Here is a 66,861-nt window from a genome sequence, read left to right as displayed (position 1 = left end):
AGGCAAGGGGAGCGAGGGGGGAATGGAGAGGGGGAAGGAGGGATGGAGGACGGTTGTAGGATGGGTTGGGGTAGGATGGCGAGGAAGAGGAATTTTATTTTTTTTTAACTTTTAATTTTTTTAATGTTTTTTCTTTTATTTTATTTTTAATTTTTTTAATTTTAATTTTTATTAATTTTAATATTTTTTTAATTTAAATTTTTTTTTTACTTTTATTTATTTATTTATTGTAATTGTTTAACCTTTTTTTTTGAATAAGGTTTTTACTTTTTATTTTTAACTTAAAAATTATTTTTTATTTTTTATTTTTTTCTTAAATTATATATATATATATATATAATTTTTTGGTTTTTTTATATTTATTTATTTATGTTTTGCTTTATTTATTTATATTTTATTTAAATTTTTCATTTTTACAAGTTAATTTTTCATTTTTATTTTTTTTTACATTTTTATGGTTTTTTTTATTTTTTTAGATTTTTATATTTGATTTATTTTTTTGTCATGAATCATCTCATTGCCACCCCTGACCAGTTGGGCCTCAGAGTTGCCAAGGAAATTTTTTTTTAAGTTCTTAATTTTTTTTTAATATTTTATTTTATTTTTGGAATTTTTTTATTTTTCTTATTTTTTATTTTAATTTTTTAATTTTTATTTGGTTTTTATTTTATTTCTCTTTTTTTACTTTTTCTTTTTTTTTTTAATTTTACATTGTATTGTTAATTTTTTGTTACATTTTATAGTTTTCTTTTATAATATTTCTATGTATTTTTTATATTTGATTTTTTTTGTTATGTTTTATTACTTGTTATTTTATTTTTTTCTAATATTTGAATTTTTGTTTTCTTTTGTATTTTTGAGTTTTTTTTCAATATTTGATTTTTTTTATGTATTTTTCTTTTATATATATATAGTGTAGGGTCCGTGTCGATGTTTGTCTAGCGACTCGATCCCATTATGTGCAATTTGATCGTTGATTTTAAATTTTTTATTATAATAAATCGAGTATGTCCCATAATGTGTTAATTGTGCAATTTGATCGTTGATTTAAATTGTTTATTTTAATAAATCAAGTATGTCCCATAATGTGTTAATTTCATGGTTGGTCTTTAACTTTTCATTACAATAGATTGAGCTCACCTACACTATGTGTCAATTTGTTGTTTTTTAATTTTTTTTTATAATATATCAAGTTGTCTTAGGCTAATATTTTAAAATCGTTATACATTTAGCGTTTTTAAAAAATTACCCTTAATATAATAACTCTTTTATTTAGGTATTCATTTTTTAAATTTTTGAAATATTTTGAAAACTTAAGATTGTTTTGTAGTCATAATCTTTGGTTTTAATTCCATGGTTGAAAAATTGTCAAGATTCTAATGTTTTTCCAAGTCGTGATATTTTATCTTTAATGCTATGGTTGAAAACTATTATAAGTATTTTTTTCTTAGCACCATGCCTGAAAATTGTTGGAATTTTAAGGTTTTTCAAATAAGTGATATTTTAAATTTAATGTCATACTCAAAAATCATTGGAATTTTAAAGCTTTTCAAAGACGTGATATTTTATCTTTAATGTCATGCTTGAATCGTTGAAAATTTAAAGTTTTTCAGAGTCATGATATTTTATTTTTAACGTCATTATTAAAAAATGTTGAAAATGTACCCTATAACCAAAAAAAAAATAGTGTTATTCCAGCATCAACACTTTTTGATTTCAAGGTATTTTTTACACCAAACATAATGACTTTTATTGTTTTTTATTGTTATTTTTAAAAAATATTGAAAATTTACTTTGAAAAAAAAAATAGTGTTGCAGAGTCAACACTTTTTATTTTTGGGTTGTTTTTTCATTTTATTTTGGGTTTTTAGGCTTGAGTACCCGTTTTGAGGTAATAGTTCCCGTTTGATCGATAACCATGTCTATCTTGGAGGTTGAATGTAATACGCCTCCAACAAGGTTATCAATATGAACAAAGGATACCAATATGAGAAAAATGAGATAGTGCATTAGCATATCAAAGACATGGAAATTATCAAACAAAATTGGACCTAGTAAATGTAAGTAGGAAGAAGTGGCTAGTCAACATGCATTTTGCTAAGTTTTTATGTTTTATAGAGCTTTAATTTTTAGTTTTATTTTGTAGAATATTTACCACTTAATATTTTTATTTTTTTCTGCGTAAAGGCTACTTCTATTAAAAAAGAGAAAAATATATGTACAGAGAGGTCAAGACCTCAGAGGGGGCTGAAGCCATCCCTCAACCAGATATCCTGATAGACATAAACCCCTGTGACAACAATCCCGGGATTGAGAAAACTTAAGACATATTTTTCAAATCCCTTACAGACAAAAGTGTGAACCAGAGCTGTGATCATCACTGCAAAACTATCGAAGACTATGGCTTTACTAATAATCATTCTGCCTTGATAGCCATATACAAAATTTGACAAAAACAATAGCTTTCTGAGCCATGACCTGATACAATTCATTATACTATAATGGCGAGTATCGTTACCAAACCAGGAGTTGAAACAAAACAGAATTACCATTATCCAGAGAAGCATAACAGAAAGATAAAAAGACCAGAAGAGAGACTGCCAGCAGTGTGCATTGTACCGAAGAAATCAAGCATGTTTCTGAGAGTCCAGAGCGTCCCTTTCCACCTGGCTAGGAGAGCCCATCCACGTGACGACAGCGTTGTCTTCATCTCCCATGTCGCCGCCACCTGGAGGAGTTTCCAAATTCAGAATGCCACCGGGAGGGTGCTCCGGCTCGACCGCAGGCAAATTGCGCTGTGTAGAGTCCACTGGAGGCTGAGGAGCTTCAGGCGCATTCCCCTCTTCCTACACATTGTCACCATTGAACACGACACCAGCCATGTCTCCCTGAAGAACGCTATCGTCCTGAGACTGAGACGTAGTGGTATGAACAGAGCTGCTAGGCTTATCCTCCTCCTCAGCTAGGATCACTGTAATGCTGGCTGACAGAATAGGTTTATTGAGCCTACTGTGAAATTTGAAACGGGTGGTTTGGAAGGAATTGTGCGGGAAGGGCCTGCCATGATCAGAAGGCGGAGAGGACGGGGAGGCTGAGGCCAGTGGAACTATATTCTAGGGGGCAGACTGAGAAGCGCGGCCACGATTGCCACTGGTGCCTCCACGGCGAGAAACACCACGACGTCGCACCATTTTCAAACTAACAGAGAGACCTGGGAAGGGTATTAAGCAGGACCAGACAGAATAGGGCCGAGAGTGGGCGAACCAGGCCGAAACCAGATTCCGGATGAACCCCCAAGCGACTAGAGCGAAACAGGGGTGCGAGAAAAAAAGCAAACGGACATGGAAGGAGCCGAGGAGAGCGATAGCAGAAACCAGAAGTCGAGCCATGGATAAAACAACCTGCGCGGGATCTCGAACTGGGCGCGCATTCATTGTCGAATGCTTAACCATCATTCTGTACCCCTTAGCATTCATATCAGTCGCGGTGGGTTTGTGGGAGCTGCGCCAGATTGCCAGGTGCAGAGACAACTGTCGGCGGAGAGTTAATCCGCCTTAAATGAACCTCGAGGACACCCGCATCCGGGTTATTTACCACTTAATATTATTAGACAATATTGCCAATTAATATAATTAGACATTGTCATAAGTCGTACATAGTGTACATTTTCTTTATCTTATGAAAATTGTGAAACAAACCTAGATGTATTTGCTCAATAACTCTCCTACAATATATTTTATTAATTTAAAATTTCTCAATTACAATTTCTAAAAAAAAAAAAAGGTTTTAAAATTATCATAAGCACATGGATTAGCGTGAGTAGTTCACTGATGTTAATTGAAATAAGTGATCTTTGAGTCAAGTTCTTCTTCCATCCATATGTGATATGTTAATAGGGTCAAGTGTATTGTAGTCTAGGACAATAGTTTACTAGGTCAAGTATACTCATTAGGCACTTTCTCTATTCCATCGATGGTACCAATGGTAAATTGAATTCTTCAAGGGTTAAGGCTAACACAACAACATACTCACCAAGTGTTCAACATGTCACGATAACACTCCTCTCAACAATGTCGGCTAGATCCAATTGACTTACATGAGGATCTCTCTCTATATATATATATATATGTGTGTGTGTGTGTGTGAGCGTTTGGTGAATTAGCTTGAGTGGCTGAGTGTTGTGTATTGAAATAAGATGTCTCTAAGTCCCTACATTGACTATAAGTGATATATTAATATCTAAAGTTCGTGTTGGATTAAGAGTTACTATGGCCTACGATGGTAGTTTTCCTTTGTTACCACCTATTCATGAAATATTTAAGGGTTTCTTTTATATATATATATATATATTATCCCAGATAAATTCATCGAGCACTTTCTCCCATTTTGAAGATGGAACTACTAGAATCTTTGGAGCTCAAGGTCGATATAGCAACATATAAATTAAATGTTCAATATCAGTTACAAGAATTTATCTTACATAGAGAAAATAATACTCCTCTACAATATGTGAGCTAGACCCAACTAACTTATATAGGTAATTATGTGTGTATACATGCATCACTATAATATTTACATGTATACATCATTATAATATCTTTTACTTAATAATCCTCTATTAACCAATCAAATCAAGGAAATTTCATTTAAAAAAACAAATTATATACAAATATTTTATTTTATGATGAAAATTTTGTAATTATTTAACGTAAATTGCAAACTTGTAAACATGCTTTGCAAAAACAACTATTTTCACATAAATACTTAGACATCTTTTTTTGATAAAACAAAACTTTCAAAATAATAAATTAAGATTAATATTTATAAACTAAATAAAATATATTTATTTTATTTATTTATATAAAATTATATTTATATTGTGAATTTTAATATATTAATTAATAATCTATTATCATCCAGGTGATTCATGACCTGATTGAAATTTCCTTTTAGCGAATATGTTAAGAAAGAGAAATTTTTTGGAAATAATAATTTATTTGAAAATAATATTATTTTAAGTTTTTACCTTCTAAATGAGAAAAAAATAATATAAAGTTAATATGTATTATGATGGTATTTCGACATATTATTATGATACTTCACCCATAAAAAGATGAAAACATAAAAACTCCTTAATTCTAAGGCGGCATTCAAAATTATGATATCAACCCATAAAAATATGAAAACATAAAAACTCCTTAATTCTAAGGTGGCATTCAAAATTATGATATCAAAAAGTTAGGTTAGTGAAAGATTTAAGTACATTAATATAATTAGAAAGTGTTTTTTTTTTTTTTTTTTTTCAAAAGGTGGAAAAACCTATCAAACTCAGTGGTCAAACCAACAGTGAGGACAACCATCTTTGGCTGCTATCCGCGAATGTCGGTTGACGCATCACTGTTATCAAGGAAAACCACGCCACCTGGAATAACCCGCTGGAAAGTGTTATTACATAGAATATAAAATTTATTATAGAATATAAAATTTATTTTTAAATAGTTGAAATAGTGAAAATTTATAATAATAAAATAATAATAATAATATTTGTTTGTTTTTAATTTTTAATTATGAATATATTATAAGAAATCAAGTCGAAAAAAAAAAATTATTATTATTAAAAAATTATATATAAAGTTAATAAAGTCAATTTTTTTAAGATTTTAGGGTTTTGTGATCCATTGTAAATAAGAATGTCTTTTGGATTGGTCAAGGTCAATTTTATGATAAAAAATGATTTCATGAATTAATTATATATATATATGAAATCAATTATATATATATAACATTTAAAAATACTACATTTTATTTGGGTTTCACAACATAAATATCCAAAGTTAATTTACAAATAGCATATGAATAATTATATAAATATACTAACAGAGCGTGATTCTTAATGTTTTTTTAGATAAATCTATGACAACCTAATCAAATGAGGTTAATCTTCAGATATCTGTATAATCCTAAAAAATTCAAGAGGATCCATAACCAAGCCCTATAGGCCCTTACCTACGTGATGAATCCAAGCTACTATCTGCGTATTGCATGTGGTGGTTTGTCATATGCATAGCCCATAATCCTTGGAAGCAATATATTAAGGTTTAAGTTATTGTTTTCTGGCCCTTGAACCTTGTGTTGGGCAATGAGAACCATAAATAGTACACACAACCTTAAATCGGTGCTCAAACCCTACTTGTAGATTAAAGATTTGTTTGCAAGACGTATGTGCTAGTTCAAGACATTATTCCTATAGCCTATAAACCCTAGAAGCAAGTGATAGAACAACGAGGTTAATCTTAAGATAGATATCTTTATAATCTTAAAAAATCCAAGAGGATCCATAACCAAACCCTAGAGGCCCTTACCTACGTGATGCATCCAGGTTCCTTTCTACGTATTGCATGTGGTGGTCTAGATCATATGCATAGCCCATAATCCTTAAGAGCAATATATTAAGGTTTAGGTTATTGGTTTTTGCCCTTGAACCTTGTGTTGGGCCATGAGAACCATAAATAGTGCACAAAACCTCAAATTGGTGCACATACCCTACTTACATATTAAAGATTTGTTTGCAAGACGTATGTGGTAGTTCAATACCACATTCATATAACTTATGAACCCTAGAAGCAAGTGAGAGGACATAAGTCCATGGTTCTTAAGTTTGGACCCTGGGAACTATCCCTATATTACGAACCTCAAAATTGTGTAGCTTTGTCCTACTCATTAGCCAAAGACCTTATATAAAGCTTGTGTGTAGGTCTAGAAACCAAGACCTTTGTTTTCATCTCCAAAGCATGGTCAAGACCCTTAGAGCTATCCCTGGTGCACAAAATCTTGGAATGGTGTCCATATGCCACTCCCAAGTATTCACTATGTAGGGCCTCAAATTTAATATACTCTTAAAGATCTTGTGGCAAGTATGACCATGCACTTTGCACATTTGGGCTGGTATTGTAAACACAATGATGCTTGTGATAACAAACAAACAAACAAACAAAAACTTGTAAAATAATGCATGTGAACCACTCCAAAAATAACTAGAATTGAAACGAGAGATTGTGAACCTCAATCCATAAGGGGAAACATAACACCAATGCTAAAAGCTCTTCAACCCAACAAGAGAACAAGGTTGTTTTCGCATACCCATGTCCTCAACTAATAACCTTGTTACAATGTGTTGGGCCTTGGGATTGAAAGAGAAAATGCCCTTAACCATGTTCTAATTCCATGCACATGTATGTCAACCAACCATATGTCAATTGGTTATCCCAAAGTTAGGATGATCATATTTCTAAATGGGGCTATATTAATAAAATAGCCAATCAAAACCAATTCATTCAGTTTTTACAAGCAATATCATATTGTTCGAGTTAATAAAAAGATGGACAAGGTTAAGATTTATTACTTTGTTGTAAACCTTCGAGACAAATCTCCATCTCAATTTAGTATAAGACTCCTTACTCACTAAAGGGATGTTACCATAATCCTCTGAGTTTGATTCTACTCCATTTTTCTTAAATTAGAGGTCAAGTGTCCACAGCTAATATCCCCAACTAATCCCATCGACATACTTCTTAATAACCACACAACATGCTCAACCATGGGCCCATTACTTTTGTACCCATGCATCTAACTTAGGAAACCCCATTGATCATTTGGTCAATGGTCATAGGTTGGCTCAATCTTACAACCTCCCATAAACTAAGGACCAGAGGAGACCAATTTTATCTAATAAGTTCCCAAGGTAAACCCTTGTTTGAGTTCACTCCATTTTTTGTTTTCACACTTCAGGGAACCAATTCAATTCCATTTTGGTTCTCCCTTGAACTCACAAGTCAAATGCAAATCAAAGCAACTCGATAAGTCTAGCTTGCAACTCTCATAATTGAGGTTAACTTGGCAAGTCTAACTTGCCAATCTCATGATACGTACCAAGTTACACATAATCCACTTTATAAAAATACACACAAAAAAAACACTCCCTCCGCTTAATTTTCTACATTGAGTTCATAATAGACAACCAAAATCTACAAATCAACTCTACTTTATATTATGGTCCATCTTCAATACATAAATGTGTCTAATATGATAGCATGTAGTCTATGGTGTCACTCACAAAAAAAAATGGATTAGGCTTTGAAATCAGTGATTAAAAATTTTTTATTAATGAAGAATTTTTTATTTCTTAAATTTAGTGTGTTGTTTTTTTAATCAACCGTAGAGGTTCTCTTCATTCTAATCTAACTTGTTCTTTGACATCATTGAATCATTATTTTCGACACCTAAGACAACTTAATGATCCCTCCCATGGGGAGATTTTGGACCATTAAAAGCAATAGTGAAAAGGGAGAGAAGCTAGTTAAGGTTCATTAGAGAACATTAAATTTAAGTTAGGAAAGTATATAAACGTTAATAATAAAATATATTAAATATAAATAATGATGATAATTGTAATAATGATTAGTTAATTAGTAATTAGTGTTGAAGAAGCATATTTAAATGGGACATGACTTTCCATGAAAAAGCACTTGTCTAGTATCTAAGCAGGGCCATCACTCTCATTTGAACATCATTCTTATATATACATTTTATATATTCTTGTATCCTTAATGGAGATCTATGTATTCCAAGTCTTCTGGAGTATTTAACTTGAAGAATGAACTTTGTTCGTTCCATTTGATATTAGAGTCATTCGATCTTATGGCTGCTCAATCGCTGCCTGACGCAGGGCTTTGGTCATCGAAATTCGTCAACTTCATTGTCGTTGAAGCGTTTCGCTAAGAGCTTTGGAGTTTCTCCATTTTCGCCAATTGGCCCTTGACCATAAAAGAATATATATATATATATATATATAAACACAAAAAATAAGTATAATAAAAAAATAAAAATTAAAGAACAAAACAAAAACTCGTGGACAAATAGTTGCCATAGCCCATGCACAGGGAACCGTTGATCAGTCGCCTAATAGACCCCTACCTCTAGCATTGCTCCCAAGCTTTTGGCATTTACTGGGCACTGCCCTGCCTTTGGTATCTAATCGTACCAAACATTTGTAACAATCAACCACACATAACATTGCTGGATGTGGTCGTACGCAGTCCACAACAACTCTATTTTCCGCTACTTGAATGCTCAGCAGCTAACCTTGTTCGCTTAAGTCGTTGACCATCGACCCCAACCGTTGCAACCTTGCCGCATCCGGCTTCAGTGCCGCTGCAAACACAAAATCGCCGCTAACATCGAACACTAGTTGTCTGCATTCTCCATCACCTGCAACACTGCTCACAACCGCATCCTACCACTTGAATTTGCCTTTCCATAGAAACTCCCATTTCCTGTAGCAAATTCATTGTCGTTGTCCGAGTCCGAGTCCTACCACTCGACCTCGCCCTTCCGCAAAAACTCTCGTTTCCTGTAGCAGATTCATTGTTGTCGTCATTCGAACCCTACCACCACACTACTCAATTTTGCGCCATTATATCCGTTATCACCATCAACAATAACCCTGGTGTAACATACGTAATCGTACATAGCTAGTAGAGCTACCCTGGTGTAACATACGTAACTATACATAGCTAGTAGAGCTACACGCAAGTACTTGTTCCTGTATCTACCAACAATTATTTGTGTCTAATCCCTGCCTAAACCAATCTTAAGCAAAAGTCTGAATCGTTATTAGTGGTGACATTATTGCCTCTATTTGGCTCGCTCATTGGTGATTGGGCTTCACTAAGTGGGTACGGTGTCACCTAAGGGTGCAACAGTTCATAAGGAATAACAAACAAACTATTATAATTTATACATTAAATTATTCCGAAGGTTTTGGTTCCAAGGAAGTTATATTAAAAGGATTCTGAGGAATTTATTCTAAAAAAATAAGTGGGGAATTAACATAGAAATAAATTAATTAAGAAGTGGGTTATTGAAGAGAATTATAAAGATAGCCCATGGGGTTTTGGATTGACGGTGAATAGGTGCACTGTTAAGGCACTCCTTGCGATAGGTCACTGGTTCAAATCCCCTGTGGGTGCTTACCTACCAAAAAAAAAAAGAATTATAAAAGTATTAAAAAGATAATATATTTGTGTATTCTCAAAAGCTCGTATAAGAAGAAGAAGAGGCAGTGAAGATGAGTTCTACAAAACAATCACTATTTTGGACTAAATGTATGTTTTGTGTAACATACATTGAATATCCATGGATTCGTAAAAGTTGTGAATTATGTTGTCCAACATGTGGAAAATTATTTAATGTGGACGAATGTCAAGATGATGTACTAGTGCAAATGACAGAACGAGAGGAACAACTTGCAAAACTAGAACAAAATTTAATAGAAAAAGACAAGGAAATTTGCGTTTAAGGAACCATAGCCAAAAATTAATTGTGAAGGTCTAGAAATCCAAGGAATGAAAGAAAAAATTAGAAGAATGAAAGGGATGTATCAAGAAGAAATTCAACAAGATTCTATTGGAAGCGATAGGTCACTAGTTCAAATCCCCTGTGGGTGCTTACCTACCAAAAAAAAAAAAGAGAATTATAAAGGTAATAAAAAGAGAATATATTTGTGTATTCTCAAAAGCTCGTATAAGAAGAAAAAGAGGCAGTAAAGATGAGTTCTACGAAACAATCACTATTTTGGACTAAATGTATGTTTTGTGTAACATACATTGAATATCCATGGATTCGTAAAAGTTGTGAATTATGTTGTTTAACATGTGGAAAATTATTTAATGTGGACGAATGTCAAGATGATGTACTAGTGCAAATGACAAAACGAGAGGAACAACTTGCAAAACTAGAACAAAATTTAATAGAAAAAGACGAGGAAATTTGCGTTTAAGGAACCATAGCCAAAAATTAATTGTGAAGGTCTAGAAATCCAAGGAATGAAAGAAACAATTAGAAGAATGAAAGGGATGTATCAAGAAGAAATTCAACAAGATTCTATCGGATAAAAAAAAAAAAAAAAAAATTGCGTTTAAGGCCCTAAACCGAAGGTTATGGGAACAAATCAGAGATATAAAAGCGGAGAAGCTTAAAAGTGACAACATTGAAAATATGGTTGATGAATCAGAAACCAAAGAACTCTTATGTCTGAGAAACCATAATCAAAGTCAACTAACTCGAATTAAGAAACTTAAGGATGATAAGCAATCATTAAAAAACAAGTTAGAAAAATTACTCACGAAATAAGTACCAAAGTCTTTAGACGTAATAGTCCAAGTCGAAGAAAAGGAAACAAGCACAGATTCCATTAATCTCACAATTCAGACAAATCCAAACCCAACTAAAGTAAGCACGTACTTAGTAGTTGCAGTTCAAACGATGAAAAACCCAGGTGAACATTTTGTAACCAACTTGACGAAATCAGAACCTAAAGTAAGTCTAAATCTTGTCACACACATGATAAGGGAAAGACAAATTCCTTATCTACATCCGAATCACAAGAGCATACATTCCAATCAGTCTGCATATCATTATCTTTCAAAACAAAAACAACAAACTTTTGTTTAGAAGGATATTGAAGTGCACACAATTCAATGCAGTGATAACGATTCATCACAAGCTTCTAGTAATCGAAAGATTCCACAAAAGATTAATTTAGGATGGTCAAATCCTTCCCCTGTGCGACAATTTTATATATCACTTCAAAGATCATATGAACTTGTATCAACGAAAATGACAATTCTGAGACGAAAAGACATTTGAAACAAAAAAAGAGATAAAGTCTTTTCATTCCCAAGCTTCGAAGACAAAGCTTTTTGAAGAAGAAGGCAATGTTATGAATAAAATATATTAAATATAAATAATGATGATAATTGTAATAATAATTAGTTAATTAATAATTAGTGTTGAAAAAGTATGTCTAAATGGGACATGACTTTCCATGGAGAAGCATTATGCAAGCCCCTCACTCTCATTTGAACATCATTGTTATTCATTCATTTTATATATATTATTGTATCCTCAATGGAGATCGACATATTCAAAATATTTTGGAGTTTTAACTTGAAGAATGAACTTTGTTCGTTCCAATAAATCAAATCAGAATTCAACCTAGAGACATCCACAAATCCTATCCATGATGCGTGGTGCTTTCATTACTCTTAGATCTATATTTTTAGTATTTTAATTTTCCATCCTATGTGATGTCCCCAAAAATAAAAGTATGCTCGTGCATTCTTTGCTCCTAATTCTTGAATCTTCAAATTACAAAAATTCGAATACGTACATGTGAATTCTATTCTATGTTTTTCACTCACCCATACTTTCGATTAGATTATATATTGTCATCATAAGCACAATCTCTCTGATGCATGTTGTTCTCATGTTTTGTCCATCACATTTCATGCCCTATGAAATTAAAAGTAATCTCCCTCACTTTTTGCTACCCATTCATGAACTTTGAATTTGACTCAGAGATTCTAATACATAAATGCTCCGTATGTCCAAATTCTTTTTTTTTCAATCAACTATATTTCACACAAAGATCATATATTATCATAAGAATAATTTATAATCTGCTTGTTTGGTGGAAATATTGGAATGAGAGTGGTTCCATGCTATTTAAAAAATACAAATGGTTACCAATGGTAAGTATCAACCTCACACTGAATTCCAAATTAAATGGGCTCTATAATCTTAAATCAAACCAATAAGCTTTATAATTTTAACTCTAACAAATCGACAGATGGTTACTACTGGTTAAATATCAAACCATCCTGAATTTCAAATTATATAAGATTTGGAGCCTTAGCACCAAACAATCTACATGGTTGGTTTTGGTTTGACAACATTCAGTCAAGAAATATTTTATTGAGCATAAGAACTCCAAATGCCTCTTTTGTCATGAGAATGAAAATGTCAAGTACATATTTTGGCTTAATATATGACAAATCATTAGTAGATTGGTCTTTTTACCTATTTACATACATGGGTAATTTTAGGAGAAATAATTCTTCTATGATGCAACTTGCCAACTAGCCGTCCTACTATAATTTACATATAGCTAGTCTCAGATGCCTCTCGCCCATTCATCAATTAGTGCATTCACTGGTCTGGCCTCCTCATCTGATATATTGGGTCATCCACAGTGAAGTAATATTAACCATTTTTGCAATCAAGTGCTTCACGGATTGAAATTGGATTATTAATATAGACCGTTGTTGGTTCTGTACTTGCTCCCTTATTTCACCCCAGTGGTCATCATTTTCCGTCCTTCATTGGGATCTTTCTTTGACTATCTAGGAGGGGCACAGATAGGAGGGTCTGATGATGGTAAAATTCCATATTATTCATACTTAATACTTATCATTATTCCCCTCATTTTGTTATCCCATCTTTTAATTGGTTGTTGTCAGTCACTTGAACTAGTTCCCTGTTGTCCTTGTCCTATGAAAAGAAGAGGTTAGAAATATTGGAGGCTGATGTAGTTGTAAGAAAAGAAGACTAGTTCCCTGTTTTCCTTGTCCTATGAAAAGAAGAGGTTCGAAATATTGTTGGCTGATGTAGTTGTAAAAAAAGAAAAAGCATAAGCCAATACCTAAAACCCTAATAACATCAACGCTACAAAAGAAATCGCTTTTCATACACCACATTTTATTTCTTCACACTAGCTTTCACTCTCTAAAACTATCTTCATACACAATCTTGACAATTAGGCATAATCCTGACATGAATATTACCTTAAAATATATGCCCTCGGTACTAGTTTAGATAGGTTCTAAATAACAATATCGCATAAGGATCAACAGGAGTCTGGAGATTATACAAACAAGCCAGCAAGTATATACAGGTCCCCATATTTTGTATTGTTAAAACTTTAAGTTACTATAGCAAAGTTCTAGAGCTAGGGAATTTTTTTTTCATGGATTCCACAATAGTACTTGCAAAGGGTCATTACAATATGTACACATTGAGAAACTGGATTCAACTCACACTCTTCAGCACAGTCAAGTTTGGTTGACACTGCTCTGAGACAGACGCTGTGATGATTGCCCAAACTTCATTCACACGCCCAATGATTCGGAAAGGGCTGTTGTACTGTGCAATCGAATAGGCATAATCTTCTTGACTATCAAAGGATGAATGAGCCCATGGAGAGTTTCTTAAACTGTTTGCCAGATTTGTTGCTTCTTTTACTATATTATTATCTTTCGCAAAGCCTGAGAATTTGCGAACTGCAATGCAATGACTACCCCAACGATCGGCATGCAATTTAAGTTCCGGAAGCGGAAGTGGTGGTGAATCCTCAAACTCTGAGGGTAAGTACAACCTTACAATATAGCCTGAACTATCAAATGGCCCAGCTCCAGGTACAATGCTTGTTAAAAGTGGTACTGTCATTGGAATACGAGAGGAATTCAAATTGGCCCCCTGAATGTATTGAAACAACCTAGAAATTACATACAACCATAACACATGAACCCTGTTAGTTTGGTTACAAACAGCCAATATTTCAGGTATTGTGAAAACAGAAGGTAAATGAATAGAAATTTTTCAAGCTTCAATATTTATGAGTTTCAAGCGTCATAAAAGATTCAAGTTGTGGTATAATTCAATCACGTGAGGATTACACTGCTTAAAATGAATTTCACCTATAATAATTTTCAGGAATGTCTTTGTGCCCGGACTACAGAGCACTTGGCAACCCTGTAATATATGGCGACTATCCAATATTTTATGTAATCAGCTCCCTGTTGGTTGATGCCAGAGTAGGAAATTAATTTCAGGTGAACCACGTTATTGTCACCACTGAATATCATTATCCTAGGCATGCATTATTATTGTTTGGGATGTGCTTGCTTTTTGTTTTTTTAAATATATATCTAGAAGAAAACCACCAGGCACTTTCCTTCATTCTGAGAACCAGAGTAACCCAGACTCTTTAGGACTCAAGGCTGATAAAACAATATACTCATGAAGAGCTAAACATGTTATTTGTAGGGATTGATCCTGGGCGGGGAGGATAACACTCCTCTTCACTTATGTTGACAGAACTGTAACAACCACTCAAATATAGTTGGCATACATTTCGAGATTTTGGGTTTTTTTGAAACCCTTATATCAGAGATTCTATTTTTTATTTTGCATTAACTTGCTGTACAGTGTCACTGCAGCTTTCTCTTGATACAACTTGCTGTACAGTGTCACTGCAGCTTTCTTTTAATACAGATAATAACCATTTCAGTTAAAGAAGAAAGACACTCCCCAACTGCCCAGGCTAAGCACAATTGACAAGGATGTGCATTTGTTATTCTGTAAGATATCCATATATTCAACCTTAGAAAACATTTTTTTTGTTTGCTAGTGTCTCCATGATTTGGGGGACTAACCTGTTGTTTAAGAAACCATGACGCAGGAGGCATCTAAGTTGTCAATATCACCTGGGGATCACACCCAACCTGGGCCACACCAACCGTTAACATGGCTGGAATTTAGATATCTCCTCCAGCTACCGCGGAGTTCCAAACATGGAATTCCTTACAGAACAAGGGACTTTGAAACCAATCACGCTAACAAGATTTGAGAACCTTAAAGAACATTGATATATAGGTTGGAGACACAATAAATGTGTTCTAAAAATGAATAATTTATACATTTTAACAAAATTTTGAGACATGAGATTGTCTAGTATAGCTTTTCCCACTTCCCTAGCCAAATAAGCTTGAACTATATCTTGAAAAGACATCGGAAAACTTGAACAAAAATGTTTAAATTTATCATGTAAATAATAAAGTTGGAAAGTAAGAAAAGTATAACATGTAGCTTATTCATGTTATTGGAAAAGCTGTATCGAAAGCTTTTGTACAAATCTAGTCATTTGATTATGAAAACAAGCCAGGCATCGACAGAAGGTGTAGTATTGAAACCAATGTGCAGTAGCCTCGTCCTCAGGTCTTGTGCATTCAACCATATTTTCTGATCATGAAATCCAATCAGGATACTTCTTTTTCTGAAACTACAATCTAACTGGTCCGAGAAAGCTTGCTAGCACTTGCTACAGATTAGATCTGTTAAATTGGATCGCAGCCCAACTAAGGTCACTTCCCATAGGCAGACAAAATGATATATCTTTAATAAATTAGCTTTTAACGAATGAAATTACAGTTTCTTTAATAAAAAAAATTAAAAGACCTCATGAAATGCTTTAGAAATTATTAAAAATAAAAACAATTTAGATACCCTGTAGAAAATCCATGAAATTTTGCAACTGCTGATACAAACAATCTGAAACTAATTTTTTTCATAAAGAGACAGAATTTCTCTACTAATTGCAGCAGAATAGAACAGAATTAAATCAGTCACACAGTAGCAAAACACATTTTTCAAGGGAACCCAACTGGGAAAACCCTCTGCTTGATTGAGAATCTTATTGAAGAAAAATGAGAAATAGATCTCTTACAAAAATAATCTTGTTTCAAGAGAAACCAATCTGGTGTCTCCCTGCCTGACTAGGTTTGAAACAATCTGCAAGACCCCTGATCCCTATACCTTCTTGCCTTGTCTGGATGAACTCCAAAATCCTTGCACAAATCCTAGGAAATAAGCCCTTATCTCCTAGCGCAAGCGCTGCTCCTATTTCTTAGGAATTAGCCCCTATTTTCAAGCGCATTCCCAGCTCAATTATTCCTTCAATACTCGCACAAGCTCATAAAGTTGTGCTCAAGAATGATTAAAATTGTGCCTTCGTTCTTGTCAGGACTCAAGAGCACATGAATGTAAACAGTCATAAATGATATAACAATGAATTGCTTTTACTATTAACATAGATGTATATGTATAATACATTCTTGTGACTGTCGGATTCATCTTCCAATGTCTCTTGGACTCCCTTTGGCTGTCCAACTTCCACACCTTAACCCTTAGCGGATTAGGCGTCCAACATTCCCCCCCTTTATCTGAAGGGGTATGTGTGAGTCCAAGAAGAGAGCTGTAATACAAAATGTGCAAATATGCATGGCAGCACTAGGCTGAATGTGCTTTCTGAAATGGTGGTATAAAGGGGTGGTTTAAGGATAACCACCAACACTAGAACGCTTATAGTGCAGTTCCCGAAACTCTTCCAAAACTAGCAAGAAGCTAAAGTCTTTTGCTAGAGGAAGTGTCCCCAATTATTTGAAGAGGGAGAAGCTCAACCTAAAGAGGAGGTCTCAACCCCGCATAGATGGTTTAAAGTTGACCACCAACCAAAGGCATACTCAAGGGCATCTTTGCCTCTGGCTACAACTTTGAATCTGGTATAGTAGTTTGTGGCTCAGGCTCACTTGCACTTTTGTGTCTCTCTGGCTACAACTCTGAATTAGGCAGCGGGTTCAGGTTGTGGCTCAGGCTCGCTTGATGTGGCTTTGAAGCTTGTATATGACCTTGACTTCCCCCCTGTCAGATACAAGGTGAGAAGATGAAGAGATCTGCACTACAAGACTTTTCAATATTCGAGAACAAATCCTGTTGTATGAGCGAAATATCTTCTTGGTTGTTAAAGCCCATTGCCAAGAAGCGATCCATCCAAAATGAATCTTTGTTCTTGCAGGAGGCTTGTTTTTAAAGCATCTGTGTGAAGAATGAGTACACTGACCACAATGCTTGCAAGGATGAAGATCAAAACAGTGATCTTTCATATGGCCAACTCGGTCATAATGTTGGCATATAACATTTTGTTGTTGTTGTTGTGGAAGAGGAGCAGAATCTAGAACAGTTGAAGGTGAACTGCCATGAAGAAACCTAGCACTCAGAAATTTGATGGCCTTGGAGTAGTCCGGAATATGAAAGGACACATCCTTGTCATATCCAAGACCTGTTCTTTGCTTATTGCTAACAACTTTTTCCCAAGGTCTAATGATGGGTTTGGGAAGTGCAGGCTGAATTTCTGCATCTGCATGCAAATTTGCTCCTAAAATGGGCACATGATGGGAGTCAACCTCAATGTTACTGATTTGACCACTTGTTGGTTGTTGATGGGTATCATGATGCTTATGCTGCTGTAATTCATCTCTGTAACTGTGATTCAAGTTGCAAAAACTCTATCTTTTCATGTGCATTTTGCAAACAGGTTCCAATATCCAAGAGAGTTTCCATACTGATTTGGATTGTGTTATCAACAGTAGATTGTATCAGAGTTTTCAAAAGCTCTAATGCTCCATTAAGTCTAGCAAGAGCACAGGTCCCTTTTTTAGACTTGTATTCTGCGAGTTTTCTGCTCCCATTTATAGCCTGTTGCCTGGAGATGTTGAACACATGAGGGTGTTGCTTGGAGGATTTGTGGTGTGGTAAGCGTGGAACAAAGGTGCATTAAAGCTCTCCTGTGTGAATGGTATGTCAATATTTAATGACTGTGTCTGTGTTGTGAATATGCTGGAGTGTTGGAGTGTTAGTATATATAAACAATTATTTATATACGTTGTTCCTACTCTGCTATTACGTTGAATGGTGGTCACTGTTACATGCCCTATTGCCTCCTCCCATACGTTGTCCATATGCTAGTTAATACCACAGTTAATACTTCCCTCACTGCTAGTTAATAAGTCAAGGTCATATACAAGCTTCAAAGCCACATCAAGCGAGCCTGAGCCACAACCTGCACCTGTTGCCTAACTCAGAGTTGTAGCCAGAGAGACACAAAAGTCATTCTGAGTTCTTCATCGTCTACCATGACCATGGAGCAGAGTGGAATCTAGGATAATGCAAAGGATGACAATGACTGCTGGGCTCGGATGAAAAAATAAAATTCGAGGTGCCAAAGGCAATGGTGTTGCAGTCGCTCAACCTAACAGAAGTGTTGTATTTGCATATTTTTAAGTGCGCTTGGGCTGCTTGGCATATCCCACACCATGTAGCAAACGATTTGGAAGGCGGCTTGGTTCGCCCCATTGTTGGCTCTAATACCGTTTTGTTTTCCCTTTAAGCTTGAGACAAACATTGACATTTTGTTGAAGAAAGCAGAATGGACACCAAGAAAATATGATGGGCACGCATTGGTATTGAATGGGAGCGTTAAAAAAATGCGCATATATATACATTGGTAGAAGTCTGGACTGTGTGTTAAATTGGAGGTTCCTATTGGGGTGTGTGTTCACGCACTTAACTCAAATGACAAGAAGACTTCCTTTGGAGTTCAAATCGACATCTTTAGTGGTCTAGTTCTTTGGCATTTTGTAATATCCAGACACATGGTCGAAACTCTTATGTGCAAGAATAAGATGCATTGTGGCCCAAGTCGTTGCCTGAAGTGTTGTAAGCAAGCATGTTGATATACACTGCCCATTCAAGAGAAATATTAGCTTCCGGACACACTCCTTTCGTCTATCACATCTCTGCATAAAGATATTTCTATACAACTTTATTTAACCCTCGATCTCTGCCTTTTCTCAATGCTTTGAAATTCAATAATTCGTGCAACAGTGGATGCTTATGGAAAATGCAAACAATGTGTCTAGTTCTTGATGGCTTAGCTCCTGTATAATTGTCAGAAGGTTGAATCCCTCTCCGTGGCCAGCTCTAGCTCTATTTTTTAAATTGTTGTTGGTTGTATGTCTTTCTGCTGAATTCATTATAGCAGCACCAAAATATTTTTTGTTTAGTTCAACAAAATTGTGGTATAAAATCTTGCATTTTTTTAAACCAAACTTTTGAGACGGTCATTAGTGCCATTTCTATTTTAGAGACATCACCCACTAATATTCAAAGCTTTTCCTATCACACCTCTTTCTTATATTTAGTTTTGAGATTAGTAGTGTCCTTTCTGCTTTCTTCAACAAAAAGTCAATGTTTGTCTCAAGCTTAAAGGACAAACAAAAGAGTATTAGAGCCAACAATGGGGGCACGAACCAAGCCACCTTCCAAATCGTCTGCTACACGGCGTTGGATATGCCAAGCAGCCCAAGCGCACTTAAATATATGCAAATACAACGCTTCCGTTAGGATGAGCGATGCAATTTTATTTTTTCATCTGAGCTCAGCAGTAATTGTCATCCTCTCCATTATCCTAGATTCCGCTTCGCTCCATGGTCATGGTAGACGATGAAGAACTCAGAAGGACTTTTATGTCTTACTGTAATAACCTAGCTTGGACAAATGGAGATAAGCTTCTTGTTTTTTTTGCTGCAGTACTGATTTCAATAGGAGATATATTTCCAGGACTAACTACACAACAGATGACAACATCTCATTGTGTTCCATGGCCTTTCCTTTGGAGAGGCAGAAGAGGAGCCATGATCAAGGCAATTATGAATAATTCCTTCATCAAGAATCATCCAAGGGACTGTGTGCACATGGGTCACAGAACACCAAAGGAATTTGAAGTTCTTGATTTCAAATTAATCCACCAGCACTCGTAAAGATTCGCTCCTACAGTTCTGAACAAAGCCTACTAGTGTCGACGCTAGAAACCGTAGAGAAATTCAACGAGACAGACACTAAGAACTGAATGGAAAGGTTGTTGGTGAGGAGTAGGCACAGAGATGTTACAACAGGGATTGTCAAGTTTTGTTGTCGCTATAGTTTCGATTTACCACGATTATTGCTCACCATACACATTCTTCATGGAATTGAATTGATATCTCTACATACCAGAGTAGCTAATGCAATGACATTAGCAGAATTCCCTCAACGTAAGAATTTAGGTAAGGATCCAATGTATTCAATATATAACTGCCACAACATGGATCTGTATAAGCAATCTTTTACAAAATTGCCACAACGTGGATCCGTTTGCAAGCGATTTGATACCATCAGGTAGGTGTATTGATAGATATGATGATTATGGTGTCGGTCAGAACACAAGTTTGCAGGACAGACAAAAATGTAGAATTGGTTGAGAGAATGTTAAGCAGGGTAATGACAACTCTTACAGGTGAGACTAGCAGAGAAACGACTAACTTCATAAAATTCAATGCAGAGTAACACACAACAAATCAATGCCAATACAGCTTAGCATATAAACCTCAAGCTTCAATCAACGCACAGAGAAACCCAACGTACATACCAGGATTTAGTGGGGGAAGAGAGCCAAATTTAGGTCCTGCGCACTAACCGGTGCAAATTTGGAAGAGTCTGGACAACGCCTAGGTCTGGCAACAAACACATAAAAGAAGGCCACAAGAAAATAGTGGCTCAAATTGGAGTAGGGCAGGAGAACACCTGCTCTAATACCATGTCAGCAGCACATGAATGTAAACAGTCATAAATGATATAACAGTGAATTGCTTTTACTATTAACATAGATGTATATTTATAATACATTCTTGAGACTATTGGATTCATCTCCCAACATCTCTTGGACTCCCTTTGACTGTCCAACTTCCACACCTTAACCCTTAGCGGATTAGGTGTCCAACAGTTCCTCCTTTTAGAACAATTCAAATGTCTAAATCTAGCAAATTATATCTTAGGAAATTGATTGTGATTGATAAGTTAACTGAGTTGAACTAACTCATTCAACTCATCTCATCTCAATTCTAGAACTTGAGATTCAGTCACTAGTCCTTTTCCCAAATTAACTCGCACTAGAAGACAATAAACTCGGCCTTCCACTTTTGCACATCTGTTAATTGCTTCATAACTCGTCTTAACTTTTAGGAATGAATCCTAACTTATAGGAATTTGTCCTAACTTATAGGGAACTCAAGCATGTCAAGGAGAAAATCATTGAGGTCCCTTTGATTAAGGCACAAATCAAAGAACCTTTCTTGCTACTATTTTCAACACTCCCTCTTAGTGAGGAAGGTGCTTCTAGAAGAACCTTGTCCACTTAGATATGTCTCCAACACTACCATGTTCTTTGTTGTTGCAGTTGCTCCCTCTGAACTAGAAGACTTCCCTACGTTCTTCTGCGGAACCTGATCTAAAGACTTGTTCTTTCCCACCATGTTCTACAAGTCCATCACTTTAGTCATAAGTGTCATGTACCCTGTGTACCTATGTGGCTGCTTCCTCTGGCTAGAAGTGATACTGGAAGATTCAACTCTCTTCTGATCTCCCTTAACCAAAACCTCTGCCCACTTGACTCGAACTCTCCCTATACTGAGAGTCATTGATTGAGTTGTTGCTTCCACTCGCCCTGGGCTATGCTCCTCATCATCCCACAAGTCGGCCCAACTGTCGATTAGCTTAGACTCAAACTGAGATACTGGTTGAGGCTCCTCTTGAGAGGTCTATCCTGATGTCACTCAACCACCACTTCTCTACTCTGAGTTCTCCCTGCCTTGTTTCTCAAAGTTGCATCTGTCTCTACCTGCAACTTGTAGAGATTCTTCACCCTCACACCTGTTTGCTTCTTACATCCAAAAGCTAAGTGTTGGAGGTACGCCTTGCCTCTGCTGAAAATGATATAATATCCCTTGTCCTCTAGGGTAGTAGCTACCAAAATAAGATTTTACCTCAATCCTGGAACATAGAGAACATCTCTGAGATGAAGAGGATTACCTAACTCCTATTAAATTTGGCAGCTAGTGAGAAATTCCCTAGCTCACATTATTATGATCAATAAGTATTATGGGTCAGTTGCAATTCAAGGAGGGAAAAATACAATTTCAATTTCAAGCTTAGGACATGCAGTGAAAACCAGATTGTTTTTCAGTGAAACAAAGTTGTACTATAAGAGGTTTGTTGCTCATTTTCTATCAATAAAATCTCAATCAAGCAAAGGTTTTTCCCTGTTAGGTTCCCTAAAAAATTTTGTGTCTTGATTATTGAGTGACTATGTCTATTTGTGTTCCTATTTCACTACAAATAAGTAGAGAAAATAAGAAACTAGCTTTCAGATTGCTCAATTAGAGCAGTTGCAAAGGTTAAAGAAGGACCTTTCTTACTACTATTTTCAACACCCCCTCTTAGCGAGGAAGGTGCTTCTAGAAGAAGCTCGTCCACCTTTTTCTGTGTCTAACACTACCATGTTCTCCGTTGTTGTTGCAGCTACTCTCTCTGAACTAGAAGACTTCCCTGCTTTCTTCTGCAAAACCTGATCAGAAGACTTGTTCTTTCCCACCATGTTCTGTGAGTCCATCACTTCAGTCATAAGTACCATGTACCCTTTTAAGTCTCTTAATACTATAAGTCTCTGACTAAGTGGTTCCTTCCACTCTCCCTGGGCTATGGTCCTCATCATCCTATTGTTCGGCCCAATTGCCAACTAACTTAGGCTCAAACTGAGATAATGGTTGAGGCTCCATCTTGAGAGCTTTATCCTACTCTCACTCAACCACCACTTCTCTACTCTTAGCTCTCCTACCTTACTACTCAAAGTTGCACTTGTCTCTAGCTACAACTTGTAGAGATTCTTCACCGTCACACCTATCTGCTTCTTACATCCATAAGCTAAGTGTTGGAGGTACACCTTACCTCTATTGAAGATGATAACATATCCCTTGTCCTCAAGGGTAGTGGTGAGCACCAATATTACAGCAATAATGTTGCAACTCCTAAGCTGTCTACTTTACTCTTATCAACCCAGTAGTTTGTAACAAACTTGGAAGCATCGGTGCTGTATTCACAAGTACTAGTTCTTACTGCAGATTTTCACTTGGTCAGCCGACGCAAGATCACTAGGAGCTCAAGCCAACTTATATGGATTCTAGAAGAAGCTCTATATGTGATGAAATGAGAGAAAGATAGATGTTATTCTAACTGCAGAAAGGAAAAAGACTGAAATGTAAAGCAAAACTAGTGAATCCTAATTAACCAACTAATTCTACTTTTGCAGAAAGCGCTATGAAAACCATGAAAGGAATGCCATTACCTATTCAAGGAAGTAAACAACATCTAACTATGCTATTTCTAGAAGTAAATAAGTAAAAAACATCTTTTTGGATTTTTATGTATTTCTATGTGAATTTGACATGCATGTAATTTATTGTGTGTGAATGTGGCAGCGAATAGGTGGTGATGAAGGGCGGTTTTGGGACTTGAAAGGGTGTAGGATGGTGTGGATGGGTCCTAGGAGGTCTCAGGTGGCCTTCTGGAGGCTTTTCCCACAGTCAGCCTTCAAAAGGAAGCGTACAAGAAAGTCTACAGGAGGACACAAGAAATCTACAGGAGGAAAAACAGCATTCTATAGGAGGCCTACAAGAGGGGGCCGAGACCAGTTTTGAGAGTGTGAGAGTGGGTGAAAGAGGTGGATGAAGGTTGGAATGAGGTGTTAGGGCGCCTATGGTCTACCATGAACCACCAAGAGAGAGAAAGATGATTAGATTTGCTCAAAGAGAGAAGAAGAAGTTCTATGGAAAATGCAGGAAACTAAGGCAGAATTCAGGTGAGACTTGGACGACCTGTAGGGCATGGATCAGATAGAGGATGGGATGGCTGATAGGCTGGCTTGCTGCTAGAAGAGATCTGCTGCAAAGGAACTAACAATCAACCAATAAGATCAAACAAGCAATGAAAAGAGTGCATCTAGAAAAACAGAGTTTTGCACCAAACTAGTCTATACTATGATCTATGAAAGTAAACGCTGAGGAATGTTGCAAAAAAGGAAAGCATGATGAAGAAAATCTAAAGCAAAACAAAACTAGACTATTAACCTACTACAAAAGCTGCAAACACTAGAAGTCCTATGAATGAAGAAAATCTGTGTTTTTGGGGCAGCAAGAGGGTCTTTGCCTCAAATCATGGTCCCAAAGGGAGGAAGAGAGGCCAAGGCATTGTTGCTAGCCTTTTGAATCTTTTCTTTATCACTGCTTAACCTGCTACAAAAAGCATAAATGGAAGCAAACTACTGAATCATCAAAAGCAACCTATTCTTAACCATAAAAGAAATACATCTAACAACAACCTAATCTACAAACAGAAATAAAACATACAAATACAAATAAAGAGGAGCTTGGCTGCTTGAATTGGGCCCTAACCCAAGAGCTTCAGCCCTCTGAGGTAACTCAGTGCTAACTCAAAAAGGATTCCATCTTTATTTCCAAAACAATAGCAAGATTACATGAAACTGCCACAAAATAATAAGCTCGAAGTTGAGCAGGGTTTACATAAGCAAAAATCCAACAAAAATCCGACCCTAGTGAGGCCCTAGGGCTTTCTACTTATACAAATGAAGCTACCAACAACTTCCTTAAAATAAGGGAGGCTTGGCTCCCAAAACTCGAGATAATCATAAATCATCCTCCACTTGCTCCGCTACCTTCTAGTGCAAGATTTGGCTGCTTATACTCCAAGCTGAATGAAGGGGAATTCGAAGTGAGGAGTAATGAATGAGGGGGATTCCCTCCTATAAGTCCTCTCCTTTGTCCACTTCGAGTTATTGCTGCCATTTGTCCACTGGATCCTTGACTTTGACCTCAAAACTCATCAATAATCTGCATTAAATACATGTTAGACCACATGGCACAATAACTAACTCAACTCACTCTATAAGCATAAATATAATCAGAAAATCATACAATAAACTAAGAGAATGGTTGATTTGACTAAGTTAGGAGGTAAAATGAGCCCATATAATTACTCATTTATGAGGCTCATCAGGTAGCTACCAAAACAAGATTTTGCCTCAATCCTGGAACATAGAGAACATCTGTGAGATGAAGAGGATTACCTGACTCCCTCTGAAAACTAATAGTACCAACTCCTCTAGTTACATACTGACCATCATCTCCTAGCTCAATCTGAAACTGCATGTCCTTCTCCTTCAGGTGGCTGAAATATTTCTTGTTTCCGATCATGTGGAAGGATGCTCCTGGATCAATATACCATATATTGTTACTTGTTGAGCTTGCCATGCAAGCAATCAATGAGAAATATTTCTCGAACTAGGCAAAAAAATGCATGTACCTCCGTTGATGCAACAACATGATCCTCACTGGACTCCTCCTTCTTCCAATTTGGACACTTAGTAACATAGTGCCCAAACTCATGGCAATGGAAGCACTCGATCTTGCCTAGATCCTTCTTCTTTCCCTTTTGACTAGACTTGGCCTCTCCTTGGCCCTTCTTGCCCTACCCCTTACTTGCAAGAGCAAAATTCCCCTCTTCCTTCCCAACCTTCAACCCCTTGCCACTACTGCTCTCAACAAGACTGAGTTTGATCTCCTCCTTTGTGAAATCACTCCATAGTCATTCCCAATCTGGCAGTTTATCTCGTCCAGTAATCCCTTGAACGAAAATAGCCGACTCTTTGGTAAACTCGTTTACAGCAACTCACACCAGTTCATTGTCCTTTGGTTTCTCTCCTACAACTCCTAGCTCATCACGACAATTCTAAACTCTAGTGAGATAGGAAGTTACATTCTCATCCTTTTGCATCGCGGTCACCCTCAGCTTCTCCTTGAGAATCATCTTACGATTCTCAGATGGATCCTAGTATAACTTCACAACGACATCCCACATTTCTTTTGCAGTATCCTTAACAGAAACATGCGGAACTATATGATCCCAAAGTCCATCTAGGACCATCCTCTTGGATTTGGCCATCTCCCTTTGGAACTATTGTAACTGGTTTGGATCTGAAGGTTCTGCAACACCTTTCTCTACATAATCCTTCAGTCCAAATTCATCCAACAAGAATGACATCTAGACTTTCCAAACACCAAAGTTCGAGGCGCCATCAAGTCTATCCTGATCTCTCAACCCTGTTGTGGCCATCTCTCAAATCAGAAATTTGTGTGTTGTTCGATTCTATTTGCTGCTCTGATACTATGTAGAAAATCCATAAAAATTTGCCACTGCTCTAATTGAACAATCTGAAAGCTAGTTTCTTTTCATTAGGACACAGATTTTCTCTACTTATTTGCAACGGAATAAGAACAGAAATAAACACAGTCACTCAATAATCAAGACACAAAAATTTATAGGGAACCCAATTGGGAAAACCCTCTGCTTGATTGAGAATTTTAATGATAGAGAATGAGCAACAGATCTCTTACAATACAACTTTGTTTCACTGGAAACCCATCTGGTTTTCTCTGCTTGTCCTAAGCTTGAAACACCTACACGACCCATGATATACTTCCCTCAATTTATGCACATAGGTTGCCCCCATTTAACTGGGAAATACTTCCTAATTGCTTGTGCAATTCCCAAGGGAAAAATGGCCTCTACCAATCTGTGCACAAGCTCTTCTTGCACACTCTTCCACTCATAGGCTCACACACATTCAAACCTGTGCTCACTATTGCTTTGTCTCACCAAATCGTGCTCACAAAACAATGAATCAATTATGTGCCTTCATCCTCATAAGCAATTCGCATCAGCTAAATCTGGCAAGTTTATTTTGGGAACTCGGACTTGTGATTGCTAAGTTAACTGAATCTAACTGACTCATGTAACTCGTCCTGCCTCAATTAGAAACTGAAGCTCGCACTTGTCATTTTCCAAAAGATAACTCGCACTAGCAGACAAACGAACAGAGACTCCAACTCCTGCACTTAAGTCAAACTGCGTCATAACTCGTCCTAATTTATAAGAACTCTCCCTGACTTTCAGGAATTCGTCCTAAATTTTAGGAACTCGCCCTAACTTTTAGGAACTCGAGCATGCTAAGGAAAACTGCTTCTTGGTCTCTTTGACTAAGGCAAAAATCAAAGAAGGACCTTTCTTGCTACTATTTTCAACATAACCTTAGTAAAATTCATGTCATGTAGAAACCTTAACAGTTTCCCATGTCTACCTCAGGATAGAGAATTTTATTTATTTATTCATTCCCATCCAGCCTGGCCCTTGTTGAGCTATTCTGAACCAATCTATCCCAACGTGCTACACAGCAACTTACCATTGTTCATTAAGTCATGTATAGTTGTCAAAGACTGCCTTGTAACCTTGTCAAAATTTTAATCAACTTATGTAATGTCAAGGAATTCCTTGTAACACTCAAAATTTCAATCAACTTATGTGATTCATTGTTGAGAGAATATCAACTCTCTACAGGTTCAGGATGGTTTTTAATCTCGAAGCAGTGAACATTCATTTTGATATATCTCCTTTGTTTCCACAAACTGCCATCTTAATCTGCGCCTTCATTTCTGTATACAAAGTTCAAACCTCATTACAAAATGACAGCACACAGAATTCAATGACAATGCGCAGAACTCAAGCACAATACACAAAATTCTAAGAGACAGTGCACAGAATCTGAGGATAGCACACATAAATCAAAGAGATAGCACAAAAAAACAGAGTAGTTTACCGAGGCCACATTTTTGCCCAGAAAATAGTGGAAATTCTGGCACGACTTTGACAAAACCCAGCAGAAATTTCGGGAAATCTGGGTTGCAGCTATCAAGCCTCAGGACTTTGGGTGCCCCAGGAGTTTTTGATGGTGCTGGATCCATTTTCACCATCATAAGAACAATTCGAACACCGCTATGGTTGGATTTTTTGAAAAAAAATGTCGGAATCCAGTGAAAAATAGCCTTCCGGGCAAAATTGTGGCCTTGGTAGACAAAGCCCAAAAAAACCAAGCACAATACACAGAATTTGAGGACTGAGTCATACTGACATGTGGGCATGAATCTCAAAGCAGGCAGTGCATAAAATGGGCATGACTTTCTAGGTTGATGCTAGCAAAATCCCGTGTAATTATTTGTTGATGTCTACAGCAGTAGCGCACTAACATGTGCAGAAATAGACATGTTCAACATGGGCAGTAAATCGATTTTTTTGCTCACGACTTTTCAGAATCTTGAACTAAATTTTTCCTAGACAAAAAAATGAAAATTTGTTTTCTGTTCAGAAGACGGTGGTGTTAGATTGATGCCAGAGCAGTGTCGAGGTGTCTGGTGATACTATCAAGTATAAGCACACAATAATTTTTGGAGGTATTTTTGAGATTTTTTGAGGTTAGCTTGATTATTCCATTGGTACTTGGTGTTTTTCCATTGAAAGGACAGCGAGTCTTTCGAACCTACTGTTGGATTCAATTTAGAAGTTCAACAGTCACAACTTTAAAGTCTAAAAGGAACGTATGATTGACATCTTCCAAGTTCCAATACAGGAGATTGTGAGAGGCGGTCACTTACAAGGACCAGAGAGATCCTAATGATGAAGATCAGTGGAGAAAATTTGATTCCAATAACAAAGAACTAAGAAGCAGTGATATTGATAAAGTTGTTTATGGCTGGTGATATGTTCCTATAAGTGCATCAATATGCAGAGGATGCCTTTAAAGTTTGGTTGAGATTGTGGGAACCACATGACACTCGAGATAAAAGTAGGGATTTTAACTTAAAATTTTGTTGCTTTTGATGAAGATGGAGGATAATTCAATTTCAAAAAACTTGCTGAAATCGAAAGATGTATGGGATCAACTGCTTGCAATAGGAATAGTAGATGAGGAAGATCCATGTTGCAAAAATATCTTCAGTTTTCCTGATTTATCCAAGTTGTTGTTTTTCAGGTCCAAGTCTATGCTTTGCTGATATTTTCCAATATTTGAAATACGTTTCGTTCTGGATCCTCGATGTTATATTCCCGACCCATATTTGCAACATTGTTTAGAGCAGTCTGCTTGCCACCCTTTTTTGACAAATTTGTTGAAACCTTGATTCTCACTTTGGAATCTATTGACATGACATTTGTGAAATTTGCAAAAGAACAATAACAAAAACAATTTAGAACCAATAGTGGAGCACTAGGCAATGCCTTTGCAGCAAAGATTAAGGGAAAAGGGAAGTAGAAGCAAGAGGGAAAATAAAAGCAACAACCACAAACCTTCCGGTTCAGGGAAATCAGCAAAAGAGTGAAGTGCTATTATTGTGGAAAATTTGGTCATATAAAAAAAACTATGTAGGAAAAGGTTGCGGGATGAGCGAGACAGCCAATGCATAGTGGGCAAAGAAGCAAGCTGATGTTGCAAAACATAAAGAAGAAGAGTTTTATGCTTTTATGGCATCTCAAGTGGGAATTAAATCAAAGGATTGGTACTTTAATTCCAGCACTTCGAAGCATATAACTGCCAAAACTGACTGGTTTGTTGAGTATGTGGAAGACAAAACCAAGTAGGAAAAATATTGACTGGTTTGTTGAGTTTGTGGAAGACAAAACCAAGTAGGAAATGGTGATTTTGCAATGGGAGGGAGTACTTTCTAGAAGGGTGTGGCAACGTCTATATTAAGTTGAGACTTAGGATCCTCATGTTTAAGAATGTGGATTGCATTCCTAGTTGAAGTAACTCTGCTTTCAGTTACTGAAAATATAAAGCATAATCAATTTGTAGATGTGATATTTCTAGAGAAAGATGCTTCCTAATTGATAATAGAAGTTCTAAGAATATTGCATCACATATAAAATAAAAAGAGTTGTACAGGCTTGTGGTTGATGAAGTAGCAGAATCGCATGCCTTGATGACTAGTGGCAGGAATAGAAACAACAACAATTTATGGCATCAAAAATACAGGCAATTGAATTTTTAGTATCTTTCCTTACTGATGAAAGGTATAATACTATATTGATAGTTGAAATACCAGATCTCTGTGAGAAGAAGGGAGAGGCTGGCAACGCATGTATAGCAAGCAAATGGTATCTATTTAAATTTTGATTAAGGAAAGGTTTGAAGAGCCAAATGTATTTTAAAACTTGTCCACGGTGTTATCTACAGTCCTCTGAGGAACGTATTAGTGGCCAGTGCAAGGCATTTTACGTTTCTTGTAAATGCAATATGCAGAAGATTGTGCTTTATTTTATTTATTTATTTTTTATTTTTATTTTTTTGGTATCCCAGAGAAACCCAGCAGCCCACCTGACACATATCTACTAGTAAACCTTTGGAGATCTACAGCCTGTCCTCTCCGTAAACCGGGTCACAACCGGGGGGATTTGAACCTTGGGTCTCTCAGTTTTCACAGATTTTACCTTACTTTGATCACCAATTGAGCTGCCCCCTGGGAAAGATCGTGCTTTATTTTATTAAAGAGAAATATTATATTTTTTATGAGTTCAAAGTCTTAAATGTAGGTGTCGAGAAGGAATTTGTTTTAAGGCCCTTTGCACTGAGAATGGAGGTAAATTCAGCTCTAATAAGTCCGTTGACTTTTGCAAGCGAAAAGGCATTCAGAGACAGTTTTTGCTTCATATATTTCCCAGTAGAAAGTTGTGGAAAGAAGTCAAAGGATCTTAGCTCGAGTGATTTGGTGAACAATCTGTTTCCCCAGCTGCGTGGGTGATTTGGCGAACAATCTGTTTCCCAGCTGCATGGGTTCAAGTCTCTGAAGACGTGTTGTAAGTTGTAACTGGCCAGTTCATGGCATTTACGAAATAGTTGTATCTGGTGTAGTAGTGGCAGCCAATCTTTCGAAGTTACGAATTCTGATTTATTTATTTAACTTCTGATTTAAATTTGTCTCTCTAAGATCTAAGATCTATTTCATTTGTGCTTTTATGTCAAATACCTATGTTAAACTCTGTTTTTTAACATGAATAATTATCACAACAATAGTGAAGGAATGAAGATGATCACATCATATGTGTGTGTGTCAGATTGTCATATGAATATATGTTTCAAATTTAAGATATATTTCAAATTCCTTATGAAAAATGAATATTACATTAAAATTTTAGCTGTACTAGATGTTTTCATTTTTTTTCTGTACCAAATCATATTAGCATCAATATCCGTACTCAAAAACTTACTATTATGCTGTGAACCTGTACAAGAATGGGTATCGAATAAGCCCTGGCCATGCATAGTTTTACCTATGGTTCATTAACCCATTGATCAAATTATCGGTTGATGTGAATGCCCAGTTGACCCCCACAGCCTATCATTGTTGCGATCGTTGGTTTTAATTAATGGGCAATGGGTAGAACGAAAGGCTGGGCTTTAATATTTTAATAAATAGATGTTTAAATTCCCCAAAGGCACATGTATGAGTGGGCAGACGTACAATCGGTTTAAGTGCTGTGATTGCACATTTAAGCCACATAGCGCGTCGCTTATCGTTAACACAACAGAGTTTGAATAATTCTTTGCTTATTGTTAAAACAACAGAGTTTGATTCATTCTTTACACTGTTTGACCTTTCGATGTTAATAGAGTTGTAGCTTGCAGTATGTATTTGGCATTGTAGCACAGTATATTGTTCCTTTTGGGCACAGAATTGTCAAGACAGAGTAGGCATCACAGCCTTGGAGTTGTTCCCCATAACTGGGAAATTGGCATTGGCACCATAATCAAAGCAGCCAAGCATTGAACCAAGTCTGGAAACAGAATTTATTCATGCCCGCTGGAGGGTAGCCTGAAGAGAAGCATGGTCTCAGCATAACTCTGAATTACATGAACAGTTGATTGTTTTAATTGCAGAATACCAAGTTTATTTTTGCACAAGGATCTGTGTTCATGAGACGCGTGGGCAAGTCATTTGTTTATAGAACAATCTTGGGGCTACAGGGGTTTAGATTTATGGAACAATCTCGGGGCTACAGGGGTTTAGGTTTGGCCATGAGATGCGAACCCTGATTTTGTAGTCATGGCCCTGGCATCTAAAACATGAATTTGGCATATTAATGTATCTAAAAGATTGCCTGAACATCTTATTGCCGACTCTAATCAAGACATATCCCTCAAGGTCTTGGGACATTCCGTCTTACGGAAAATCTGTTTGAGGGCAATGATTGAAAGTTAGAACACTCACTCTTAGGCTTATGAAAAATAAAGCCACAAAGTGGCTAGGAAATATGCTCAAGAAATGGCAGAAGATGCATGGGTTGGCTTGGGAATTTCATCCACACTGGACAGCAAAGTTCAACACTCTGTTCAGAAGAGAAGCCCTAAAACCAGCGACAAAAGAAAACTAAAGGTATTCCTACCAATACATGGACTGCAACAACATTTCATTACATGTAACTTTATTAGGAAAATGAAACCAGCAAAAGACTTTGGTCAAGCTCCGAGTGCTCTGGCAATTGTAAGTCCCAACCGTGAGGTTCCCACACCTTTCTTCATCCAATCCTTGATCCCGTCCTCTAGAAAAATGTGACCTACGAAGTAGCCGAGCAGTGTGTTGTGCATATCCATAATAAATAAACTTATGTTCAGAAACTGAAATATCCACTGGGATACACCTTCGGAACAAACTTCAGGGTTGTTTTGGTGTTACCATACTGAGGGTTTTCTCCGTACTCAGTGGAGACAACAGGACCAACATGCAACAGAAAAAAATTAACATTTGAGGCGATAATTTCAGGCACTCATGAGCTATTATGGCCTCTCAGAAGCCCCATTGGGCAAGAAATCTAGGCCAGTCAAGGCAACCTAATAGAAAGGGAAGCTAGTAAATGTAAACAAAGAACTATAACATCAAGGAAACCCATACGACCTTAAGTAGCTCTCAAAACCTCGAATCTTATCTTTCCTATTCTACTTTGAGAGATAGACCCTGTTGCCGCATAAAGTGTCTAAGCACCGCGACAATGCACACTTTATGCGACAACAGGCCCACTTCAAATGAATAAAGAAATCCACCAAAACCCAACAACCAAATTCCAGATACTCCAATATCCAACAAATTGACTCCAAAATGAATATGAAAACCGCATCAGAGCTTGAGATATTTTACCAGAGGAACAGCTTCAGCAGAAACTGAAATAGCCATTAAACTAATATTCCTAAAAGTATCTGAATTGTTTGTAGAGAAAGGAGACAAAAGTGTGGGTAGAGGTACCTGTGGAAGCCTTGGCGTGTTGCCTTTTCGAAGGAAACCTCCTGTGGCGATGCAGATGACATCCAAGTTATTTCCCTGTAAAATCTGATCTCAAAATCAGACTCTGTGTGCACAACCGTATACTGGGGCTCCTCCAATTCAAAAGCATTTAAGCCTCGGGCTGCAACACACCAAAAGAAGAACAGATGCCAAAAACCCATCTTCGTTTTCTGCACTTTGGATTGCCTCTCCTCTCACACAAAATTAAGCCTGATACAGCTGGCAATTTAAAACAGAAATCGGGTAGGATGTTGTTTTTGAAAGTCAATCTCTACCATTCAATTCAAATGCATTACTTGTGTAAATTATTTTGTGAACGAAATTCAAGGAGATGGATTCACAAAGCGTGAAGCAGGTCACTCACGTTATTATGCGTCAGACATCGCATTACATGGAACTAAAAATTTCCCAAGAGGTGGAGTGGGAGTGTGGAAATTAAAAAGGCAATAATGGAAGAAATATATTACAATTAGAAATTGAGTTTTTATATATTTACTATTAAATTTTAAAAAAAAGGTTATACTAATATAAATGTCTCAAAACAATAGTAATGGTAGAGAATCACCTTAAAAGGGAATATATTAAGTTCATGGTTGGATAATACAAAGGATAAACATGGCAACAGGTTGTCTTCCAACAGCGAAAAGTTTACAATAGCATTACTCGGGGATAGAGAACAAGATAAGCATGACAACAAAAATCAACATATTCATTGCAATCAAAATCCTCAATTGAAGAGTGAGAGTATTCAAATGTTCATTGTTTAACAAGGAAAACCTTTACGATAGATTCATCTCTATATTTCGAGGAGTTTAGAACAAGAGGCTGCAAATTCTTCAAGAAGAAATGCATTCATTACTGTGTGATGTTCCTTTAAGCATGGAGATATTTCTAAATGATATTCTTAAATCAACTATGTGCCTTGTTTTTAGTGTCAAGAGGGTAGGTCATACATTGCAATTCAATTCACTATATTTATAATTGCATGTGAGCCTAGGAGGATGCACAAAATTATTCTTGGAAAGCCTAAAGTTATACCATTACATCTCTGATTTTATTTTTTGATATTTTTGTTCTTATTCCTTCAACATCTCTAATTTTCTTAAATGCTCAGGTGTAAATTCTAAAACATTTTGAGATTTCTCATAGTCATAAAAAATCATTTATTGCCAAGGAGGGCATGTTTGCCTAGTTTTTGTCCATGATAATTTTTCTTGCCTAAGCAACTGTCCAACACTATGGCCAAACCTTCTATCCTAGTTGCACCTACTTCTCCTATTTACTTCCTTGAAAATTGTCATTTTGCAGCTTGTTTTCTATTGCAATAAATTCATTACATTGACGACTCCTTTTTGTGTGGGAAGCATCTTAATCATCATGGATGTGATAGCGTCTAGACTTGAAAACGATTCTTTCATAATCCAAAGGTCATTTCCAGTGAATGTGTACTCCAGCATGATTGTTTGAGAAAGACATTTCTGCAAACCAGTTTGACATAAGTTTCTCTATGAGAATGAAACTCTCTCTCTCTCTCTCTCATGAAATTTAAATGAACTCGCTAATAACATTGCCTATGGCTTTCAAAGAAATTTGCACCCAAAAATGTAGGGACAAGTTTGGTAGTTTTCCTAAGATTGGAATGGTTGGCAACTCCAAAAATGCAAGATGGAAACCTTCAAATCAGGGCTTTGTTATGTTGTGTGATGCATTTCCTTAAATGATGGCAACTCCAAAAATGCAAGATGGAAACCTTCAAATCAGGGCTTTGTTATGTTGTGTGATGCATTTCCTTAAATGACAGTCTACCTTCAAGGCTCTTACCTCTTTTAAGTTGAGACATCCACTCAAGGCATGTTGTCAATGGGGAGGCCATAGGTCATAGGTTCAAATCTGTTTGAGTCCCTAACCACTTGACTAGAATTAATGTGTTGAAAATAGCAACAAGAAATGATAAAAATAGAATCCATGAATTCCAATCTTAATTTGTCCTTGAATTAAAATTGTGAATTAAAATCGATTTTAGTCTCACCAATTTCTTGGAAATAATTAATTAATTCATTATGGATTAATTAGTTGGAGAAATTCAAGTTAGAAGTCTTTCTAAAGTCATGCAACAGTTATCCCTTAAATTAAGGAGATTATCCCTTAATTAAGAAGATAAGATTGAGTTATATTTGAGTTGTAATTAATTAGCTCAGTTTACTGAGTTAAGTCCAGTTAAATTAGTTCCAAACTGTTTGAGGAACTAATTGTGAGTTATCAGTCAGTTGATGCATGCATGCACTCAACAAGTGTACTCTAGATAACTAAAGATTCCCTCATCAGAAACTCATGCATGTTTGTTCTGAGAAAGACCCAGTTGAACTAAATGTCAAGGACAGTGTACTATCAGTTGCATGTTTTCTCCTATAAAGGAAACTCATGCATGCAGAAGGAAAGGTTCCTTGAGGATTGCGCAGTTCTGACAGGGTGCAAGATCAATGTGAGTGATCAGTCTTACACTTGGTAACAAGAGGATCACCCAGGAGAAATTGCGCAAGGAAATAGGAGCTTGGAGGGCAGAGGAGAAGGCTTGTGAGAAGCTTTGATTGCCTGTGAGCATCCAAGAGGATTGTACTGAGAGCTGGCTAGCTGTGAGAGCTAAGGCTTTATATAATTCTGATGTATTTCCACCTTGTATGATAATACAGATAGTGGGGTTTTTAGCTGAGGCTTTCCCCTAAGTATTTTATGTGTTTCATGTGCATTGATTCTTCTTCTTATGGTTATATGTGTTCAGCTCTGATTCAGCTTGATATTTAAGCTTCCGCAAGTTTGATAGTAGAAGTAGATTATAGTATTTTGCTTTGGTATATTGCATTATCGAGTTAATCTACAGTCAGATTTTCTACATAGATCTCAGAGGTAGATTTGTAGAGAATTTGCAGGAAATTCTACATGGTATTGGAGCTAAGTTTATCGGAGCTGTGAACAGTATACAGAGAAGAGAATTCGAAGTTTGAAGTTTGGGGTTGCAGGTGCAAATCGAATTCTTATCATACTTCAAGGTTGGCCAATGGCGTTCTATGGCTTGAGACTCGAGTATGCCTTGGAAGGCAGCTCGAATTACATAGCATGGAAAGATCACATGGAGGTTGTATTAGAAGACAACGGCTTGAAGGATTTCATTGATCAAGAAATCCCAAAGCCAGGTTCAACTAATGCACAAGAGTTGGCTGAATGGAAGAAGTGTGTGGCGAGGGCAAGACGGATCATCCTTGAGGGAGTTCGAGACCATATTGTCTCGAGTCTCCATGGGAAGGATACTCCATATTCAATGTGGAAGATGTTGAAGGGCCTCTACCAGAACAGTAGCAACCAGAGGAAATTGGTGCTCAAGGATAAGCTTCGAAGAATCAAGATGGAGAACAGCAATACTATTTCCACATATCTGAACAAGCTCACCACTTGTAGAGATGAGCTTGGAAGTGTGGGAATAACTACTGTCGATGATGATATGGTGAGCCTCGCTCTCCTTGGCCTTCCAAAGAGCTGGAATAGCTACCAGGACTCTGTGAATGGAAGGAAGAAACTGCCAGATTGGGAACGATTGTGGTCGGATCTCATGTGGGAGGAGATCAGGAGGAGAACATGAGATGGTTCTTCATCCAAGGATGATGATGAAGAAAATCTGGCCTTCGCAAGTAAGGCAAGGAAAGGGAAGGGAAAGGTGTCCCATTCCATATCGAATTCTTCTCATGGAGGGAAGAAGGTTGACAAGTCTAAAGTGAGATGCTTTAATTGTCACGAGATGGGTCATTATGCGACTAACTGCCCATCGAAGAAGTCCAAGAAGGGATCCTCGGATGGATCGGAAGGTGTGGCATTAGCCTCTCAGTTCGAAATGGACTTTACCCTCATTGCATGCATGGTGTCATCAATGATGGGTTGTGGTTGGTATCTTGACAGTGGAGCCTTATTCCACATGACCGGTGATAAAAGTTTATTCAGTACCTTGGAGGAGAAAGACCTCAAGATTCGCATAGAGATGGGTGACGACAAAAGTTATAGTGTTTCAGGAGTGGGCACGGTTTCTTTTCAGAAGGTGCATGGAGCTCCTATCATCTTGACAGATGTGAAGTATGTGCCTGGACTGAAGAAGAACTTGGTATCGATCGCAATGTTGGAGGACAAAGGCTACGATGTTGTCTTCAGTAAAGGAAAGGCATTCCTTAGACACATCACCACGAGACAGGTGAAACAGATCGGTTCACGAGTTAAGAACCTGTATGCTCTTGAGGTTCAAGATGCATGCAAAGCCTTGAGGAGCAAGGCAAATGTTAGAGACTTGGTGGTTGAGAGGGAGAGTAAATTACCTCTCAACATGCAGTCCTAGAAGAAGTCTCAGACAATTGTGGAGGAGCCACAATTGGAGAAGTGGGCAGAGGGATCACATGCAACCATACCTCTAGGTGTGAGGTGGGGGGATGTGAAGTGATAGTCTCAGAAAGGCTAAAATTGGGCAAGGTCCATTGAGAGGTTTTATCTCATGGATCGTACCTTGCTACGTGAGCCCAAAGTACATAGTAGCGGGAGGAATAAGTGAGATTGATGCAGTCAGAGATCAAAGTGACAGAGGCTAGAGCAGTCAGTCATTGAAGAGCAGCAGAGAAGGATTGAAGACAATGCAGAAAGGCAGAGTCAGCAGAAGCACAAAGTTTTCAGTTGATAGAGGCAATAGCAGTCAGAGACTTTGATGGCAGATGCATCATACTGATTCAGGTTGGATGTTTTTTTTTTGTTTCTGGAGTTGGTGGAGCAACAACACTTGAGAGAAGTGTTGCATGCAGAACATTCCAAAGGTTCAAGATCAGGATCGAGTTGAATTCCTTTCTTGCTGAGAGGGAGTGTTGAAAATAGCAACAAGAAATGATAAAAATAGAATCTAGGAATTCCAATTTTATTTTGTCCCTGAATTAAAATTGTGAATTAAAATCGAATTTAGTCTCACCAGCTGCTTGGAAATAATTAATTAATTCATTATGGATTAATTAGTTGGAGAAATTCAAGTTAGAAGTCTTTTTGAAGTCATGCAACAATTATCCCTTAAATTAAGGAGATTATCCCTTAATTAAGGAGATAAGATTGAGTTATATTTGAGTTGTAATTAGTTAGCTTAGTTTACTGAGTTAAGTCCAGTTAAATTAGTTTCAAATTGTTTGAGGAACTAATTGTGAGTCATCAGTCAGTTGATGCGTGCATGCACTCAACAAGTGTACTCCAGATAACTAAATATTCCCTCATCAGAAACTCATGCATGTCTGTTCTAAGAAAGACCCAGTTGAACTAAATGTCAAGGACAATGTACTATCAATTGCATTTTTTCTCCTATAAAGGAAACTCATGCATGTAGAAGGAAAGATTCCTCGAGGATTGCACAGTTCTAACAGGGTGTAGGATCAGTGTGAGTGATCAGTCTTCCACTTGGTAACAGGAGGATCACCCAGGAGAAACTGCGCAAGGAAATAGGAGCTCGGAGGGCAGATGAGAAGGCTTGTGAGAAGCTTTAATTGCCTATGAGCATCCAAGAGGATTGTATTGAAAGCTGGCTAGCTGTGAGAGCTAAGGCTTTGTATAATTCTGATGTATTTCCACCTTGTATGATAATACATATAGTGGGGTTTTTAGCTGAGGCTTTCCCCTGAGTATTTTCTGTGTTTCATGTGCATTTATTCTTCTTCTTATGGCTATATGTGTTCAGCTCTGATTCAGCTCGATCTTTAAGCTTCCTCAAAGTTGATAGGAGAAGTAGATTATAGTATTTTGCTTTGGTATATTGGATTATTGAGTTAATCTACAGTTAGATTTTCTACATAGATCTTAGAGGTAGATTTGTAGAGAATTTGCAAGAAATTCTACATAATGACCATGATGGCTTTCATTGAGCAACAACCTCCTTGTGGGGGTTCACAAACCCACTTTATGGTAAACGTCCACATGAGGTAAGAGGCTTCAAACCCTGATGGGTGTTGTAACTATGCCTTACTTTCAATGACTCAACTCACCTCATGTGGCCAAAATTATAATTTGTTATTAAAATAATAGGTTGACTACATTTTGAAGAGTTGCACTTTTTCTTTTTCCATTACCATTGTTTTGGAACATTTATGTTAGTGTAACTTTCTTCTTAAATTTAACCCTTGGACATTCTTTATAAGATATATAGAAACTCAAATTCTTGAATTGTATCTCATTGTCCATATATTTCACTTCATTATTGCCTTCTATATTCTCCCACTCCTCATATCAGCGTTCCTTTATACCTCTCAATGTAATTGCTAGTGTTATCTAGTTTAATTTGATACATTTGATTATGCATGAAATTCCATTTTAATATATATGGCATCATAATAATAAACCACCTAAATAAATAGTTCTTTAACAATAACCTACATGAATACAATCAAATTTCAAGACAAATAATAAATTTCTTTCATGAAAAAACTTCCCGAACTTTTTGATTTGCATGTGTACAAAAATGTAAAGATTATCTATCTCCTTATCATCATAGGAAAAGATGATCGGGGACAATTTTCTTTCTAAACAAAGTGGCTAAGAAAACTAAAAAATAAGCTCACAAACCAAAACAAAAGAATTCAGTGTTCAAACTTAAAAAGTTGTCTGCAAGTAAAATTAAGATGCATTCTTAACAAATTGTCGAAAGTAATACTATATGGAAATATTCTTCTTCCAGGGCAAATATTGACAATTTCTTTAATCTGCAGGACTAGAAAATTTCCTAACATGTAACAAAAAAAAGCATTCAACTAATACAATTTTGAAATGTTGTTCTAATTGAAAGTAAGAAATAAAGAAAACAAGTTGACAATGAAGCAAAGAGTCAAATGTCTATATATTTCCCTATCAATTCGTAGTTAACATGATCTTGGACTAAAAATACATAAAAGCCCTATTTCCATCTATCTGGAGTAGAACCTATTGACAAAATGATTTGCTTAAATATTTGTGCATGTAGCTTATGAAGGAAACATTTAATGCTATAGACCAAAGGAGGCCCCCAAACTACGACTTGGTTTGCATTATTCATGATATCCATGACCAGGAAAATTCATAAATTAGTCATGAGGCTCTCAGATTTGCTGCTTCGAACAGTGTTTACCCACGACAATCACACAAAGGAAATTCATATTGGCCTAATTACTATAGGAGGTCTAGATTTTTGTACTGTGAGGTTGGATGGGAAGACTAGCAATTATTATGAAAAAGGGGAACAATTAGTTGCCAATGATTCATTTGTTATAAGACATTTGTGTCAGTTCTTACAACAATCATGTGATGGACCACAATTTCTTTCTCAAAGGACTTGAAAACGATTATTTCATAATCCAAAGGTCATTCCAGTGAACGTGTACTCAAACATGATTGTTTGAGGAAGACTTTTCTGCAAACCAATTTGACATAAGTTTCACTAAGAGAATGAAACTCTTTCTCTCATGAAATTAAAATGAACTCGCTAATAACATTGCCCATGGCTTTCAAAGAAATTTGTACCCAAAATGTAGGGACAAGTTTGGTAGTTTTTCTAAGATTGGAATGGTTGGAAGCTCCAAAAATGTAGGATGGAAGCCTCCAAATCAGGACTTTGTGATGTTGTGTGATACATTTCCTTAAATTACAGTTTACCTTCAAGGATCTTACCTCTTTTAAGTTGATACATCCACCCAAGGCATGTTGTCAATGGGGATGCCATAGGTCGTAAGTTCAAATCTGATTGAGTCCCTGATCACTTGACTAGAATTAATGACCATGATGGCTTTCATTGAACAATAACCTCCTTGTGGGGGTTCACAAACCCACCTTTTTGGTAAATGTCCACATGAGGTAAGTGACTTCAAACCTTAATTGGTGTTGTAACTGTGCATTACTTTCAATGACTCAACTCACCTCATGTGGCCAAAATTATAATGTGTTACTATAATAATAGGTGGCTACTTTTTAAAGAGTTGCACTTTTTCTTTTTACATTACCATTGTTTTGGGACATTTATGTTAGTGTAACTTTATTCTTAAATTTAACCCCTTGGACATTCTTTAGAAGATATATAGAAACTCAAATTCTTGAATTGTATCTCATTGTCCATATATTTCACTTCATTATTGCCTTCTATATTCCCCCACTCCTCATATCAGTGTTCCTTTGCACCTCTCGATGCAATTGCTAGTGTTACCTAGTTTAATTTGATACATTTGATTATGCAGGAAATTCCATTTTAATATATATGGCATCATAATAATAAACCACCTAAATAAATAGTTCTTTAATAATAACCTACATGAATACAATCAAATTTCAAGACAAATAATAAATTTCTTTCATGAAAAAACTTCTCAGACTCTTTGATTTGCAAGTATACAAAAATGAAAAGATTATCCATCGCCTTGCCATCATAGGAAAAGATGATCCGAGACAATTTTCTTTCTAAACAAAGTGGCTAAGAAAACTAAAAGATAAGCTCACAAACCAAAAGAAAATAAGTGAGTGTTCAATCTTAAAAAGTTGTCTGCAAGTAAAATTAAGATGCACCCTGAACAAATTGCCGAAAATAATACTATATTGAAATATTATTCTTCTAGGTCAAATATTGAAAATTTCTTTAATCTGCAAGACTAAAAAAGTTCCTAACATGTAACAAAAAAAGGCATTCAAGTAATACAATTTTGAAATGTTGTTCTAATTGAAAGCAAGAAATAAAGAAAACAAGTTGACAATGAAGTGAAGAGTCAAATGTCTATCTATTTCCTTATCAATTCGTAGTTAACTTGATCTTGGACCAAAAATACATAAAAGCCCTATTTCCATCTATCGGGGGTAGAACTTGTTGACAAAATGCTTTGCTTAAATATTCGTGCATGTGGCTTGTGTAGGAAACATTTAATGCTATAGACCAAAGGAGGCCCCCAAACTACGACTTGGTTACATTTAATGTTATAGACCAAAAGAGGCCCCAAAACTACGACTTGGTTTGCGTTATTCATGATATCCATAACCAGGAAAATTCACAAATTAGTCATGAAGCTCTCGAATTTGTTGGTTCAAACAATGTTTACCCACGCCAATCGCGTAAAGGAAATTCCTATTGGCCTAATTACTATAGGAGGCCTAGATTTTTGTACTGTGTGGTTGGATGGGAAGACTCACAATTATTATGAAAAAGGGGAACAATTAGTTGCCAATGATTTATTTTTTGTAAGACATTTGTGCCAGTTCTTACAACAATCATATGATGAACCACAATTTCTTTTTCAAAGGACTTAAAAACTATTGTTTCATAATCTAAAGGTCATTTCGAGTGAATGTGTACTCAAGCATGATTGTTTGAGGAAGACCTTTCTACAAACTAGTTTGACATAAGTTTCACTAAGAGAATGAAACTTTGTCTCTCATGAAATTAAAATGAACTCGCTGATAACATTGCCCATGGCTTTCAAAGAAATTTGTACCCATAAATGTTAGGACAAGTTTGGTAGTTTTCCTAAGATTGGAATGGTTGGCAGCTCCAAAAATGCAAGATGGAAGCCTTCAAATAAGGGCTTTGAGATGTCATGTGATGCATTTCCTTAAACGACAATCTACCTTCAGGGATCTTACCTCTTTTAAGTTGAGACATCCACCCAAGGCATGTTTTCAATGGGGAGGCCATAGGTCATAGGCTCAAATCTGATTGAGTCCCTCACCACTTGACTAGAATTAATGACCATGATGGCTTTCATTGAACAACAACCTCCTTGTGGGGCTTCACAAACCCACCTTTTTGGTAAACGTCCACATGAGGTAAGTGGATTCAAACCCTGATGGGTGTTGTAACTGTGCCTTATATTCAATGGCTCAACTCACCTCATGTGACCAAAATTATAATATGTTACTAAAATAATAGATTGACTACATTTTGAAGAGTTGCACTTTTTCTTTTTCCATTACCATTGTTTTGGGACATTTATGCTAGTGCAACTTTCTTCTTAAATTTAACCCCTTGGACATTCTTTAGAAGATATATAGAAACTCAAATTCTTGAATTGTATTTCATTGTCCATATATTTCACTTCATTATTGCCTTCTATATTCCCCCACTCCTCATATCAGCGTTCCTTTGCACCTCTCAATGCAATTGCTAGTGTTACCTAGTTTAATTTGATACATTTGATTATGCAGGAAATTCCATTTTAATATATATGGCACCATAATAATAAACCACCTAAATAAATAGTTATTTAACAATAACCTACATGAATACAATCAAATTTCAAGACAAATAATAAATTTCTTTCATGAAAAAACTTCCCAAACTTTTTTATTTGCATGTGTACAAAAATGTAAAGATTATCTATCTCCTTGCCATCATAAGAAAAGATGATTCAGGACAATTTTCTTTCAAAACAAAGTGGCTAAGGAAACAAAAAAAAAAAGGCTCACAAACCAAAACAAAAGAAGTCAGTGTTCAAACTTAAAAATTTGTCTGCAAGTAAAATTAAGATGTATTTTGAAGAAATTGTCGAAAATAGTACTATATTGAAATATTATTCTTCCACGTCAAATATTGAAAATTTATTTAATCTTTAGGACTATAAAAGTTCCTAACATGTAACAAAAAAAAGCATTCAAGTAATACAATTTTGGAATGGTGTTCTAATTGAAAGCAAGAAATAAAGAAAACAAGTTGACAATGAAGTGAAGAGTCAAACGTCTATTTATTTCCTTATCAATTCGTAGTTAACATGATCCTAGACCAAAAATACATAAAAGCCATATTTACATCTATCGGGAGTAGAAACTGTTGACAAAGCACAGAACTTGTTGAAAAAATGCTTTGCTTAAATAGTCATGCATGTAGCTTATGTAGGAAACATTTAATATTATAGACCAAAGGAGGCACCCAAACTGCGACTTGGTTACATTTAATGTTATAGACCAAAGGAGCCCCAAAACTACGACTTGCTTTGTGTTATTCATGATATCCATGACTAGGAAAATTCACAGATTAGTCATGAAGCTCTTGAATTTGTTGGTTCGAATAGTGTTTACCCACACCGATCATGAAAAGGAAATTCCTATTAGCCTAATTACTATAGGAGGTCTAGATTTTTGTATTGTGTGCTTGGATGGGAAGACTGGAAATTATTATGAAAAGGGGGAACAATTAGTTGCCAATGATTTATTTGTTGTAAGACATTTGTGCCAGTTCTTACAACAATCATATGATGGACCACAATTTCTTTTTCAAAGGACTTGAAAATGATTATTTCATAATCCAAAGGTCATTTCTAGTGAATGTGTACTCAAGCATGATTGTTTGAGGAAGAACTTTCTGCAAACCAATTTGAAATAAGATTCACTAAGAGAATGAAACTTTATCTCTCATGAAATTAAAATGAACTCACTAATAACATTGCCCATGGCTTTCAAAGAAATTTGTACCCAAAAATGTAGGGACAAGTTTGGTAGTTTTCCTAAGATTGGAATGGTTGGCAGCTCCAAAAAAGCAATATGGAAGCCTTCAAATCATGGCTTTGTGATGTTATGTGATGCATTTCCTTAAACGACGGTCTACCTTCAAGAAACTTACCTCTTTTAAGTTGAGACATCCACCCAAGGCATGTTGTCAATGGGGAGGCCATAGGTCGTAGGCTCAAATCTGATTGAGTCCCTGACCACTTGACTAGAATTGATGACCATGATGGCTTTCATTGCACAACAACCTCCTTGTGGGGTTTCACAAACCCACCTTTTTAGTAAACGTCCACATGAGGTAAGTGGCTTCAAACCCTGATGGGTGTTGTAATTGTGCCTTACTTTCAATGACTCAACCCACCTCATGTGGCCAAAATTATAATATGTTACTAAAATAATAGGTTGACTACATTTTGAAGAGTTGCACTTTTTCTTTTTCCATTACCATTGTTTTAGGTCATTTATGTTAGTGTAAATTTCTTCTTAAATTTAACCCATTGGACATTCTTTAGAAGATATATAGAAACTCAAATTCTTGAATTGTATCTCATTGTTCTTATTTCATTTCATTATTGCCTTCTATATTCCCCCACTCCTCATACCAGCGTTCCTTTGCACCTCTCGATGCAATTGCTAGTGTTACCTAGTTTAATTTGATACATTTGATTATGCAGGAAATTCCATTTTAATATATATGGCATCATAATAATAAACCACCTAAATAAATAGTTATTTAACAATAACCTACATGAATACAAACAAATTTCAAGGCAAATAATAAATTTCTTTCATGAAAAAACTTCCCAAACTTTTTGATTTGCATGTGTACAAAAATGTAAAGATTATCAATCTCCTTTCCATCATAAGAAAAGATGATCCAAGACAATTTTCTTTCTAAACAAAGTGGCTAAGAAAACTAAAAAATAAGCTCACAAACCAAAACAAAAGAAGTTGGTGTTCAAACTTAAAAAAGTTGTTTGCAAGTAAAATTAAGATGCATTGTGAAGAAATTTCCGAAAATAATACTATATTGAAATATTCTTCTTCTAGGTCAAATATTGAAAATTTATTTAATCTGCGGAACTAGAAAAGTTCCTAACATGTAACAAAAACAAGCATTCAAGTAATACAATTTTGAAATGTTGTTCTAACTGAAAGCAAGAAATAAAGAAAAGAAGTTGACAATGAAGTGAAGAGTCAAACATGTATCTATTTCCTTATCAATTCGTAGTTAACATGATCCAGGACCAAAAAAATACATAAAATCCATATTTACATCTATAGGGAGTAGAATCTTTTAACAAAATGCTTTTCTTAAATATTCGTGCATGTAGCTTATGTAGGAAACATTTAATGTTATAGACCAAAGGAGGCCCCCAAACTACAACTTGGTTACATTTAATGTTATAGACCAAAGGAGGTCCCCAAACTACGACTTAGTTGCATTTAATGTTATAGACCAAAGGAGGCCCTTAAACTATGACTTGGTTTGTGTTATTCATGATATACATGACTAGGAAAATTCACAGATTAGTCATTAAGATCTCGAATTTGTTGGTTCGAATAATGTTTACCCACGCCAATCGTGCAAAGGAAATTCCTATTGGCCTAATTACTATAGGAGGTCTAGAATTTTGTACTTTGTGGTTGGATGGGAAGACTCACAATTATTATGAAAAAGGGGAACAATTAGTTGCCAATGATTTATTTGTTGTAAGACATTTGTGCCAGTTCTTACAACAATCATATGATGGACCACAATTTCTTTTTCAAAGGACTTGAAAATGATTCTTTCATAATCCAAAGGCCATTTCCAGTGAATGTGTACTCAAGATTGATTGTTTGAGGAAGACCTTTCTGCAAACCAATTTGACATAAGTTTCACTAAGAGAATGAAACTTTGTATCTCATGAAATTAAAATGAACTCGCTAATAACATTGCCCATGGCTTTCAAAGAAATTTGTACCCAAAAGTGTAGGGATAAGTTTGGTAGTTTTCCTAAGATTAGAATGGTTGGTAGTGCCAAAAATGCAAGATGGAAGCCTTCAAATCAAGGCTTTGTGATGTTGTGTGATGCATTTCCTTAAACGACAATCTACCTTCAAGGATCATACCTCTTTTAAGTTGAGACATCCACCCAAGGCATGTTGTCAATGGGGAGGCCATAGGTCATAGGTTCAAATCTATTTGAGTCCCTGACCACTTGACTAGAATTAATGACCATGGTGGCTTTCATTGAACAACAACCTCCTTGTGGGGGTTCACAAACCCACCTTTTTGGTAAACGTCCACATGAGTTAAGAGGCTTCAAACCCTGATGGTGTAACTATGCCTTACTTTCAATGACTCAACTCACCTCATGTGGCCAAAATTATAATTTGTTACTAAAATAATAGGTTGACTACATTTTAAAGAGTTGCACTTTTTCTTTTTCCATTACCATTGTTTTGGGACATTTATGTTAGTGTAACTTTCTTCTTAAATTTAACCCCTTTGACATTCTTTAGAATATATATAGAAACTCAAATTCTTGAATTGTATCTCATTGTCCATATATTTCACTTCATTATTGCCTTCTATATTCCCCCACTCCCCATATTAGCGTTCCTTTGCACCTCTTGATGCAATTTCTAGGGTTACCTAGTTTAATTTGATACAGTTGATTATGCAGTAAATTCCATTTTAATATATATGGCATCATAACAATAAACCACCTAAATAAATAGTTATTTAACAATGACCTACATGAATACAATCAAATTTCAAGACAAATAATAAATTTCTTTCATGAAAAAACTTCCTGAACTTTTTGATTTGCATGTGTACAAAAATGTAAAGATTATCTATCTCCTTGCCATTATAGGAAAAGATGATTGGGGACAATTTTCTTTCTAAACAAAGTGGCTAAGAAAACTTAAAAATAAGCTCACAAACCAAAACAAAAGAAGTCAATGTTCAAACTTAAAAATTTGTCTACAAGTAAAATTACGATGCATTATGAAGAAATTGTCGAAAATAATACTATATTGAAGTATTCTTCTTCTATGTCAAATATTGAAAATTTCTTCAATCTGCGGGACCAGAAAAGTTCCTACATGTAACAAAAAAAAGCATTCAAGTAATACAATTTTGAAATGTTGTTCTAATTGAAAGCAAAAAATAAAGAAAACAAGCTGACAATGAAGTGAAGAGTCAAACATCTATCTATTTCCTTATCAATTCGTAGTTAACATGATCGTGGACCAAAAATACATAAAAGCCGTATTTACATCTATCGGGAGTAGAACCTGTTGACAAAATGCTTTGCTTAAATATTCGTGCATGTAGCTTATGTAGGAAACATTTAATGTTATAGACCAAAGGAGGCCCCCAAACTACGACTTCGTTACATTTAATGTTATAGACCAAAGGAGGCCCCCAAACTCGACTTGGTTTGTGTTATTCATGATATCCATGACAAGGAAAATTCACAAATTAGTCATGAAGCTCTCAAATTTGCTAGTGCGAACAATGTTTACGCACGCCAATCGCGTAACAAAAACTCATTTTGGCCTAATTACTATAGGAGGTCTAGATTTTTTTACTGTGCGGTTGGATGGGAAGACTGACAATTATTATGAAAAAGGGAACAATTAGTTGCCAATGATTTATTTGTTATAAGACATTTGTGCCAGTTCGTACAACAATCATATGATCGGCCACAATTTTATTTTTCAAACAGAGTAGTAGATCTTTGCAAACTGATATTGGTTCACTGTTATAATCTTTATACTAGGGTATTTCTCATTATCCTAATTTTGTGTTAGTTTTTATTTATAAATGCTTGTGTATATCATTTGCCTATGAAATTATTATCCTCAGCAATTTCTTTGTTTATTTAGAGGTTAGAATTGTCTAAGAGTGGATGTCGTCATTGTAGAAATTTTGACTGTAGATTAACCTGATTATGCACTATAACTAAATAAAAATACTTAATCTACTTCTACAATCAAACTTGCGGAAGCTGAATCAATTTGAGCAAGATCAAGCAGAACACATATAACAGAGAAGAAGAATCAATACACATGAAACACAAAAGAATACTCTGGGGAAAGCCTCAGCTAAAAACCTTGCTATCTGTATTATCATACAAGTGGAAATATCTCAAGATTACACACAGCTTTAGCTCTCACAGCTATCCAGTTGTCAGTATAATCCCTCACACTGCTCATAGACAGAATAGACTGCTCATATGCCTTCTCCTCTGCCCTCCAAGCCTCCTATTTCCTTGCACTGTTTTCCCTGGGTGTTCCAGTTGTAACCTTGTGTGACATTGATCTCACACACTGCTCCAACACACTGTAAAACTGCGCAAATCTCAAGGAATGAATTCCTTTTGCATGCAAGAGATTTTCTTATAGGAAAATTCTTGCAACTGATAGTACATTGTCCCTGTCTTTAATCTCAACTGGGTCTTTGTCTGAACTGACATGCATGAGTTATTTATGAGAGAATCTTCAGTTATCTGGAGTACACTAGTTTCATGCATGCATGCATTAACTGACTGAACTCACAATTAGTTCCTCAAACTGTTTGGAACTAATTTAACTGGACTTAACTCAGTTAACTAAGCTAACTAATTACAACTCAAATACAACTCATCCTTATCTCCTTAATTAAGGGATAACTTCCTTAATTTAAGGAATAATTGTTGCATGACTTCACAAAGACTTCTAGCTTGAATTTCTCCAACTAATTAACTCAAGATGAATTAATTAATTATTTTTCAAGTAGTTGGTGAGACTAAATTCGAATTTTAATTCTCAATTTTAATTCAAGGACAAATTAAAATTGGAATATTCTTGTTGCCACATTTCAACACTCCCTCTCAACAAGAAAGGGATTATCTGCCACCCCGATCTTGTCTCTATGGAACTCGAATTTACACTTTGATAATGCCTTAGTCAAAATGTCAGCATCTTCCTCCTTGATCAAAATATACTGCAACAACATGATCCTCCTCGCCACACAGTCTCTGAGATGATGATACCGAATGTCAATGTTCTTGGACCTGTCATGAAATATTGGATTCTCATAGAGTTTGATACAACTTTGATTATCACAATAGATCACAGTTGGATCCATCCTCTGATCAAACAAACCAACTAGAATTTTCCACATCCAAATGGCCTCACATGCTGCTTGACTTGCAACCATGTATTCAGCCTCTGCTGAGCTGAGTGCAACTGACCTCTGTTTCCTGCTGTACCAAGAAACTACAGCTGACCCAAGGTTGAAAATTCCTCCTGATGTGCTCTTCTGATCTGATGGACTCCCTGCCCAATTTGCATCTATGAAGCCCTGTAGCTTCACTCCCTCTGTCCGTCTGTACCATAATCCATACTGAGATGTGCCTCTGAGGTATCTCAAAACATGCTTAGCTGCCTTCCAAAACATCTTGGTAGGCTGAACCATAGCTTGACTCAGTTGGTTCACTGCATAGCACAAATCTGGTTGTGTGTTCACTAAATACATCAGTGAACCCACAAGCTGCCGATACATAGTAGCCTCTACTACTTCTCCTGAAGTAGCATCCTCCTTCCTCTAGTTACCTGCTAGAGGAGTCTGCATGGGCTTACACTTCTCCATGTGGAATCTCCTGAGTATCTCATTGGCATACTTGCCTTGAGACACAAACAACTCCCCATCCTTCTGCCACACTTCCATGCCAAGGAAGTAGTGCATGAGACCCATGCCTTTCATATCGAATTCTCTTGCAAGGTCCTCCTTGCAAGACATGATCAACTGATCATCACCTTTCAATATGAGATCATCAACATAAAAAACAATGATCAACTGCTTACCTTTTACCATGATGTGGTACAAGTTTGCATCCGCTTCACTCTTTGTGAAGCCCAACTCGATGAAGTAGTTGTCGGTCCTGGTGTACCAAGCACAAGGTGCTTGCTTCAGCCCATATAAAGCTCTCTTGAGTGGACACACATGCAACTCATGATCGAAGGTCTCAAAACCTTCCGGCTACTCTATGTACACCTCTTCCTCAATCTTGCCATTGAGGAATGTAGTCTTCACATCCACTTGATGGATCTTCCAACCCATATGTGCTAATAGTGCCAACATTGATCTGATAGATGAGTACCTTGTTACAGGAGCAAAAATCTCATCATAGTCGATCCCCTCGACCTGTGAGAAACCACGGGCAACAAATCTTGCCTTATGTTTCTCCACACTATCATCAAAAACTTGCTTTACCTTGTAAAGCCAACAGGAACTCACAACTGATTTGTTCTCTGGTCTTGGAACCACATCCCAAACATTGTTCCGAACTATAGAGTCATACTCCTCCACCATAGCATCAACCCAAATCGGCTACTGCACTGCTTCCTCAAAGGAAGATGGCTCGGTCTCAATGCATTCCCCAACAAGGGCCATGTATCCAGTGTACCTCTCAGTTGACCTCCTCTATCTGCGCTAAGAAGATGGTTCTCCCACATTCTCTCTTGCATCCGATAACAATCTGTCAGCTTCTCTTGTACGCTTTCGTCCCTCTCTAAAAGACTCTGCTTGAGTGGATGTCTCCACTCCTGGAACCTCTGCATGTGGCTGCTCCGCATCAGTCTAAGGCTCCTCCTCCTTAGGAACCAACAATTCCTCCATAGCCTGTAGTTGGAGCTCCCTCTCAAGGGAAACTCACATGGCCTTCTGCTCATCAAACTTGAGATCTCTGCGAACCACTGTCCTCCGACTGGTAGGCAAGTACACCCGATAGTTGTGGGGTGTATCAGTGTACCCCACAAGTATCCCCAACTCAGCTGTCGGCTCAAGCTTCTTCCGGGCATCCTTGGTCACATGGCAATATACCGATGAGCCAAAGATCCTGAAGTGACCCACATTTGGTCTCTTCCCGAAGAAAGCTTCCTCTGGTGTCTTCATCCCAAGTATGTGATGCGGGCTTCTATTTTGCAAATAGATTGCTGTGTTGCATGCCTCAGCCCACAAATGAAGTGGTAGGCCTTGGTCATGCAGCATCGCCCGAGCTGCCCCCACAATCGTTATGTTCTTCCTCTCGGCCACCCCATTCTGCTGTGGGTTATGAGGTGTCGTCAACTCCCGTTTAATTCCTTCCACTGCATAAAAGTCCTTAAACTCTTGAGATACATACTCTCCACCATTGTCACTTCTCAAGGTCCCAATCTTCTTCCCAGACTCTTTCTCAACCAAAGCTTTGAACTCACAAAACTTTGAGAAGGTTTGGTCCTTCTTCTGCATGAAATAAATCCAACATTTACGAGAAAAATCATCAATGAAAATCACATAATACCTTTGTTTCGTAGTGGATGTTGTCGAGAATGGTCCACACACATCAGTATGAACTCGCTCTAAGATTGCTTCAGCTTGATTGTCTCGATCATGAAAGGAAGACTTGGCGTACTTTCCCAAGGTACAACCTTTGCATGTGTCCACTTGCTCAAGTTTACCTTTGGGAAGTTTGGTAGAGATCTGCTGCATTATCTTCAAGGCACCATTATGCAAGTGGCCCAACCGCTTATTCCATAACTTGCCAATGTCTTGGCTTTGCACCAATTCTGCATTTGAACTCAATGCAGCACAGTCATCTACCTCTAGCTTATAGAGATTCTTCACTCGAATCCCAATCCTCTTGGTCTGAACCGTGGCTATGTGTCTCAAGAATGCCTTTCCTTTACTGAAGACAACATCGTAGCCTTTGTCCTCCAACATCGCGACCAATACCAAGTTCTTCTTCAGTCCAGGCACATACTTTACATCAGTCAGGGTGAGAGGAGCTCCATGCTCCCTCTGAAAAGCAACCGTGCCTTCTCCTGAAACACAGTACTTCCCGTCATCACCCATCTCTATGCGCATCTTGAGGCCTTTCTCCTCCAAGGTACTGAATAAACTTTTATCGCTGGTCATGTGGAATGAGGCACCACTATCCAAATACCAAACACAACCCACCGTCAATGAAACCATGCATGCGATGAGTGTAAAATCCAATTCGAACTGAGAGGATAATGACTCACCTTCTGATCCTTTCGAGGATCCCTTCTTGGATTTTTTTAATGGACAATTAGTTGCATAATGGCCCATCTCATGATAATTAAAGCATTTAACTTTAGATTTGTCAATCTTCTTCCCTTCATGAGAAGAACTCAATTTGGAATGAGAAGCCTTCCCTTTCCCTTTCCTTGCCTTACTTGCTAAGGCCAACTTTTCTTCATCATCATGCTTAGATGTAGAACCATCTCTTATGCTCCTCCTAATCTCCTCCTGCATCAGATCCGACCACAGTCGTTCCCAATCCGACAGTTTCTCTCTTCCATTCACAAAGTCCTGGTAGATATTCCAACTCTTTGGAAGACCAAGGATAGCAAGGCTCACCATATCATCATCAACAGTCGTTATTCCCACACTACCAAGCTCATCTCTACAGGTGGTGAGCTTGTTTAGATATGTAGAAACAGTGTCGTCCTTTTTCATCTTGATTTTTTGAAGCTTATCCTTGAGTGTCAGTTTCCTCTGCTCGCTATTGTTCTGATATAGGTCCTTCAATGTCTTCCACATTGAAAACAGAGTCTCCTTCCCATGGAGACTCTAGACAATATGGTCTCAAACTCCCTCCAGAAGAATCCTTCTCGCCTTCGCCACACACTTCTTCCATTCAGCCAATTCTTGTGCATTAGCTGCAGCTGGCTTGGGGATTTCTTGATCAATGAAATCCTTCAAACCATTGTATTCTAATACCGCTTCCATGCGATCCTTCCGTGCCATGTAATTAGAGCTGCCATCCGGAGCATACTCGAGTCTCAAGCCATTGAACGCCATTGGTGAACTTCGAGGTGTGATAAGAATTTGATTTTGCACCTGCAACCAAGAACTTCAAACTTCGAATTTCACTTCTCATTATACTGTTCACAACTCTGATCACCTTTGCTCCGATACCATGTAGAAATTATGGCTGTAGATTAACCTGATTATGCAATATAACTAAAGCAAAATACTTAATCTACTTCTACAATCAAACTTGCGGAAGTTGAATCAATTTAAGCAAGATCAAGCAAAACACATATAACAGAGAAGAAGAATCAATACACATGAAACACAAAAGAATACTTTGGGGAAAGCCTCAGCTAAAAACCCCACTATCTATATTATCATACAAGTGGAAATATCTCAGGATTACACACAGCTTTAGCTCTCACAGCTATCTAGCTCTCAGTACAATCCCTCACACTGCTCATAGATAGAATAGACTGCTCATATGCCTTCTCCTTTGCCCTCCAAGCCTCCTATTTCCTTGCGTTGTTTTCCCTGGGTGTTCCAGCTGTAACCTTGTGTCACACTGCTCCAACACACTGTAAAATTGCACAAATCTCAAGGAATGAATTCCTTGTGCATGTAAGAGATTTTCTTATAGGAAAATTCTTGCAACTGATTGTACACTCTCCCTGTCTTTAATCTCAACTAGGTCTTTGTCTGAACTGACATACATGAGTTATTTATGAGAGAATCTTCACTTATCTAGAGTACACTAGTTTCATGCATGCATGCACTAACTGACTGAACTCACAATTAGTTCCTCAAACTGTTTGGAACTAATTTAACTGGACTTAACTCATTTAACTGAGCTAACTAATTACAACTCATCCTTATCTCCTTAATTAAGGGATAACTTCCTTAATTTAAGGGATAATTGTTGCATGACTTCACGAAGACTTCTAGCTTGAATTTCTCCAACTAAATCAAGATGAATTAATTAATTATTTTTCAAGCAGCTGGTGAGACTAAATTTGAATTTTAATTCTCAATTTTAATTCAAGGACAAATTAAAATTGGAATATTCTTGTTGCCACATTTCAACAGTGATTTTCAAGTTTGTTTTTGTTTTCAGAATTGAAAAAGAAAACATGCAGTTTTGAATAACATAGTTCTTCAAACACGCTCAAAGAATTATGTTTCATTCCAGATTACCAGAACATGGGGATTCTAATGGATATAAATAAGACATCTCTTTTAGCAAGATGTTTTAAAAGTGTTGACCTTGGTATAATATGTCAAAGGATAATGGGAAAAAGTTAGGATTGGGACCTAAGAAAAATGAGGGGCGAAAGACTAAGAAGCAGAATCAACATCCAGTGCGGCACCACCTGCAACAAATTAATCATCGTCGACAGTCGACAACATCCTAATCTTGTCTATGGTGTGGAGGTCAAAATTGGCGAGGATAGGAGAGATCATTGATTTGATACCTACAGATCAATTCGTATAATCCCTTCCTTTCTCGTCCGGTATAGACATCTTGAGGAATTTTTCCATTAATTGCAGAAATGGCTCGTCATTAATATGTTTTCATAATAGATTCAGTGATCGATCTAACAGAATGTTATTGAAACACTTAATCGCGTATGTGTAGGTTTTCATTCCCTTCCAGTTTTCCACCATGTCCCCAAAGGTTGTATGACAATTGCGTCGAGGTCTAAATCCGTGGGAGCAATCCGGGAAGATGGGTTCATAAATGTCTGGGTGGTCATCGATTCACAGATCACTGACTAGAAATTGCCCAAAACTCTACAAAACTTGCTTGGAACTCGTTTCACGTGTCAAAAATAGGAAGATGGGTTCATAAATGTCTGGGTGGGGTGAACAGTGTTTGCCCACCCCAATCCCACAAAGAAAACGCCTATCAATTTAAAATGGCTTATCATTGTTATTTTTTGGTCAGTGATTTTAGTATGGAATTTTATAATTATAATTTAATCATTAATAATAAAATTTAATCTCTACAATTTTTTTTGAATATTTTTAATAATAATCATAAATTAAATATTAAAATTTATTTCAAAATAGTTGTTATTGTTTTTATATTAATTAAATCGATTAATTAAAAAAAATCACATGAAATGAGTATGTGATATTGATGAACTATAAAATTATAACAACCTATAAGACTCTTCATAATAAAGTGAGGGTGAAACTTTATAATTAAGAGTCTTGTTACGTGCTTCAAAAAATATATATGTTTAACCATCGGGCTAAAGAGAGACCAAATGTCGTTAGCTTCGAGCCTAGATACACATACGTGAAATTAAGGTCCCCTCAACTTGCAACGCAACCTGCAACCAACAAGGAAGACCCAAAGACAAAGACCAAAATACCTCAAGGCCAAACAATAACCAGGAACTCAAGACCCATGACCAAATGCAATTAAATAAGATACCCTTACCATGTGGTTCGGCTTACCAGAGTCCTTTCAAGCTTGAAGACAAGAATTCTAAGACCCCAGGCCTAAATTCGACATGAATTAAATGTAGACAAATTAAAATCAACATGTAGTGAAAGAACACAACTTGGAGCATTGAGAAGGAGGATGCAACAACGCCACCTTACTCGCAAACCTCCACAAAACACTAAACCATTCTCCCTGGAAAAAAGGCCAAGTCTTATGCCACCTTCGCAGACCTTTGCAAGAATTCCTTAAGCCAAGCAAGAGAAAAAGTTTACAGTGGGAGGTCAAGGATTTACCCTCACCTCCATACGGACTCTCAACTATGCAACTTGAGACCACCCTGCTCCCATAATTAATAAACTAGCCCACTTGTTGACCTTGCATGCACTAAAACGTTGCGTCATCAATAACTTAAATGCCCATCACCTCCAATGGGGTGGTGAGTGCACTCATCAAGGCTTCCACGTACTTCAACAATAACGTCCCCATTAGGGGAATTAAAAATTACAATTTCTTTTTTGCTGATGCAAGAGTCGTTCCTTCTATTTCATTATGCTAGAAAATATTTTACATAATGTACAACCATCCACCAGGCACTGTGGACCCAGGAAAATTTAATTTCTAACCACCTAAGGCATGAATCCCCAACCCATATTTGCGTCTTTAATCATAACCGTCCATTCTCCTCGCTCAATCCAACTGCAGAGGAAGATATCGCCCAGCGAAGACGTTTGGTGTTTAATGACCCAGCCCCACCAAACTGCACGATCATTCCTGTTCGTAGATCCGCCCAGCGAAATCCGATGGTTGAGAATAATATCGCACGGTTCAAGGGCTCCGAACATTAGTGTGCGATGAGGGTGGTATACTTGAGAGTCATGCGATCAACCAAAAACCTCCAGGGAAGCGGTTTTGCATCCCGAAAAAGGAAATTAGGGGTATTACGGCTGCCAGAAAAGTCAAGATTCCTGTCCCTCTCATCCTTACCTCTACACCTGAACCTAAAACCATGGAATGTGTTGATCCTTCCCCCTGGTCGACCACCCGATAAACGGAAAAATCTGAGCAACATACACTGGGGATTTCTAAATTTGTAATTACCAAGGCTACTGAGGCCAACAGTGGCCTGCCTCCCACCAAAGACCAGTCTGATAAAAATAGTGAATCATAATGAGATCTAGTCATTTAGACCTTGCCTCCTTGGCTCTGTTTCGAAACACCTCCCTGTCCTCTTCCGCTTGGTCATAACAAAGTTCTTTTATTCTGCTCTGAGGCAACTCATGCCAACCCCATCGAAACCCTGCATTCAGTACAGCTCACACCTTGGTTGGCCAGAATATCTGCCAGTTTATTGGCCTTTCTGCGTACATGGTTGAAACTCACTGTGTGAAGTCCTTGGAGGTGACCCTGAATTCTTTGGAAAACCCGGATTAGCCTCCAGTGTTTTGAGACTTTCTCCGGCTCTGTTCCCCAACTAATTCTCTTGACCGAGTTAATGATTAACTCAAAGTCAGCTTCTATAATCACATTTAGGCAGTTATCCTGCTTCAGAAAATCTAAGCATTGCTCCAAAGCCATTAATTCCGCCATGTTGTTGGTGGCTCTTCCTAAATGGCAATGGAAGATGAAGAGAATGCGTCCTTCTTCATCCCTTAAAACCCCTCCAAAACCAGCAGTTCCCGGGTTGCCTTTTGAAGCCCCATCAATGTTGTATTTCAAAAAACCTTTCGGGGGAGGATGCCAGAAATCCTTCTCAGTTTCCATTTTGATTACTTTCCTATCCAGGCCTTGAGGAATAAGCCCCTGCATACCCAGCTGCCTGAGAATTCTCATTTCAGCCTCTGAGGGAGGATTCTTAGGGTGATTACGCACTGTGGTGCCAACTGTCTCCTTAAGCTGTTTTAAGATCTGCTCAAACAGGCGATGAGAGGGATTCTTTTCATTTTTGAAGATTCTCTTGTTCCTTTCTTTCCAAACATTCCATATAATGAAGCTTGGCGTTAGAGCCCAAGCAGAGTTGAGAAATTCATAATCCAAAAAGTTTCTTCTCCAATTGTTTAGGGTATTAGTGATACTCCCTTTGTCCCTATCGGTCTGTTGGAAAATGGTGGCAAATGTATCCCATAACCTGGAGGTGAAAATGCAGCTATTGAGAAGATGTTCCATTGTCTCCTCTTGAGCTTCACAGAGCTGGCATCTGGAAGGCCCCAGAACACCCCTCTTCCTAATATTATCCCAAGTCAAGATTTTCTTGTGATGAACCAACCACATGAAGAGTTTGATCTTCATCCACCCTTGGTGCCTCCATAGGTTCTGCCAGATCCTATCCGGAACATGGGAATCCAGCTCAAGGAGAATACCTTTTGCTTCCTTAAGATTAAAGGTGCCCTCTTTATTGTTGCCCCATCTTAGTTGGTCCTGCCCCCCTGTTACTAAAATCATCCTTTGTTCCAACATTCTCATAAGTGCCTCTGCTTTTGTTTTCAAGGGGCTATCATCCCTGCAATCTATGTTTCTCCAGGTTCTCCACTTTCCTGTATTGTGAGTATGATCCCAAAAATATTTTACCTTAGTTAATCCTTGGGTGTCTGTCTTGTGCTTAAGGCCCAAAAAGTCCTCTTTTAACAGTGTTGGTTCTTGTTGCCATTTATCCTCCCAGAATAGTGCTAGATCTCCCTCTCTGATTTCCCAGAAACTATTTTTTTGTACTAAGCCTCTGTTCTCCCAGGCCTTATTCCAGATGTATGAGCCCTTTATATTTCTAGACATACTTATGAGATCATTAGTTTGCCAAGAGCTGGCACATTTTTCTTTCCAGATACTTGCCCATTGAGCCTTTGGATCTTTAACCCAACGCCACCATAGTTTGGCCCCTAAAACATTGCTAAGAATCTCCTGATCATCCAAGCCTAGGCCCCCTTGGTTCTTGGGTCTACAGATTTTTTCCCATGAAACTAAGGCCCATTTCTTACTTGTCTCCTCCTTACCCCAAAGAAAGTCTCTTTGGATGTTTCTGAATTGATGTAAGACTCCTTTTGGTGCTGGGAGTGCTGATAACATGAAAACTGGGATTGATTGAAGCACAGCCTTTGTCAGCACCAACCTACCAGCCAAATTTAAAGATCTGATGGTCCATTTTCTGACTTTATCCTGCATCTTATTGACCAACGGTTCCCAAATGCTCTTGTGCAAAGGTTTAGCAGTTAGAGGAACTCCCAAATATTTTGAAGGGAGGGAATCCCTTTGAAAGCCTAGAATTCTGGAGATATTTCTCTGAATAGCAATATTGGTATTAAAGAAAAAGATTTTTGATTTGGAGAGATTAACTTCCATACCTGTAGCCATGGCAAAGTCATTCAGTATTTGTTTGTACGCTAGAGCTTCTTTGACTGTGGGGATTCCCTGTAACATGGTGTCATCTACAAATTGTTGATGAGTCAATGCCTGTCCATTCTCAGTTACTTGAAGGCCCTTAATCTTACCCGTTACTTTAGCATGCTTGATAGACCGACCAAGTCCTTCCATCATGAGGATGAAGAGAAAGGGAGAGAGCGGGTCTCCCTGCCTAAGGCCTCTTGAAGGAATAAAAATCTCAGAGGGAGAACCATTAACTAATATTGAAAAGCTGGAGGAAGTCACCAGGGCCATGACCCATCTGACCCAGTTATGATCAAATCCAAAAGCAATAAGAACTTTCCTGATATAGGTCTAGTTCACCTTATCATAAGCTTTGGCTATGTCCAGTTGCATGATCATTCCAGCCTTCCTCTTGCTAGTTAACGAGTGAACCACCTCGTGAGCTTGAATGATGTTATTTAGAATTTGTCTGCCTTCCACATAACCGGATTGTTCCCCAGAAACTAGTGTAGGAAGCAGAGGTTTGAGTCTGTTGGCCACTACCTTGGATATTATCTTGTAAACCACATTGCATAAAGCTATGGGTCTATACCTATCTGGTGTTTGAGCGTTGTCCTGTTTAGGGATCAGGGAGATGAAGGAGGTATTGAGCACCTTCAAAATAGTTCTGTTCAACCTGGAATCCTCCACTACATTCAAAATATCCTATTTAACAATATTCCAACAAGCTTTAAAAAAGTCCACATTGAAACCATTCGGGCTTGGTGCTTTGCCATTCTGCATTTCTTTGAGGACCCCACTGACCTCCTCTTCAGTCACTATCCTATTAAGGTTGAAATTGTCCTCTCTAGACACCAGCTTAGGTATATGTCTAGTTAAGTCCCTGATGAAATGTTCTCTGTCTGAATTGTTTTCCTGAGCTGTGCCTCGGAAGTGCTAAACTAACACAGCTTCTATATCCTCATGGGAGATAAGAAGCTTCCCATCCTCATCCTTGATCGAAGAGATCCTGTTGTGAGCTCTATTCGCCATGGTTGATCTGTGGAAAAATCTAGTGTTACACTCTCCTTCTTTTAGCCATTGAACTCTGGATTTTTGTCTCCAAAATATTTCCTCTTGTTTACACAAATTCTCCCAATCTTGATGATGTTTATCAACTTGATCACTTTTGACTTTATCAAAGCCTTCCGTGATCAGGGCTTGGTTGAGTTCTTGCATTTTGTTTTCAACAGATTTTTTTCCACAAAAATATTGTCAAAATCATTCTTGTTCCAATCTTTAAGCCCGAGCTTGATGTGCTTTAATCTTTTGTGTAGAAGGAACATTCTTGGTCCCTAAATTTGCAGATCTCTCGACCACCATTTTTCAATATTTTTGATGAATTCTAGGTGGAAAAGCCAGATGTTTTCAAATCTGAAAGGTCTATTCCTGGGGGTACCTATGCCCTGGATCTCCAGTTGAATTGGCCAGTGATATGAGCCTCCAAAGGGGAGAACTCTCACTATTATTTCCTTGTCTATGAGCATGAGTTCCTCTAAGATAATGAATCTATCTAACTTGGAGGCTACATGAGATTCTCCTCCTCTTTTATTGTTCCAAGTAAAGAGGCCATTGTTCGTATCAGTGTCAACTAGCTTCATATTATCTGTAAAGGTTTGAAATGCTAAAGAGTCTTTACTTAGAGCTCTGGTTCCCCCTTTTTTCTCTGAAAGTGATTTGATCATGTTGAAGTCCCCTCCCATGATCCAAGGTATTCCTGCATGTTTGTCCCTGAGATCCACAAGGGAATCTAGAAACCTGAGTTTATCATCCATTCTTTGAGGGCCATAAACATTCGTGACCAGATAGGTATCCCTATCTCCTACAGGCTGAATAACCACTGATAAATAATTCCTAGATGCCTCAGCATCTATTATGCCAATTTTTTGGGGGTTCCAAAGAGTGAGTATGCCCCCTGCTGTATTCTCTGCTTTGACTTCTAGAAACTCAAATCTACTGAGCCATTTGCTATGTATTTGTCTTAACTTTTGAATGGAACATTTTGTTTCCTGGATAAAGATTATATCCGGAGCTGCTTGTTTCATTCTATTACTAAGCATTCTCTGTTTTCTTTTACTACCTAGACCCCTGATATTCCAAGATGTGAACTTCATAATTAAAGATTTGTAAAGGAGTAGCTGGCTAGATCTTTCATCTTACCTGAATCTATCATTAGCTTTCCACATTCCATCAATAGCTCATTCTACTTTTTCCTGCCTCTTTTCTTTCCTGGGTTTCTAGGTGCTAATCCAGGTGTAGTTTTCATCATTTTCACACCTTCGTTACCCTGCCTGTCAATGTTTTTTTCCTTCTCCAACCCATTAGCCTGAGTTTTCCATAAAAACAACTGTTGTATTCTATTGAACTCTTCTTGAGGTAATGATTCTACCCCGCCCGTGGTTCCCTGTATCAAGAACCCTTCCAGATCTAGGTGTTCCCTGTCAAGAATCTCCTGTAGCTCATGGTCCTCCAATTCCATTTCACTCTGGGTCATTTCCTGATCCATCTCCAGTTCTGCATCGCTCATCATAGTTTCTTTCTGTTTATCAATATCCTGTGTTTGTTCACTATTTTCTTCTTTCTCCTTCCCCCCAGGACTTCCTTCCATTGCTTGATCTTCTTTTGTTAACTCTTCATCCTCTTGAAGAACATGGAACTTGTTCTGACTGACCTGTTGCCCTTCGTTTTGATGTTGCTTTGGCCCTCTTTTGCCGCCTTTTCCCCTATGTATCACTTTGTGAAAGCTATCAATGTCTTTCATTGTATTAGCTTTGCTCTTGTTCTCTACTTTACTGAGAGGGCAGTCTCTAAATAGGTGCCCATGTTCATGGCATCTACGACATCTGAATGGAATATGCTCATAGTCTACTGTTTGCACCCATTCTTCATCAAAAACTTCCAAGATTACCTCATCCGGAAGAGCTCCGGATAGATCCATCTCCACACATATCCTTGCAAAGGAAGTATATTTTCCCCTTCTTGTGGCTTCAGAAGCTTTGACAAAACGACCTAATTTATTGCCTATGGCAGCTAATGATTCAGTTTTCCAGTAATCAAGAGGTAGAGAATAGAGTCTTACCCAGACCGGGACCGAAGTAAAAGTCTCACGCTCCGGGACAAAATTCATCATCCATGGCCGCATATAGAGGCCTGCTGCTGCATAGAAGTAAGGCCCTCCTTCAAACACTCTGTCTTTATCTTCAATATTTGTGAACACCACAGTGAAGAATCCCTTTGACCCAAGATGTAGGTCAATGCTCCCTTTAGGTTTCCAGTGGTATTTGATCCACGTCTGTAAAGCTTTTTCAGTGGGCCATAATCCCATGAATTTACAGATGATAGCATAAGTCCGCATGTGATCCCTGTGCGCCTGCAGAGCAGGATCATTTAAAACTACTCTGGGTGTGATCTCAGCTTTGGGTTTACAAGGTCCCTTTTGTCTTTTGTCTTTTGTTCCCTGTTTTTTGTCTTCTTCCTCCTTGTCTTTTGTGCTATTATTCTCCCTCGTTTTGGTGCCATCTATCTCCTCTTCCATATTCCTTTTCCCTTCCTCAGCAGTACCTATGGCATTTTCTAGAGGTTTCTTGCCTCTGCTGGCCACGACCTCCTTATAGGAGGGAGTGGAGCTCCCTCCTCTGCATCCTTGCATGGAGATTGACCCTTGCAACAATCTGAAACCCTAGCTGTTTGCCCTCTGTTCTCCACTTCGCCTCCCGAACTCCATTAAAAATTACAATTTCGCCAATAAGTATATCGTTGAAAATTTCCAAAAAAAAATAATGTTTAGAATTATTCTTATTTTAATGATTGTATTTTCAATTATTATTGAATTTTGATGATTATTTAGAAATGTTTAATTCATTATATAATGTGGTTCTTTTAAATGTAATTAAAAGATTTTGCTTTGTTATGAATGATTTTTTTTTGTTAATAGAAAAAGGATGATCTTTTTTTTCTTTTTTCTTTTTCTTTTTGTATTTAAGGGATTGGTTGATTTTGGCCACTATCACTATAACAACCTATGTGGGCACTCCTTTCCCAGTATAAGGCTACAAGTTAACATCTCGAGAATTTGAACATGAAACCTTCATACTCACATTTACTTTACGTTTTCGGGAACTTTTTTTCGAAAGAAAAAAACATTGGCATTTGTATATAAAAATTAGTACATATATCACAATCATCAACATGAAGCTAAAGTATAAGTATCATTTCTCTCCATTAACAAAATATATGCATCTGAATAAAAAATCCAAAAATAAACCATGAAATACAATGTATCCCTAATATACGCCAAGATATGTCCAAAGAAGTAAAGCAAAAAAAAGGCAAACAAAACTAACAGAGCTTGAGAGAATCAATAGTAAAACCCAGCAGGAATCAAAATATCTAAAAACATAACAGTACTAGATTAGGGGTAATATTCCCTCCTCCGCCAGAAATCCATCGGATACATGTCTGAAATGTATACTCCCCAAAGCATCCAGGAGACGCTTCTCTGAGAGACATTTAGCAACTGAATTCAAATCTCTTGAAACATGTGAGAATATGATATTCTCAAAAGACTGCTTAAGGAGCATGATCCGGATATCCCATCAATAATAGATTTGGAGTCACCATAAATGGAAATGTTGACAACCTAATGTCTTTTAACAAATCACAAGAGACCCCAGAGAGCCATCAATTCGGATTTGGTATTTGTGCTAGGCCACCACTCCATAACAAAAGGAAGTGGAACTTGGGAGTGAGTCTCATCCAGGCACCACAGCCACAATGTCCAATCTGTGCGACAACATTGAAAAAACCAATTGGAAAATGTACTTGTAGAAAATTTGATCTATTTTTGGGCTCATTGTCAACTAATTTGAGTCCCATCCTAGCCTCCAGCCAAGTCAAAATGTTGGAGAAAATTCTAGATATATTTACCTGTATACCATAAAAAATCAAAGCATTTTGCTCCCTCCAGATTTCCCATAAGATAAAAAGTGGGACGAACCTATGAAAACCAACTTGAGAAGCCCACCATCTGAGGCAGGTTTCCATCGTGAGAAAAAGGAGCACAGGAGGGAGTTGCAAAGCATGTAGGATCTGAGCCCATACCTATAAAGATAAAGGACATTGTAAAAAAATATGAAGAACAAATTTCGACGAATCCCTGCAGAAAGGGCAACAACCAGGACCCTGGAATCCTCTTTTACCAAGTAAGCTCCTGAGATAAAATAAAAAAATCAATATTTCAATTAAATATATATTAAATATAAATTTTCCCGTCTCCACCCTCAGGGTTTACTGTGTATCCTGCCATTATTAGTCAAGGGATTATTTAGAAATGTTTAATTTATTATATAATGTGGTTCTTTTACATGTAATTAAAAGATTTTGTTTTGTTATGAATGATTATTTTTTTTGTTAATAGAAAAAGGATGATCTTTTTTTTCTTCTTCTTCTTTTCTTTTTGTATTTAGGGGATCGGTTGATTCTTACCACTATCACTAGAACCACCTATGTGGGAACTCCTTTCCTTGTATAAGGCTACAGGATAACATCTCGAGAATTTTAACATGAGACCTTCGTACTCACAATTACTTTACATTTTCGAGAACTTTTTTTCGAAAGAAAAGACATTCGCATTTGTATTATATAAAAACTAGTACATATATCACAATCATCAACATGAAGCTAAATTATAAGTAACACTTCTCTCCCTTAACAAAATATCTACATCTGAATAAAAAAGCCAAAAATAAACCAGGAAATACAATGTATCCCCAGTATACGCCAAGATATGTCCAATGAAGTAAAGCCAAAAAAAAGGCAAACAAAACTAATAGAGCCTGAGAGAGACTCAATAGTAAAACCCAATAGGAATCAAAATATATAAAAACATAAAAGTACTAGATTAGGGGTAGTATGCCCTTCTCCACTAGAAATCCATCAGATACATGTCTAAAATGTATACTCCCCAGAGCAGCCATGAGACCCTTCTTCAACAAACATTTAACAACTCAATTCAAATCTCTTGAAACATGTGAGAATATGATATTCTCAAAAGACTGCTTAAGGAGCATGATTCAGAGATCCCATCAATAATAGATTTGGAGTCACCATAAATGGAAATGTTGACAACCCGATGTCTTTTAGAAAACCACAAGAGACCCGAGAGAACCATCAGTTCGGATTTGGTATTTGTGCTAGGGCCACCCCTCCATAACAAAAGGAAGTGGGACTTGGGAGTAAGTCTCATCCAGGCACCATAGCCGCAATGTCCAACCTGTGCGATGACGTCGAAAAGCCAACTGGAAAATGTAATTGCAAAAAATTTGATCTATTTTTGGGCTTGTTGTCAACTAATTTGAGTCCCATCCTAGCCTCCAGTTAAGTCATAATGTTGGAGCAAATTATGGATATATTTACCAGTATACCATAAAAGATCACAGCATTCTGTACCATCCATATTTCCCATAAGATAAAAAGTGGGACAAACCTGTGAAAACCAACTCGAGAAGCCCACCATCTGAGGCATGTTTCCATCGTGAGAAAAAGGAGCATAGGAGGGAGTTAGAAAGCATGTAAGATCTAAGCCCATTCCTGCAAAGAGAAAGGACATTGTAAAAAAAGATGAAGAACATATTCCCTGCAGAAAGGGTAGCAACCAGGACCCTAGAATCCTCTTTTACCAAGTAAGCTCCCAAGATAAAATAAAAAAATCAATATTTCGTTAAATATATATTAAATATAATTTCCTTATATAAATTTATGTCTTAATTGAATATATAGGTATGAATGGGGCAACCAATAAACATTGTTAGTGATGGCATTATAAGCTTCTACAATAATAAATATAGACTTTTATGAGCTAAGTTTAAACAAACACATTTCTCAAAGCTAAGGGTAGTGTTATATGTGATAATAGGAAGTATTTTATTTATTTTTCACTATAATGGTTGTTCAAAGACTTTAATATGAAGATGTTTGTTAAGATTTATAAGTAGACTTTAATATGAAAATGTTTGTTGAGATTTATAAGATTTAGACAAATGGGTTCCATATTCTATTAGAAATGTTTGTTAAGTGTTTTACAAAAGGTTTGC

At 37.0% G+C, this 66,861-nt stretch overlaps 1 protein-coding gene across 2 annotated transcripts; it reads right to left on the bottom strand.

Annotated features, from left to right (window-relative positions):
* Positions 1-13,714: 13,714 nt before the first annotated feature.
* LOC149226717 (uncharacterized) lies at positions 13,715-34,032 on the bottom strand. Of its 2 annotated transcripts, XM_089377572.1 has the most exons (3): positions 33,988-34,032; positions 33,585-33,842; positions 13,715-14,392 (listed from the first exon to the last, which is right to left on the bottom strand). In XM_089377572.1, the coding sequence occupies exons 2-3, from the start codon at positions 33,782-33,784 to the stop codon at positions 13,927-13,929; spliced, it is 666 nt and encodes a 221-aa protein (XP_089233698.1). In that variant the 5' UTR covers positions 33,785-33,842; positions 33,988-34,032; the 3' UTR covers positions 13,715-13,926. The 2 variants fall into 2 exon arrangements, with proteins under 2 accessions (XP_089233698.1, XP_089233697.1); XM_089377571.1 differs by lacking the exon at positions 33,988-34,032 and having other exon boundaries at positions 33,585-33,969.
* Positions 34,033-66,861: the final 32,829 nt, after the last annotated feature.

Source organism: Pinus tabuliformis, chromosome J, assembly GCF_031772625.1.
Source record: "Pinus tabuliformis cultivar Carrire ecotype Pingquan chromosome J, CPIR1, whole genome shotgun sequence".
Taxonomy (NCBI): domain Eukaryota; kingdom Viridiplantae; phylum Streptophyta; class Pinopsida; order Pinales; family Pinaceae; genus Pinus; species Pinus tabuliformis.
Note: the sequence above shows the minus strand (reverse complement) of the source record. Positions and strands in the feature narration are given on the sequence as shown.

What these genes read in the sequence shown, in the direction of transcription:
- LOC149226717 (XM_089377572.1), bottom strand. Translation starts at nt 33,784, where the DNA reads ATGGGTTTTTGGCATCTGTTCTTCTTTTGGTGTGTTGCAGCCCGAGGC. An exon ending in ACACGCCAAGGCTTCCACAG is followed by an intron (nt 14,393 to 33,584) that starts GTACCTCTACCC and finishes TGTAATTTCTAG; the next exon opens with GTTGTTTCAATACATTCAGG.